The sequence below is a fragment of the Oncorhynchus tshawytscha genome, linkage group LG08 (assembly GCF_018296145.1).
Source record: "Oncorhynchus tshawytscha isolate Ot180627B linkage group LG08, Otsh_v2.0, whole genome shotgun sequence".
In the NCBI taxonomy this organism is placed as follows: Eukaryota; Metazoa; Chordata; class Actinopteri; order Salmoniformes; family Salmonidae; genus Oncorhynchus; species Oncorhynchus tshawytscha.
Genome location: NC_056436.1, coordinates 72,332,748 through 72,404,836, shown reverse-complemented (window position 1 = coordinate 72,404,836; position 72,089 = coordinate 72,332,748). Strand labels below are relative to the sequence as shown.

General features: G+C 43.0%; 1 protein-coding gene across 1 annotated transcript; it reads left to right on the top strand.

The window, feature by feature from the left end:
• The first annotated feature begins 19,238 nt into the window (after nt 1-19,238).
• On the top strand, nt 19,239-61,855 carry fat1b (FAT atypical cadherin 1b). The gene is made up of 30 exons (XM_024428862.2): nt 19,239-22,490; nt 22,889-23,007; nt 23,146-23,241; nt 23,338-23,437; nt 25,312-25,373; nt 25,515-25,883; nt 27,465-27,675; nt 28,822-28,961; nt 31,673-31,948; nt 32,762-32,972; nt 33,143-37,198; nt 37,330-37,526; nt 37,940-38,093; nt 38,227-38,460; nt 40,060-40,446; nt 40,571-40,785; nt 40,973-41,110; nt 41,295-41,438; nt 41,843-42,040; nt 45,808-46,633; nt 47,236-47,358; nt 47,595-47,752; nt 49,219-49,538; nt 49,660-49,820; nt 49,961-50,114; nt 52,976-53,086; nt 53,355-53,643; nt 53,729-54,074; nt 54,332-54,448; nt 60,721-61,855. The coding sequence occupies exons 1-30, from the start codon at nt 19,256-19,258 to the stop codon at nt 60,897-60,899; spliced, it is 13,326 nt and encodes a 4,441-aa protein (XP_024284630.1). The 5' UTR covers nt 19,239-19,255; the 3' UTR covers nt 60,900-61,855.
• The last annotated feature ends 10,234 nt before the right edge of the window (nt 61,856-72,089 follow it).

Here is a 72,089-nt window from a genome sequence, read left to right as displayed (position 1 = left end):
GTTGTAGGGAAGTGATATTCTCTTTTCCTGTATTGTAGGGAAATGATATTCTCTTTTCCTGTGTTGTAGGGAAGTGATATCCTCTTTTCCTGTATTGTAGGGAAATGATATTCTCTTTTCCTGTGTTGTAGGGAAGCTATATTCTCTTTTCCTGTGTTGTAGGAAAGTGATATACTCTTTTCCTGTATTGTAGGGAATTATATTCTCTTTTCCTGTGTTGTAGGGAAGTGATATCCTCTTTTCCTGTATTGTAGGGAAATGATATTCTCTTTTCCTGTGTTGTAGGGAAGCTATATTCTCTTTTCCTGTGTTGTAGGGAAGTGATATCCTCTTTTCCTGTGTTGTAGGTAAGTGATATCCTCTTTTCCTGTATTGTAGGGAAATGATATCCTCTTTTCCTGTGTTGTAGGGAAGTGATATCCTCTTTTCCTGTATTGTAGGGAAATGATATTCTCTTTTCCTGTGTTGTAGGGAAGCTATATTCTCTTTTCCTGTATTGTAGGGAAGTGATATCCTCTTTTCCTGTATTGTAGGGAAGTGATATCCTCTTTTCCTGTGTTGTAGGAAGTGATATCCTCTTTTCCTGTGTTGTAGGGAAGTGATATCCTCTTTTCCTGTGTTGTAGGTAAGTGATATCCTCTTTTCCTGTATTGTATCCTCTTTTCCTGTGGAAGTGATATCCTCTTTTCCTGTATTGTAGGGAAGTGATATCCTCTTTTCCTGTGTTGCAGGGAAGTGATATCCTCTTTTCCTGTGTTGTAGGGAAGTGATATTCTCTTTTCCTGTGTTGTAGGGAAGTGGTATCCTAGAATGTGAGCCCACAGTCTCTTCACAGAGGGAAAACCATGAGACAGCAGCTGCCTCCTCTCCTCTACCTCTCCGTTCGGAAACCATGGAACGTGGGACAGCCACACCCCCAACCTCCGCCCTACAGAGCCCTCTGACCTGCTGCATCCCAGACTCAGACTCCCCGGTCATGGTCAGCACATACGTGAGTTATCCTGTAGGGTGCGTCCCGAATGGCATCCTGTTCCCTATATGGTTTACTACTTTTGACCAGGGCCCATACTCCCTCCCTCCTGAGTTGTCAACCCCTGAGTAACCATAATGGGGTCACATGTATTAATTTATCCTTTACAAGAGGGAGGGTCAGGAAATGTAAGTCAAAAGTCAGATGAGGATGTTTTTGTCAAAGTGGAAGATATACCACCGCTGCAACATCCTGAAGTTAATGAGGTATTAGCTGATGATGCAAATCACAAATAAAGTGTCAATATATTAGCAATGTGACTGACTACTGATGCAGATGGTAATTAACATCTTTGTTGCTTTTTTCATAAAGGAAGAGATTCAAAAAAGTGAAACTGAAGATCAGAAAAGCACTTTGTCTATGATGGAAAAAACTGTATCAACAAGAAGTCTCAAGCTTGACTCTGACGGTACAGGACAACTTCACAACAGTTGAATCAATTATTAAAGAAAACAACCATTCTGAAAACTGTTAAATCTCTTAAAACTAAATACAACTTTTCAATTACAGTAATCCCCAAGTTTGACACTTTTTTGAATTTTCTTCTTCCCTTGTGAGACAAACGTAGAATGTGATATATTAAACAAACCTGGTATAGTGAAAGTAAGATACTTTCATCCATGGGAGTGTCCCTGGCCTGGAGGCATGCCGTTGTCTCATTCTTATCTTAACTTACAGCATGCATCGGCAAGGAACCTGTTTCCATATCAAAAACAAATCAATACATGATCAAATGTGAAACCTAGTGATTTGGCGGTGGTTGGCAGTTTATTAGAGATAAGGGTGGGTTTAGGACAGACTCTCCCTATATCTCTTCTGTGTCTGCTTTCACATTTACTGAAGCACTGTAATAAAGAAGAAAGAACAACTCTCTGATTACTCAACCATGTTTCTCATTCAAACACTCGGGGATCAGTTTCTATGGCTACATGAATTCTGATACAGTTATATATCTTTATCTTAACTAACCATGTTATTCTATGATGGACTAAATGTATGTAGGCTGCATTGGGATTTAAGTTCACAACATAAGGAAACATTTCTTTCCTTGTTTCTTCTGACAGTGCCTGTTTCAAATAATAACAACAATAATAATAATAACAATAACAATAATAACAACAGAGCCTGTTTCTAGTTCCCAAGTGCCAACTCTGTCTGTAGATGTTGAACTTATTACCTCTATAGGCAATCACTTGTTCAGCAGCCCAGCAACATATGTCATGTGAAGTTGGGCTAGATGGGGGAGAGGGTCCAGGATGTTTTTCAGTACCTGATAATGTTCATTGCCTGCTGTTGTATTGGCTGGTGATTGTGAAAGCACTGAGTCAGCCTTTATGGACCTCGAGGACATACTGTCCTGAACCTCTGGTCTGAATTAAGAGTTTTTTAGGATGATATGCATCATTCCCTTAGTTATTCAGCTGTACAATTGTAGAAGAGCTGTCTCTCACTGGGCTTAGTGAATAATTTATTATTACATTTATTATTTTCCCAAAAATGTCCCCCTTAACTTTGTTTTAGTCTATAGTAGACAGAATATGTACAGTAAAAGAGATGACTCATCCTGATTACTCAGGAAAGTGTAGTCTTGCCCATGTTTAAATGCTATTTTCTTTTTCTTTAACAAGCTTAAATATGTCATACAAAAAGCATTGACATAGCAAACATTAAATAAAACATTTTTCCTTGTGTGAAGAGAATGTGTAGGAACATACTGTTCTGACACTTGGTCTTGATGGGCGCTGAATAAGTAGACTACTGCTTTAACAGGGGGCGGCAGGTAGCCTAGAGGTTAGAGAATTGGACTAGTAACCGAAAGGCTGCCCCTGAACAAGGCATTTAACCCACTGTACCTAGGCCGTCATTGAAAATAGGAATTTGTTCTTATGCCTAGTTAAATGAAGGTAAACATATTTTTTTAAATACAGCAACATAAATGGTCAGACTTGTCATTTATCTGTCCATAACACCTCTGCCTGCCTTTCTGTTGACTCACAACATAATAATTAATAGTTGCCAGAGGAGAGCGTACAGTAGCAGACAGTACTGTGTTCCAATGTTGGGCTAGTGTGGTGTATTTGATTAATTCCGTCAAAGTTTGCATACTGTCTGTATCTAGTTTGTTCACTAGATGTATCTCCATGTCTAATGATTTTCTGGTAGACCAGCCTGTTTCCAATAGTGTTCCAATTGTTTTGGCATCATCACTTATGAACACTCTTCTACTGTAGTTTTCTGGATCGACTCTGTTAATAAAAATGACTGTGCTTAGACTATAAAATGCAATTAACCTGAACAGAAGTGGAATTGGTGCTACTATGTGTTTTTACTGTACACATCATTCAGAACTGTACTCTTTCTTCACCAGACTGAAATAGACACCCCTGCTCTTTGGTCTTTGAATAATTCAAACCTCACCATCCATGAACTGCAAGTTCTGTGAGTCGGAAAAGTGGTTATCAAGAGTTGTTTGTAGGAGTAACTTGTGATGAGTTGTTTTGCTGAAATGCTTGAGGGAACACAGACTGGCTGAGATTAAATCAGTGACACAGAGACACCTCTGATTTTCCTGTTGCTTTGAACAACTGCCTTTAAAGCAATTTATTGGGGTGATAGCCTACCCCAGTCAAACTTAGTACCTTCTGAAGTGCACAGTAATGAACTGTATCTGAGGCCAAAAACCTACCACAATCCAGAAACAGAATTACTTTCACATTTATGCCAGTTCATTCAATGAGACTCGTGCTTAATAAACCTACATAGAGGAAAATAGGCTTTGACAGAAGTTGGAACATCACATTTCACCACAACAATAACTCTTATGGAGCTAGATCATTTAGTTACCTGGCATCACTTCCTTGTTTTGTAAACCGTCTTACATTGTTTCTCCAACAGCTCTGAGACAGTTTCTCTCCTAGGAATAAAGGGGATGTTATCTCTTAGCACCAAGGACTTTGTGTGCGTGCCAAATGTCACCCTATTTACTGCACTACTTTTGACCAGGGCCCTTGCACTCTAGGGAATAGGGTGCCATGTGGGGTGCACTTGGATTTATGTTCCTAATAACCATAAGTATTCAAACCCTTTGCTATGACACTCGAAAATGAGCTCAGGTGCATCCTGTTTCCATTGATCATCCTTGAGATGTTTCTACAACTTGGAGTCCACCTGTGGTAAATTAAATTGATTGGACATGATTTGGAAAGGCACACACCTGTCTATATAAAGTCCCACAGTTGACAGCGCATGTCAGAGCAAAAACCAAGCCATGAAGTCAAAGGAATTGTCCGTAGAGCTCCGAGACAGGATTGTGTCGAGGCAGAGATCTGGGGAAGGGTACCAAAAAATGTCTGCAGCTTTGAAGGTCCCCAAGAACACAGTGGCCTCCAAGGACACATTGGCCTCCATTAATTTTAAATGGAAGAAGTCTGGAACCATCAAGACTCTTCCCCGAGCTGGCTGCCCGTCCAAACTGAGCAATCAGGGGAGAAGGGCCTTGGTCAGGGAGGTGACCAAGAACCCGATGGTCACTCTGACAGAGTTCCTATGTGGAGATGGGAAAACCTTCTAGAAGGACAACCATCTCTACAGCACCACCAATCGGGCATTTATGGTAGAATGGCCACACGGAAGCCACTCCTCAGTAAAATGCACATGACAGCCCGCTTGGAGTTTGCCAAAACGCACCTATAGGGCTCTCAGACCATGAGAAACAAGATTCTCTGTGCTGATGAAACCAAGATTGAGCTCTTTAGCCTGAATGCCAAGCGTCACGTCTGGAGGAAACCAGGCACCGATCATCACTTGGCCAATACCATCCCTACGGTGAAGCATGGTGGTGGCAGCTTCATGCGGTGGAGATGTTTTTCAGTGGCAGACTGGGAGACTAGTCAGGATCGAGGGAAAGATGAACAGAGCAAAGCACAAAGGGATCCTTGATGAAAACCTGCTCCCGAGCACTCAGGACCTCAGACTGGCGCGAAGGTTCACCTTCCAACAGGACAATGACCAAGACAACAGGCACACAGCCAAGACAACGCAGGAGTGGCTTCGGGAAAAGTCTCTGAATGTCCTTGAGTGGCCCAGACAGATTCCGAACTCATTGGACATCTCCAGAGAGACCTGAAAATATCTGTGCAGCGACGCTCTCCATCCAACCTGACAGAGCTTGAGAGGATCTGTAGAGAAGAATGGGAGAAACTCCCAAATACAGTTGTGCCAAGCTTGTAGCATCATACCCAAGAAGACTTTTGGCTGTAATCGCTGCCAAAGGTGCTTCAACAAAGTACTGAGTAGAAAAGTGTCTGAATACTTATGTAAATGTGATATTTCCGTGGGCGTTTATACATTTGCAGAAATGTCTAAATACCTGTTTTTGCTTTGTCATTATGAGCTATTGTGCGTAGATTTACGAGGGGGGGAAACTATTTGATCCATTTTAGAATAAGGCTGAAACAAAATGTGTAAAAAGTGAAGGGGTTTGAATACTTTCTGAATGCACTATATGCGGCATCGATATGAGTCAATTATTCTAGTGTCAAAATGTACTACAAAGTGTAAATAGGATCATTTTGGTCATAGTCAGTCTCGTCTAAAACGGAGTTTGGAACATCCGTGCCTCAAAACGGGTAAATGAAGGTTGGGTTTTGATTTGACAATGTCCATTTGCCCACTAACATGGGGTGAACAACTGCAGTGACTGCTCTCTATCCGATAGCATAGACCATTAGTCACCAACTGCTTGAAGTCCAAGGCATTCCTAGGCCATCACCAAACATTTATTTAAAAAACCCAACGATAAAACCTTGCAATCCTATTTTTTTATTTGTTCCGCACTGTTGGTGGTAGGTGCACCTGATTCAGCTGCCCTAATGCCGGGAAGGCAGTGTTCCCATTTTGAACCATTTAAAAATGTGTCTGAAGGTAGAACTCCGCCTACCCGGCAGGCCCAGGGAGCAAGTACAGATAGCTCAGATCACCATGTCTGCACAGTTTCCTCAAGCCATTGACTGTAAAAAGAAGCCTCGAACACACAGCAAAGTTGATACTGTGAGATTTAAAAACGTTTAAATCCATGAATAGAGAGATATTCAGCGAATACAGCAAAGAGCGGCTGTTTTTATGTGTAAGTTCATGTTTAAGTTGTTATTCAGCACTGTCAACACTTTGTTCAACACTTTTATAAGCCATAAAATGTGCATTCTCCCTACTTCCACTCACCCTACAACCAGCACTGCAGCTGCAATGAAAGACTACAGCAAAGTGTTCCCATAAGCTTGCGTTGTTATTATTAGCGGCTTGTCTTTTTTAGGAATATTTCACTTTCTCTGGTCATAGAAGTAACAACATGAATTGGTGCATGAGGCAGTGCGACTTGAGTTTCGCCATTGGCTGGAAGACTGCGTCCCCTTTTGTCAGTAGAGGGCGTGAGAGGCAGCCTCACCGCTTCTCCCTCCCTCCTCTCAAACTGACCATCAGATCCAGGCCATCAGTCCAGTAATACAAAAAATAAGCAAATTATTACTTTCACTCAGCTGTACCTCACAAGTAATACAACAAATTATATATTATGTATATATTATATACCAACATTTTTTCAATATAATTTCAAAATGGTCTGAGAAGAATAACATTGGCATGGCAATTCAAGCATAGCCAATATGCAGTGATAATGTATTGGGCCAATAGCCTACTGCACAAACCTCATTGCTACAAACTGTTTTTAATTGGTTAATGTTGCATAGGCGTACGTTTTTTTTAACCTTTTGGAACTACCCATCCCGGATCCGGGAGAATTGTCATCAACGGTCAAAAAATATTACTCGAAAATATTCATATTCATGAAATCACAAGTGAAATATAGTGAAACACAGATTAGCCTTTTGTTAATCACCCTGTCATCTCAGATTTTGAAATTATGCTTTACAGCCAAAGCAAGACAAGCGTTTTTATAAGTTTATCGATAGCCTAGCATAGCATTATGTCCAGCTAGCAGCAGGAAGCTTGGTCACGAAAATCAGAAAAGCAATCAAATGAACCATTTACCTTTGATGATCTTCGGATGTTTTCACTGACGAGACTCCCAGTTAGACAGCAAATGTTACTTTTGTTCCATAAAGATTATTTTTATACCCAAAATCCCTCCATTTGTTTGTCACGTTATGTTGAGAAATCGACCGGAAATAGCGATCACGACAAAGCCGAATTTTTTAAATAATTATATCTATAATATCGACAGAAACATGGCAAACGTTTTTATAATCAATCCTCAAGGTGTTTTTCAAATATCTATTCGATAATATATCATTAATATAATTGGCTTTTCAGTAGGAGCGAGAGGAAAAATGACTACCTCTGTCTTTTACGCAAGAATCACTCTGAGAGCCCTCAGCTGGACACTTACGGAATGTAGTCGTTTACGCTCATTCTTCAACATAAAGGCGTGAAACTACGCTGTAGACACCTTAGGGAATACGTAGAAAAAGGAATCTGGTTGATATCCCTTTCAGTGGCCAATAGGGGTGCATAGGAACACAACGGTTTCAAAACACGAGTCACTTCCTGATTGGATTTTTCTTAGGCTTTCGCCTGCAATATCAGTTATGTTATACTCACAGACAATATTTTGACAGTTTTGGAAACTTTAGAGTGTTTTCTATCCTAAGCTGTCAATTATATGCATATTCTAGCATCTGGTCCTGAGAAATAGGCGGTTTACTTTGGGAACGTTAATTTTCAAAAAATAAAAATAGTGCCCCCTAGTTTCAAGAGGTTTTAAAATCTGAGTGATAGATCTCAGAAAGTGATCTTGACACAGAAAAGGTTGGTGACCACTGGCATAAGACAGCAGCTCCAACTTTGTTTGCACAAGACAAAACGTCACACATTTTTTTACTTGAGAAATACTGCACCAAACACCTTAGATGTAAAATTATGCAACTAAAACATAATTTTTGGGATTTTGAAGAAGTGAGATAGGCTTCCGCGTCTACGGTGTCTTATGGGGGACAAACATCATTAACCAAACGCGGAATCAGTCAGGAAACACTTCCAAGACTGAAATCACATGCACCAATCGGTGTGTTCAGTGGCTCTTTAATCTCTCACACTCACATGTTGTTATTAAAGCGGTCACCTGCGGTGTGTAAGTTCATGTTTAAGTTAGAAAACCTCCACAAGCCATACAACCTCCATCAATTAGATGTCTCTCAGAACTTGGCTGTGACTGACAGAACTGATCTCCACAGTAGAGTATTTTATTCAACAGACTGAACCACTATTTTGTCATAGAAGTCTTTGGAAGTTCACTTCACTCAGCAAGAACCCTCACCACCTTGTTACATATTTACCTCTGGGAGTCTAACACTAATGTGAGTTTGCAGTGTACTTGATGGAGGGTTTGTCTGTCACCCCAGGCCATCCAGTTACCACGCTGTACAACCCATCTGCTCCTCATTGTTCATTCCATCAGATGAAGACTACATGAGGAGGAGAAGTTACTGTAGATCTGTCATGACAACACAGTCTTAGGAATCTCACTGGAGGACATTTGTCATTGTGTACACTCCGATAAATGATGATGTCCTATCATTCCTAAAAATGTCAATGTGGTTAGTTCTCATACGTCCTCACAGTCCTGACATGCTGACAGTGACAGGTCCGTCTCTCTCTCTCTCCCAGTCTTGCTCTCTCTTTCTCTCTCACTCTTTTTCTCTCTCTCTCTTTTTCTCACTCTCTCTCTCTCTCTCTCTCTCTCTCTCTCTCTCTCTCACACCTTTATCTCTGTGAATCCCCAGTGATGAAGAGGGAGAATGTTGACTGTCCAACCCCCACCTGAGACTCATTTATCTAATGACAATTGTTTCCAGTATGTTTTGCCCCAATGTGTATTTTGTTATCAGAAGATCAGTTAATCATTTCCTTACCATACTGTAATACCTTGAACTAAAACTAAACAGTGCTTGGTGGTTCACTGATTGGTCCACATCATCAAAATGTGCCCCAAGCACACATTTTACAAGATAAAAAAGTCATACTCGCTGGGACTAATCTAAATCACAGACTGATCTTATTTTTTCAATCCACAGCACTTAAAAAATCAAATAATTATGTAATCATGTTGCCAATCTCTGTCCATCTCTACAGGCCTCTCCTCCTCTTCTCTTGAAGCAAGCTAAAATTGCCAAGAGAAAAAATGCTATGGAGTAATAGTAATTGTAACAATTGTACACGATAAAAAAAATTATGTTAATGATTTCGATATATCATTTAGCCCTCAATTTTTATCTGAAACAATTAACCCTAGTTGAAGCATTTGTTATCTGCATACGTTGAATGGGTAAAGTAAGGATAAGATGTCATGCAAAGGAAAGATAACCACAGAACGATTGGCGTGCATAAGAATGCATTCTTTAAATGAATCCAGTACTTCAGTTTCTGAAGACCTATCTCAAGATAACAACCTAAGCTTTTCTTATACTGTGTCATGTCCAATCAGTTATCCTAAACAGAATGTTTTAGCATGTTTTCTTTCTGTTCTCATTGAAGCATATTGCTGAACACTTGTCAACATTTGATGAGACTAACCATACAAATTGAGCTAAAATGTCAAACATGTATTCTCCCAGGCGGCTCACAGAGTTAACACTGAAGAACAGTGGAACATGTTCTGATCTATGTTCTGATCTACTGGCCTCTCTTTAATCCAGGGATAGAGCACTGGTATAGAGCCCTGTGAACAGCTAGGAGAGATGTCCAGCTGGCCTTTACCGGCCCAAAGCTAGTTAGACTAAGACCCTTTAACCAGCTCAGAAGATGATTTGCGGCTTAGGTTAATTACAAACAGGACTAAGAGGTGACTTATTAAAACAATGTCACATGGCATTAGGAGAAAATAGAATTAGATGGTCCCAGGGGGAAGCCCTAATCTTATTTGGATTCCAGTATACCAAGTTAAATCCCACACACAAGTCTGTCACAAGCCATTTACACTCAGTTGTTCCCTCATTTCAATGTTTTGTCATGACAGACGTAAGATTCTCTGTGAGAGGGAGGGCATTGAAAGTCAAAGACAGCATGTTTGTGGTTGTCAGTGCATCCAGGGAGAAAGGGAGGACATCTGCTGTCATTCCACAGCTATGAGCCTCATGTTGTGAAGAAGTAGGGTTGGTGACTACAGTAGTGGCCGCATAAAGATGGCCTCGCTATAGATGTGTGCAGCTCAGATATCCCACAGTTCCCAGGAGATGTGGAGAGCACAAAGCTCAATGGAGCTGAAGATGGGAAGTCATCAAACCAGGCCTCATGCCAGCCCATCAGCCCACTCAGAACAGTGTCATAGAGGGGAAGAGGCAGCAATCTGACAGGATCGTCTGACTGCCTGGAGGGAGCAGCATAATGGACTGTGACTCCGGCGCCCAGGGTTTCTGAGATTGATGTAGGCATATAAAAGTTTGAAATACTTTTGAGAGATACTTTTTCATAATAACAGTATATTGAAGACCAGTTAGCCTAATAACAATTAGTGTTTATTATGCTTTAATTTGATTAAATTCATTATGCTTCAATGTGTTTTTTACATTTTTATTCAGTAATGTGGATATGATTCTGAAGTCTACATAAATATACTGTATTTGTATTTATTATGGATCCCCATTAGCTGCTGCCAAGGCCGCTGCTACTTTTCCTGGGATCCAGCAAAATTAAGGCAGTTATACAACCGTAAGTGATGTTGTTGTTGTTCTCTTAGCCAGGCTTCTTTAACTACAACTTAGTGATTTGCAAAACGTTCCAAAATGATGGGGTAATATGTATCAGCCAGCACTGATACAGAGAGGTGCAGAGAGGTTGCAGGCACAGGTGTAGCAGCAATATTGATGTTACTCATATTGATGTTACACAGGAAACAGAAACTGCTTATTTACTACTTGATGTACTGTCGTGTCTTTGTAAACATGCTCAGTAAGGTTCTCCTAACTATATATCTTTATCTGTAATGACAACAACACACAGCATATTGAAACAACAGGCTACTGTACAGAATGGTGTATTTCTTCATCATATCCATTAGCCTTTGAGGCAGTAAATGAAATGACAAGCCTGATAGACCAAGCAGGTCTTGTGAACCCTGCCTGGACATGTCTCTCCTCTGACAGAATTCTCTACCACCTGTCTCTCCACCTTCCCTATTTGATGGGTGTCTCAGCAATAATAGATATAACATTACATTCTGTGTTCCAGACCCAGGATACTATTCCGTAAGAATGGGTCAATGAGACACCTAGAGGGGAAAAACATATTCTGGTGTGGGTTTCAGTTTTCAATGTGAAAGATAGTATTGCCTAAAGCACAGAGCATCCTTACCTGTGTTCCCTGGAATGGGTTGGGCTGATATTGCCTTGAACTGCTGTGTGACTGTCACTCATGGAGTAAGATATGTGCACAGAACTCCCTATCATGTGAGGTGCCCCAGGGTGCATAGCAATGTGAAACTGCCATTGTGTTTTTACAAGAACAGCAGATATAGTCTAGTACCTGGCTAACATACATACTTCTCACTGGAGGGACTGGGAATTACTTTCTTCAGAGAAAGAAGTATCACGTTATTATTTTATCAGCCTGTCTTCCTGTGAAAAAAAATGTGGATAGACTGTATGGGGCAATTTTCTCATTTAATAAATAATCCTAATTTCATCAGAAGAGCAAAACTTTCCCACAGGAATTATTTAAAATATGTATCATGCTTTTCATGACGGGAGGTGATACATGACAGCTCTAACACATCCAGAGGTAATTATACAGGAGAAGAGATAACAACACAATTTGTATGACCTATTTGGGCTTTTGCTTCTGACTAAAAGTTGCAATCGAAAATGTATTCTAAGAGGATAAACATGGGATATCACTTTGTAATTTTATATTAATGAATTGAAACATTTATTCTCATGTTAGAATTGTACTCTTGATTTGAGCAATGCAAAGGGAAACGCCTCTACAACATACTGTACTGTACTACCACATACTGTACTGTACTACTACATACTGTACTGTACTACCACATACTGTACTGTACTACAACATACTGTACTGTACTACCACATACTGTACTGTACTACTACATACTATACTGTACTACCACATACTGTACTGTACTACAACATACTGTACTGTACTACCACATACTGTACTGTACTACTACATACTGTACTGTACTACCACATACTGTACTACTACATACTGTACTGTACTACCACATACTGTACTGTACTACTACATACTGTACTGTACTACTACATACTGTACTACCACATACTGTACTGTACTACCACATACTGTACTGTACTACTACATACTGTACTGTACTACAACATACTGTACTGCACTACTACATACTGTACTGTACTACAACATACTGTACTGCACTACCACATACTGTACTGTACTACTACATACTGTACTGTACTACAACATACTGTACTACAACATACTGTACTACAACATACTGTACTGCACTACCACATACTGTACTGTACTACTACATACTGTACTGTACTACAACATACTGTACTGTACTACCACATACTGTACTGCACTACCACATACTGTACTGCACTACCACATACTGTACTGTACTACAACATACTGTACTGTACAACCACATACTGTACTGTACTACTACATACTGTACTGTACTACAACATACTGTACTGTACAACCACATACTGTACTGTACTACTACATGCTGTAGTGTACTACCACATACTGTACTGATACATGCTGTACTGTACTACCACATACTGTACTGTACTACTACATACTGTGCTGTACTACTACATACTGTCATACCACATACTGTACTACCACATACTGTACTGTACTACAACATACTGTACTGTACTGTACTACCACATACTGTACTGTACTACAACATACTGTACTGTACTACCACATACTGTACTGTACTACAACATACTGTACTGTACTACAACATACTGTACTGTACTACCACATACTGTACTGTACTACAACATACTGTACTGTACTACCACATACTGTACTGTACTACCACATACTGTACTGTACTACAACATACTGTACTGTACTACCACATACTGTACTGTACTACCACATACTGTACTGTACTACTACATACTGTACTGTACTACAACATACTGTACTGTACTACCACATACTGTACTGTACTACTACATACTGTACTGTACTACCACATACTGTACTGTACTACCACATACTGTACTGTACTACAACATACTGTACTGTACTACCACATACTGTACTGTACTACAACATACTGTACTGTACTACAACATACTGTACTGTACTACAACATACTGTACTGTACTACCACATACTGTACTGTACTACAACATACTGTACTGTACTACAACATACTGTACTGTACTACCACATACTGTACTGTACTACAGCATACTGTACTGTACTACAACATACTGTACTGTACTACCACATACTGTACTGTACTACTACATACTGTACTGTACTACCACATACTGTACTGTACTACAACATACTGTACTGTACTACCACATACTGTACTGTACTACTACATACTGTACTGTACTACCACATACTGTACTGTACTACTACATACTGTACTGTACTACTACATACTGTACTGTACTACCACATACTGTACTGTACTACCACATACTGTACTGTACTACTACATACTGTACTGTACTACCACATACTGTACTACTACATACTGTACTGTACTACAACATACTGTACTGTACTACAACATACTGTACTGTACTACCACATACTGTACTGTACTACTACATACTATACTGTACTACCACATACTGTACTGTACTACTACATACTGTGCTGTACTACTACATACTGTACAACCACATACTGTACTGTACTACCACATACTGTACTGTACTACTACATACTGTACTGTACTACCACATACTGTACTGTACTACTACATACTGTACTGTACTACAACATACTGTACTGCACTACCACATACTGTACTACTACATACTGTACTGTACTACAACATACTGTACTGTACTACTACATACTATACTGTACTACAACATACTGTACTGCACTACCACATACTGTACTGTACTACAACATACTGTACTGTACTACTACATGCTGTAGTGTACTACAACATACTGTACTACTACATACTGTGCTGTACTACTACATACTGTACAACCACATACTGTACTGTACTACCACATACTGTACTGTACTACAACATACTGTACTGTACTACTACATACTGTGCTGTACTACTACATACTGTACTACTACATACTGTACTACCACATACTGTACTGTACTACAACACACTATACTGTACTACTACATGCTGTAGTGTACTACTACATACTGTACTACTACATACTGTACTGTACTACTACATACTGTACTGTACTACCACATACTGTACTGCACTACCACATACTGTACTGTACTACAACATACTGTACTGCACTACCACATACTGTACTGTACTACAACATACTGTACTGTACTACTACATGCTGTAACTGTACTACAACATACTGTACTACTACATACTGTGCTGTACTACTACATACTGTACAACCACATACTGTACTGTACTACCACATACTGTACTGTACTACAACATACTGTACTGTACTACTACATACTGTGCTGTACTACTACATACTGTACTACTACATACTGTACTACCACATACTGTACTGTACTACTACATGCTGTAGTGTACTACAACATACTGTACTGTACTACTACATACTGTACTACTACATACTGTACTGTACTACTACATACTGTACTGTACTACCACATACTGTACTGCACTACCACATACTGTACTGTACTACAACATACTGTACTGTACAACCACATACTGTACTGTACTACCACATACTGTACTACTGTAGTGTACTACAACATACTGTACTGTACTACTACATACTGTACTACTACATACTATACTGTACTACAACATACTGTACTGCACTACCACATACTGTACTGTACTACAACATACTGTACTGTACTACTACATGCTGTAATGTACTACAACATACTGTACTACTACATACTGTGCTGTACTACTACATACTGTACAACCACATACTGTACTGTACTACTACATACTGTACTACTACATACTGTACTACCACACACTATACTGTACTACTACATGCTGTAGTGTACTACAACATACTGTACTGTACTACTACATACTGTACTACTATGTACTGTACTGATACATGCTGTACTGTACTACCACATACTGTACTGTACTACTACATACTGTGCTGTACTACTACATAATGTACTACCACATACTGAACTGTACTACCACATACTGTACTACTACATACTGTACTGTACTACAACATACTGTACTGTACTACCACATACTGTGCTGTACTACTACATACTGTCCTACCACATACTGTACTACCACATACTGAACTGTACTACTACATACTGTACTACTACATACTGTACTGTACTACAACATACTGTACTGTACTACCACATACTGTACTGCACTACCACATACTGTACTGTACTACAACATACTGTACTGTACAACCACATACTGTACTGTACTACCACATACTGTACTGTACTACTACATGCTGTAGTGTACTACAACATACTGTACTACTACATACTGTGCTGTACTACAACATACTGTACAACCACATACTGTACTGTACTACCACATACTGTACTGTACTACTACATACTGTACTGTACTACAACATACTGTACTGTACTACTACATACTGTGCTGTACTACTACATACTGTACTACTACATACTGTACTACCACATACTGTACTGTACTACAACACACTATACTGTACTACTACATGCTGTAGTGTACTACAACATACTGTACTGTACTACTACATACTGTACTACTATGTACTGTACTACCACATACTGTACTGATACATGCTGTACTGTACTACCACATACTGTACTGTACTACTACATACTGTGCTGTACTACTACATAATGTACTACCACATACTGAACTGTACTACCACATACTGTACTACTACATACTGTACTGTACTACAACATACTGTACTGTACTACCACATACTGTACTACTACATACTGTACTACAACATACTGTACTGCACTACCACATACTGTACTGTACTACAACATACTGTACTGTACAACCACATACTGTACTGTACTACCACATACTGTCCTGTACTACTACATACTGTACTGTACTACAACATACTGTACTGTACTACTACATACTGTACTACCACATACTGTACTACAACATACTGTACTACCACATACTGTACTGTACTACAACACACTATACTGTACTACTACATGCTGTAGTGTACTACAACATGCTGTACTGTACTACCACATACTGTACTACTACATACTGTGCTGTACTACCACATACTGTACTACCACATACTGTACTGTAATACCACATACTGTACTACCACATGCTGTACTGTACTACCACATACTGTACTGTACTACTACATACTGTACTGCACTACCACATACTGCACTACCACATACTGTACTATACTACTACATACTGTATAATCTTACTTACTTACTTCCAAAAGAGCTTTATCCAGGGGATCACACAGACCAAGGCATGACACAGCCTAACTATATTAGTACATGTTTAACCACATTCTATTATTCACTGTCCAACATTACAACAAATTATATCTGACAGTCAGGGATCATCATTAACCTTCCTTAGATGTGGGCCAAATAGACACAAATTGTATGTGTTGATGAAGAACAGTTCAATCTGAGACCAAACCTTGTGAGGATATAGTAGGTCCTCTATGGTGTACTATACAGTTCTCACCAAGATCCTCATTTGAAATTGTCTTGAGGTTGGAAGAAATTGACAGCATGCATTCATCTCCCTTTGAAAAGCTTCCTAATTTATTGCTCTTATATACAGCATCAGCTATGGCTATGGTGTCTCTGATTAAGAGTAAGTACTGTAGGCTATATCAATGTATGTATACAGTACAGTCCACTTGACTGAATAGGTGATGAGATGACAAAAGTCTGTGATTTATGTTGTTTTTCTATAAGGTGCAGAAATAGCAATGGGAATATTGTATCAGTGTGGCTCTACATCACTGACACAGAAAAAGTGTCTATCAGACAGCACTGCCATTATACCCACTGAGTGGCTCTGCTCTGTCATTGTCTATGGGTCCTGGTCAAAAGTAGTGCACTAAGTAGGGAATAAGGTGCCATTTGGGACACCAAATTGTCTGAGGCTGCAATAAAACTATATGCACATTTCTTGGTCGAACAATTGCTGTATTGACAGAACATATAAATTATGTTTTTAGACAAATGTGTAATTTACACATATGTCAAACTTTCACAGGTTCTAGTGTCTCTACTAAATCTAATATCTGGCAATATTGTCCATGGAATTATAATTCTCTTGCCCAATTTGCTGGATTCAGTTGACCCAATTTGTGGACAATCAATTGTTCTTCCACTTCTTCAAACTTTGATGAAAATATTTCAGTCTCTCAGCCTTAACCCCTATTGATCTGTGGTCAAAATGAATCCCTTTAGCCCCATAAAGATTTAGCCTTACGCAATATGAAGATCTGTGAACCATAGAGAGGATGCTTCAAACACTTTCCTACAATATGTTACCTGAAAACACATATGATAATGTACTCTTGAGTCCCAAATGGCTCCTTATTGTCTATACTGTATAGTGTAGGGAAATAGTGACTCTGATGTAGTGCACTAAATAGGGAATAGGGTGCCATTTGGAACTTCCCTACCCCTCTCATACAGTAGATCCCCACCACAGGGAAATTATTTATAGGATGAAATGCAGTTTCTTTCTTTCTCTTGGTTTTATGACTGAGAACAGGGTTTATCTTTAGTTGAATTGCTCAGGAAATTACTGGGTACAGACCATTCAGTTCAGGCAGCTTAACTATTGTTACTCTGAGCCCAGATATAGACTTTACCTGACAGTGAACAGAAACATTTAAATGCAATTATACTATTTTATTCATAATACCTGATACAATATTTTACTTTTGACCGAAAATCAGTTAATTGTGGTAAAAATCTTATTTTTGTGGGTATTTTTTATGCAAAAAACACAAGATGGGTGTCTGCCGTTTGCCTTGACACCGATAAAATACCAAGGAAGGGAAAGTCGAACCTGGCTGCCCGTCTGTAAATATCAAATAGCTTGATAACATTACCAGTGCACGGTCATAGGTGGGTGTCGGGCAAGATTTCATTTTTAAAAGTTCTGTGCTGTATTGCCAACTCCATCCATTGTCTGTCATTCGTATTACCTCACTGCTGTAAGTATTCTTTCAGACAAGAACGAGCGCTCGAGCTTGAAGTACGTCACTTCTTGCAGTGCAGGCGTATCCCACACTGCTGCTGCTGCGCTCGAGCCGCTCATTCAGAGTGAGGAGCCAACAATTGGACTGTAATCTCTGACTCATTAACGACTTCGAACTACACTCTTCCTTTAGATATTAAAGAATAAAACATGTCTTCAGATAAATTCAGTTTGCAGTATTCCTGTTCAAATTCGTGTTGTTTTGGCAACAAGGAATGTTGGCAACTACTTGAGTAGCAGAAAGTTGTGAGAAGGTGAGTTTCCATGTAGGGCTTTCTGTAGGCTAATTACCCAGCAATCGTTTTCAGAGTATTGATGTTAATTTGCACATTCTGTTATAAATTATGCATTTGCTTAAAAATCTTACTTGAGAAGTGGATTAATTGAAAAAGCCTATTGACAATAATTTACAGTAGGCTATTTATAGTCTTCCTCTCAAATGATCTCAAGTGTAGCTTGCAACAGAACAATTCTAGTTGACTTGTGTTATGCCTGTTAGAGAGAGTGCCTGCGTGTGAGTGCTCTATTATCCTACATTTAGACATTTTTGTCATTTAGCAGACGGATCTTACCCAGAGCGATTTACTGTCGGCCGTGGGATTTATTTAAGATACTCTTGAAATGTTTAATTGGATTTGGGGATTTGGTTTAAGTTGGCAGCATACCTAAGCATAGTAGTTCTCAAAACATACATCCAACTGCAATTTATTCACACTTGAGTCATTATTATTTTTTTATTTTTAGGAACTATGTTGATATACGATGCCAACATGGGAAAGCTCTTCACGGCAATTGTTATGCAGATCTTATGGAGTTGCTCAGGAATACCTGGACAGCAGACATCACCATTTCAATTTACACAAACAGTATACAATACCACTATATATGAAAACTCAGCTGCTAAAAGCTATGTAGAATGCCCAATTAAAATGGGAACATACATCACAGACCCATCCTGGGACATTCAATACAAAATAGAATCTGGAGATGGAGAGCTTTTATTCAAGGCTGAAGAATATGTACTGGGAGACTTCAGTTTCCTGCGAATTAGGACCAAAGGAGGCAGCTCTGCTATACTCAACAGGGAAGTGAAGGAGCACTACTCACTGAGAGTCAAAGCACTAAAATGGAGCACCAACGCTGTCGCTCAAACAAGAGTTCAAGTGCGAGTTCTGGACACCAATGATCTCCGGCCTCTTTTCTCACCAACCTCCTACACTGTTTCCGTGCCTGAACACGCTGACATCAGAACTAGCATTGTGAGAGTCACCGCCACCGATGCCGACGTCGGCTCAAATGCAGAGTACTATTTCAGCTTGGGAGGAGAACACACCCACATGTTTGCCATTCATCCTACCAGTGGGGTGATTACTCTCATGGCCAGGCTGGATTACGCTGAGCGGAGGCTGTTTGAGATGGATGTCTTGGCTGTAGATCGGGGCATGAAACTCTATGGGAGCAGTAGCTTCAGCAGCACAGCCAAGCTGACGGTCAGGGTACTGCAGGCCAATGACCACGCTCCCGTCCTCACAGCTGTTCCCTTAGCTCCATCAGCCACAGACACTGACCCTACATATGCTCTAGTAACCGTGGAAGACAATGATCAAGGGCCTAATGGTGAGATAGCATCACTGAGTATAGTAGCTGGGGACCCACTCCAGCAGTTTAGGGCAGTGAAAACCAGCCCTGGTGGAAAAGAATACAGGGTCAAAGCCATTAAGGATGTGGACTGGGATAGTTGTCCGTTTGGATGCAATCTTACACTACAGGCCGAGGATAAAGGTAGCCCACCACAGTTCTCCTCCGCTGAAGTCATTAGAGTGAGATCCCCACGTGTTGATGTAAGGGCTCCTACATTTGAAAAAAACATTTACAGAGTCAACCTGACAGAATTTTCCCCGCCCAACACTTCTGTTGTAATGGTGAGAGCTATGCCAAATCACCCCATGTTGAAATACTCCATCAAATACCCCAAGATCCAACAAATCACTCACCCTTTCACTATTAATTCAAACACAGGCTTGATAACAACAACTGCAGCTATCCAAGCTGACTGTGCCAGCAAGTATGACTTTGAGGTGATTATTAATAACCAAGAACAAGCATCAACCAGGGTGGTCATCAACGTGATTGATGTAAATAATAATGCACCGGTTTTTCAGCAAACGTCCTACAAAGGCAATGTCAATGAAAATGTACCAGTGGGGACCAGCATCCTCACGGTCAGTGCCAGCGACATGGATGAAGGAGAGAATGGTTACGTTACTTACACCATCGCCAATGTAAACCCACCACAACCTTTTACCATAGATTACTTCACAGGTGTCATCAGCACTGCCAGGGAATTGGACTATGAAAAGATGCCAAGGGTTTACAACCTCCGAGTCAGAGCTTCAGATTGGGGCTCTCCTTTCCGTCGTGAAGTGGAGACTCCAGTTTCTATTACACTCAACAACCTTAATGACAATGAGCCCTTGTTTGAGAAGGTTGACTGTGAAGTGAGCTTACCAAGATACTACAGGGTGGGTGAGCAGATAGTCGCGGTGTCTGCTATCGATGCAGACGACATGGAAGGGGTTCAGCATGTAGTCATAGATGGTAACAGCCTTGGTCTTTTTGACTTGACACCAGACACTGGGCTGTTATCACTCAAGTTGCCCTTACATGACGGCGAGGCTGCAAGGTTGTCCTTCCACTCCTTACAAATTAGTGCCAACGATGGGGAGACATCAAGTAAGCCAATGTTTGTGAACATCACAGTCCTGTCTGGTTCAGGAGCCGTCTTTGAAAAGTGTGTGGATACAGGAGTGGTTGGGCGTATGGCTGAGAAGCTGCTTCTTGGCACCATGCCACACTCTCAAAGAGAAGATCATTTTGAGGACATTCATTCAATCAATAATTATTTTCCTCACTTTGTGGACTCTACTCCTAAGGTCATTGAGGTTAAAGAGGACCTACAAGTTGGGACGAGGATAGCTCATCTAAGTGCCATAGACGCAGACCATGGCTTCAGTGGAACATTGATGTTTGTGATATCGGGAGGAGATGTTGAGAGTCGTTTCATGATTGAAATGGACACGGGTTGGCTAAAGATTATGGAGCCATTAGACAGAGAAATAATGGATCAATATACTCTCAACATCACTGTGTATGATCTGGGAACACCACAGCGGTCAGCGTCACATGTCTTACAGATCAATGTCCTGGATTCAAATGACAACAGCCCAAACTTCCTCCAGAGTAGCTACTCTGTATCGATAAGGGAGGATACAGACGTAGGAACAGCTGTCATTCAGGTTGATGCCACAGATAAAGATTCAGGGGCCAACAGAATCATCAGGTATTCATTGATGGCTGAGTCTGATCACTTTGTCATAGATGACCAGACGGGAGTGGTGAAGGTTAAAAGTCCATTGGACCGGGAGCTACACCCAACTATTATCCTAAAAGTTGTGGCCTGTGATCAGGCAGTTGATGAACCTCAGATGGTTTCTACAGTATCTCTGAAGATAGTGTTAGAGGATGTCAATGACAACCCTCCTAGGTTTTTCCCCCTCCACCAGCGCGTGAAGGTGCGGGAGGACCTCCCGCTAGGGGCGGTGGTGGTCTGGCTACAGGCCCATGACCCTGACCAAGGTCAGTCTGGGCAGGTCCGTTTCAGCCTGCTGGACAATGGAGATGGAGACTTTGATGTTGATAAAACAAACGGTGCTGTTCGTATATTAAGGACCCTGGACTTTGAGAGGAGACAGGTGTATAACCTGACAGCCAGAGCCAAGGATAAAGGGAAACCTGAGTCGTTGTCCTGCACATGTTTTATTGAAGTCTACGTAGTAGATGTGGATGAGAATCTGCACCAGCCTCGGTTTGCCTCCTTTGTGGATAAGGGAAGTGTGAGAGAAGACGCTCCTATTGGCACAACTATAATGACAGTTACAGCACAAGACAATGACCAAGGTAGAGCTGGAGAAATACGCTATTCTATAAGGGACGGATCAGGCCTCGGAGTATTCACCATAGATGAAGAGAGTGGTAAGAGATTTCTTCTTTTTAAAATGATAACCTTTAAACCTAACCCTGCTATAGCATTGAAATGTACTATATATTGCATGTTGTAACCAGGTGAATGCAAAAATGGTCTTCATATATTTTCTTGTTTGGATAAAACATTTGTCCCTTTAGGCCAACACAACCCGTTATCACTGAGGTATTTAAAATCGGGTTATTCTTGAACTTACTTTGCATTTTCAATTATGTTTTTGACTTATATCTGGACTTTCATCCTGTAATGTTTGCTATGTAAAGTAGAGAGCACAGAGCTGGGATCTCGAGCCATGTGTGAGACCAGTTCCCAGTGATGCCTTGCTCAGTGGAAGCTCATCCCAAACTGTGACTGACATGAAACATGCTTCTTCTCTTTCTCCTCACAGGTGTCATACAGACACAGGAGCTTTTAGACCATGAGACCACCAATCATTACTGGCTGACTATCTATGGCACCGACCTAGCTGTGGTGCCTCAGTCGTCCTTTATGGAGGTCTACATTGAGGTTAGTTTATTGTTGGATTGTGTTATTTTTTGTCCATGTCTTTCTTTTTTATTTATCTTAATACACATGTAGCACTTTGCGATTGTTTTTCAATGACATTTGTGTTCCAAATCAAATGTATGATTATTTATTATTCAGGTTGAAGATGTCAACGACAACGCACCACAGACCTCCGAGCCAGTCTATTATCCTGAGGTCATGGAGAATTCCCCCAAGGATGTATCTGTTATCCAGGTCCATACTTCTAGACGTACTTTTAAAGAAGCACTTTTATAAACTTCCACTGTCCTCCGAGAGTTGCTGAATGTTCTCTCCCCTTCTGTTATCCAGGTGGAGGCGGTGGACCCTGACTCTGGGAACAGTGACCAGTTCGACTATAAGATAACCAGCGGGAACCCACAGGGATTCTTCAGCATCGACCACCAGACAGGTGCAATCCTAAACACTATTCATGCATTTTTACAGTGGTTCTTCCTTTAAAAGTTGCGGTGTACTGCAGCACAGATAGCGGGGTACCGCAGAATTCTATGGCACGTTATTTAAGTGTCAGCCATTGTTGCCAGAATGACGCAATTTACCACAATCTGCCACGGTCCACCACAAACGGTCGCGGCATAAGCTCAAAACTTTTGAAAGAAGAACCTCACTATGCTTTGTATTGTTACACACTGATCTTTGTGTGAGACTGTCCTATTGCGTCATCATGTTTAACTGATTTTAGCCAAAGTGTTGTACTTTTCGTTATACTGTAAACCATTTGATGTCATAACAAGCGCCACATCCCTGAAAAGTTTTGCACAGTAGGCTAATTTAAACATGAACATTTTCAGTTTGCATAGACATCTCACTGAGTACGAACTCTTCTCATGGAAGCGCTCCTGTTATGCAAAGTTTTATGGCAGCACTCCCTGTAAAGTAAATCTAACATTGCTAGTCCAGTGTAGAGATAGTGTTGCTGACTGTCCAGCATATATCTCTGTGTTTCATGTCATCTGGGTGAGCCTGGTCAAATATCGGTGCTTGTTTAGCCAACTCCTTTTAATGTCATGAAACAGTCAGAGGACTTGGCTAATGCAAATACAGATCTGGGACCAGGCTAGAGCTTGATGGCCACACCATGTCATTTAGTTTATTTCTAACACTAGACTATTTTCTGTTGTGTCCATGAGAAAGCCCTTGTGCACACAGCCAACAGGGTTTACTGACCATGAGAAAGCCCTTGTGCACTCAGCCAATAGGGTTTACTGACCATGAAAAAGCCCTTGTGCACCCAGCCAACAGGGTTTACTGACCATGAAAAAGCCCTTTCACTGTAAATCAACCAGCTTCATACCGCTCCCCAATGGAACCCTATTCCCTATATCGTGCACTTACTTTTGGCCAGAGCTCTGATCAAAAGGAGTGCACTATGTAGGTAATAGGGTGCCATTTGGGACAGGGACTATATCAGGTTGAGAACAATGTCAGCGTTTTTACCAAAAAAGACCCTGTGGAGAACAGATCCAACCAAGTAGGAAATGGATTCCTTCTCTAACAACTTCCAGACATTGCTACTGTAGTCTGTAGACCTATAATAGGTTACCTATCCTTAGCTACAGTATTAGAATATATTTTCCCTCTGATACAGTAAATATTGGCTTGTTTCTTTATACTATAACTGTTGAGAAGAATAAGTTACTTCCATTATGTCATTATTTAGTTACTTCATTGTTAATTCAAGTAGCAATCAAGAACCTTCCCAGCCCTATGTTGTGGTGGACTTTCCCCCTGCATAACTAACATAATGCTATGCTATCAACAGGCTTGGCTTACAAAATTTATTTTTTCCCACTGCTAATCATACATAGCACACAAAACAGCCATCGTTTATGTGGTTTCACTGGGCAAGTGGACTCCACATTTAACCTAACAAGCATCCCGTTAAGTCTTGGGAAAAAACAGTTTTCCTTTCCTCAGAATATGGCACAAACTTGTTGTATTGGAAGTGGTTAATTTCTTTGGGCTTATGTGCATGAATTTGTGTATAAAACCTGTGTTTATTGCCCAGTTTTTAAGGACCATATATAAAGTAGAACATGTCTGAAGGTCTATTCCAGCTCCTCAGAGCTGGGTGGAGCTACATGTACTGGGTACAAGACACAAACATTCTATGCCTCTGAAACATACCCATGTTCATTTGCCTTTGAATAACATTAACCCACATTATCAGTGATGCAAATGGGAGTTTTGCAAGAACACAGGAGTATCTTACATGTAGATCATGACTGTATTAATACAGTCTGTGTTTGATATCTGACCTGACAGGTTTGGTGACAACCACTTCCAGAAAACTGGACAGAGAGCAGCAAGAGGAACATACACTGGAGGTGAACCATCTTTTATACGTAGCATCATCCTATTGGACGTTCTGGAAATCAATATCCAATTAATCAAAATATGAATATCTAACATCCTGTAAAGTGACACCTAATGTTTGCTTGACCCTTCCCCTCCTTCCTCACTCCCAGATCACAGTAACAGACAAGGGCGTGCCAGCCAGGTCCACAGCTGTCCGGGTGGTGGTGAGGGTGCAGGATGAGAACGACAACACCCCACAGTTCCTGGAGAAGATCTATAAGTTCCAGCTCCCAGAGAGGGACAGGTCAGACAGGGACAGGTCAAATGGAGACAGGGAGAGACCAACAGAGAGGAGGGGGGTTGCTAAGAGCGAGCCAATCTACAGAGTGATCGCCTCTGACAGAGACACGGGCCCCAACGCTGAGGTGTCCTACAGCATCGAGGGGGGAGACGAGCAGGGGAGGTTCTTCATCGAACCCCAAACTGGCCATGTGTTCTCCAGAGAGGTTGTCTCGGCAGGACAGCATGCCATCCTTACAGTAAGTCTGTACAGCTTGCTACAGTAGCTACTGTGGTATTACATCTGTTTAGCAATGAAATGTATTCAATTATCTATCATATTTATATAGCCATTCAGCACCAGCCTGCAGCTTCAAACTTTGTGTTTAAATATGAACTAGGTAAAGACATGCAATATGTATGCTCAACATGTGTATTAAGTCTGCTCAACATGCTACTGATGTATAACATGTGTATTAAGTCTGCTCAGCATGCTACTGATGTATAACATGTGTATTAAGTCTGCTCAGCATGCTACTGATGTATAACATGTGTATTAAGTCTGCTCAGCATGCTACTGATGTATAACATGTGTATTAAGTCTGCTCAGCATGCTACTGATGTATAACATGTGTATTAAGTCTGCTCAACATGCTACTGATGTATAACATGTGTATTAAGTCTGCTCAGCATGCTACTGATGTATAACATGTGTATTAAGTCTGCTCAGCATGCTACTGATGTATAACATGTGTATTAAGTCTACTCAGCATGCTACTGATGTATAACATGTGTATTAAGTCTGCTCAGCATGCTACTGATGTATAACATGTGTATTAAGTCTGCTCAACATGCTACTGATGTATAACATGTGTATTAAGTCTGCTCAGCATGCTACTGATGTATAACATGTGTATTAAGTCTGCTCAGCATGCTACTGATGTATAACATGTGTATTAAGTCTGCTCAGCATGCTACTGATGTATAACATGTGTATTAAGTCTGCTCAGCATGCTACTGATGTATAACATGTGTATTAAGTCTACTCAGCATGCTACTGATGTATAACATGTGTATTAAGTCTGCTCAGCATGCTACTGATGTATAACATGTGTATTAAGTCTACTCAGCATGCTACTGATGTATAACATGTGTATTAAGTCTGCTCAGCATGCTACTGATGTATAACATCTGTATTAAGTCTGCTCAACATGCTACTGATGTATAACGTGTATTAATTCTGCCAACATGCTACTGATGTATAACATGTGTATTAAGTCTGCTCAGCATGCTACTGATGTATAACATGTGTATTAAGTCTGCTCAGCATGCTACTGATGTATAACATGTGTATTAAGTCTGCTCAGCATGCTACTGATGTATAACATGTGTATTAAGTCTGCTCAGCATGCTACTGATGTATAACATGTGTATTAAGTCTGCTCAGCATGCTACTAATGTATAACATGTGTATTAAGTCTGCTCAACATGCTACTGATGTATAACATGTGTATTAAGTCTGCTCAGCATGCTACTAATGTATAACATGTGTATTAATTCTGCCAACATGCTACTGATGTATAACATGTGTATTAAGTCTGCTCAGCATGCTACTAATGTATAACATGTGTATTAATTCTGCCAACATGCTACTGATGTATAACATGTGTATTAATTCTGCTCAACATGCTACTGATGTATAACATGTGTATTAATTCTGCTCAACATGCTACTGATGTATAACATGTATTATGTCCATTTAGCACAAGGCAGCACCTTAAGTATTTCTGTTAATAACCCAGTTATTATCCCTTGCTCTCCCATGTTGTGCCGTTGCCCAGATTAAAGTGGTGGACAACGGGAGACCCCAAAGGTCCTCAACCTGTCGGCTGCACATTGAGTGGATCGTGAGGCCTGAGCCCTCCTCTGAGCCCTTGGTGTTTGAAGAGACCTCCCTCGTCTTCTCTGTCATGGAGACTGACCCAGTGGCTCACATGGTGGGGGTCATCTCCACCCAACCCATAGCCGCACCTGTCTGGTTCCAAATCACAGGTAACCAGTAACACACATTAGTGTTTCCAGACTCACCTGTCTGGTTCCAAATCACCGGTAACCAGTAACACACATTTGTTTTTCCAGACTCACCTGTCTGGTTCCAAATCACCGGTAGCCAGTAACACACATTAATGTTTCCAGACTCACCTGTCTGGTTCCAAATCACCGGTAACCAGTAACACATATTTGTTTTTCCAGACTCACCTGTCTGGTTCCAAATCACCGGTAACCAGTAACACACATTTGTTTTTCCAGACTCACCTGTCTGCATCAAAATTACAGGAACCCAGAACATTAATCATTTCCCATGCAGAAAATGTGTGAATGTGTGTTACTATTGTTGATGTCAGCATTATTCTGTAAAAACTTGAGCTGCTATGTTGAAGTCTTTAGGCTTAATTTCCCAAAGGTTTGCTAGGTAACAGCCCATGTCAGAAATAAGGTTTGCTAGATAACAACCCCTGTTAGAAGTAAGGCTTGCTAGGTAACAACCCCTGTTAGAAGTAAGGCTTGCTAGATAACAACCCCTGTTAGTAGTAAGGCTTGCTAGATAACAACCCCTGTTAGAAGTAAGGCTTGCTAGATAACAACCCGTTAGACGTCATTCACTTCTCTTTCTCTTTACCTCTTCTCCTGCACTAATTAACTGTCCTACAACTGACAACTTGATCTCTCTTCTGTTCTGCTCCTCCGTTCAAACTCTCCTCTTTCTCTCACCCTCTGCGGATTTCTCTTTAATTGGCAAGGAGACATGCACGCTAAAGAAGTGTTTCACATCGCTCAAATGGCTTGCGACTTGACGTGTACTACAGAAGGTATCTGCTGCAGAGATTACCCAGATCTTATTATCTACCTCCTGTTCTTTGTTAGGCTTTGTGATGCTTTCTCAGAATGCCCAACTTGTACAGATTTCATAGAAAAATGTAACATGGTTGATTAAATAAAATTGTGTATGTCTATTCTTGACATTTGTCCACTCTCTTGTGGTGTTGTTATCAAATAGAATAAGATTAAATAGGATTATATGGGTTTACTCTTAAGCATAGAAGACAATGCATCCAAAAAAAGCTCTATGTGTCTCCTGTTGAGAGAAAGGGAAACGTTAATTTAATCCACTGTCACTTCTCATTACGCTGATAACAGGTGGCAACGCTGACAGCCGCTTCGATGTAGGCAAGGGCAGTGGAACCGTCATTTTAGCCAAACCCCTCCATGCAGAACCAAAATCAAATTACAGCCTGACAGTGGAGGCAACAGATGGAAACAGATACATCAGCACCCAGGTAATTCACGACACTGAAAAACACAGGACTGAATATATTTTTTTCCAGATAACTCCTACCATGCTAGCATCCAGGGAATGCCGTTGTCTTGTCACACTGCCGAATGACAAATGAGTTGGCTGTTGGATTTTTATGTACATCTTCCAACGTATTTTAAATGATTCAGAGATATTGTAAAGCAGGGGTTGGCAACAGGCCCGTAAAGGGATTATTTAGGGGCAATGTTTTTAGTAAAAAAATTTAAATTTAGAATGAAAGTATTCCAATGAATAAAAAAGAGACGTGATGGTGTTCAATGTAATTGTCACGTTCGCTGGAATAATTATCGGACCAAGCTGCAGCGCGATATGGTTTCCACATATTATTTATTAGAAAAGCAACAAAAGAACATAGAAAGAACGAAACAAACAACGAACCGTAACAAAGAGGTGTAACATACACTAACTCAAAACAATATCTCATAAAACACAGGTGGAAAAAATGCTACTTAAATATGATCCCCAATTAGAGACAACGATAGCCAGCTGCCTCTAATTGGGAATCATACCAAACACCAACATAGAAAAACTAAACTAGAACCCCACATAGAAAAGAATAACTAGAAAACCCCTCAGACACGCCCTGACCTACTTTACCATAGAAAAACAAAGGCTCTCTATGGTCAGGGCGTGACAGTAATTAAGGTATGAAATGACTATTTTCAAATAAAAACTATTTTTGGGCTTAGTTGTGGTCAATTTGCAGTGTACAAATTATTGTAATTATGTTGCGTCCCTCCGACCATCTGCCCACGGCTGAGTCTATACTTAACAAAAATATAAACGCAGCATGCAACATTCTCAAATATTTTACTGAGTTATCAGTCAATTAAAATAAATTCATTAGGTCCTAATCTATGAATTTCACATGACTAGGCAGGGGTGCAGCCATCGGTATGCCTGGGAAGGCATATGCCCACCTACTTGTGAGCCAGGTCCACCCACTGGGGAGCCAGGCCCAGCCAATCAGAATTATTTTTCCCCTACCAAAAGGGCCTTATTACAGACAAAAATACTCCTCAGCTTCATCGGCTGTCCGGGTGGCTGGTCTCAGATCCTGCAGGTGAAGCCGGATGTGGAGGTCCTGGGCTGGTTCCATGTGGTTGTGAGGCCGGTTGTACATACTGCCAAATTCTCTAAAATTACATTGGGAGGCGGCTTATGGTAGAGAAATTAACATTAAATTCTCTGGCAACAGCTCTAGTGGACATTCCTGCAGTCAGCATGCCAATTGCATGCTCCTTCAAACCTTGAGTCATTGATGGCATTGTGTTGTGTGACAAAACTGCACATTTTAGAGTGGCCTTTTATTGTCCCCAGTGTAAGGTGCACCTGTACAATGATCATGCTGTTTAATCAGCTTCTTGATATGCCACACCTGTCAGGTGGATGGATTATCTTGGCAAAGGAGAAATTCTCACTAACAGGGATGTAAACAAATGTTAGAGAAATAAGCTTTTTGTGCATAGGAACATTTCTGGGATCTTTTATTTCAGCTAATGAAACATTGGACCAACACTACATGTTGCATTTATATTTTTGTTCAGGATAGTTGTAAAATGTTAAATGCAATACATCGGTGATGACTGACATTTAGGGAATCAAAAAGAAGCAGCACTAGCTATAATGTTGTAGGCCTTAGGCTGCGACCTTGTAAGACATTTCATATACTGCACACATTACCTTGAGACGAAGGCAATTTTATCTAGGTATAGTTTGTGTTGAGTGATCTGCACCAAATACATATACCTCCTTGTTCCTATAGCCACAACATCCTCAAGCTGTCCATGTGTGCTTGTTGTTGGTGGAGGATTTGTAGGTGTTTGTGCACAGAAATGGCAGGCATCACCATGACCTGGTCTGGGGTGAAGTGATTGGTTAGACTAGACAGGGAATGACATTCACTGTTTTGTTATGGTTCAGTCTCAGTTTCAGTGTCTCTGGTTCCAGAGAAATTCCACCATGAAATGATAATCATGAGCTGCATACTAAATCGAACCCTATTCCTTATTATAGTAGTGCACTACATTAGGGATAGGCTGTCATCTGGGATGCACACATGGCCTTCATATGGTTTTAAAGGTCCAGGTTTAGAGAATTGTTTACCCAAGCGGTTTTATTGCAATCTAGGCATCTGCCAAACACTATAATTTCTTCATTTGTTTGTTTGTAGAGACTTTTTCTCTAAAAAGCACATTTATTTATGGCAATTTCTACCTCAGTTTAATTTCTACCATATGTTCCTGCACATAATGCTGTTGAGTCACTTCTCTTTCCCCTCTTATGTGGGTTCATGGAGTATGGAACTAATGTTGAAAATAGCTACAGTACCAAAATATTGGACATTCAAACAGGATCTTAGAAGTGAACACTTTTAGTGCTGACTCCACTCAGGAAACAAGGGAAGACTATTTTAAATATAAAAGTGTAATGCATGACAGCAATGAAGATGTCCACACTTAAAGCTGACTGATAAGTTAATTTGCAAGATGTTGGAAATCGGTGCAACAAATACTTACACAGAAATGCATGACAGCAATTAATATGTAATGCATACTGTTATTTTCATTTGCATACTGTTGTAACTAAATGCATTTTGAAACAAACAGCCTCTTTTCAATTTGCAGTATGTTGGAAATTGGTGCAACACATACACAGTCTTCATTTACCTAGGTGTTCATCAAAGTGATTGACACCAACAACCACCAGCCCCAGTTCTCTCAGCCCCAGTATGAGGTCAGCATCCCAGAGGACACAGCACCAGAAACAGGCATTCTGCAGCTCAGTGCCACAGACAGAGACCAGAGGAACAAGCTAACCTTCACTCTGCTGAGCAGCACTGATCTCTTCAGCCAGAGGAGGTTCAGGCTGGACCCTGGGACGGGACAGCTCTACACCACAGAACCACTGGACCACGAGGTCATGAACAAACACACCCTCACTGTCATGGTAAGACAACATGAGAGATCTACCGCCACACCCTTACTGTCATGGTAAGACGACATGAGGGATCTACCGTCACACACTCACTGTCATGGTAAGACAACATGAGGGATCTACTGCCACACCCTTACTGTCATGGTAAGATGACATGAGGGATCTACCGCCACACCCTTACTGTCATGAAAAGACGACATGATGGATCTACCACCACACACTCACTGTCATGGTAAGACGACATGAGGGATCTACCGTCACACACTCACTGTCATGGTAAGACGACATGAGGGATCTACCGCCACGCCCTCACTGTCATGGTAAGACGACATGAGGGCTCTACCACCACGCCCTCACTGTCATGGTAAGACGACATGAGGGCTCTACCGCCACACCCTCACTGTCATAGTAAGACAAAACTAGGTATTTAATTTGGCTGTGTCCCAGATGGCACCCTATTCCCTTTATAGTGCACTACTTTTGACCATGGCCCACAAAAGTAGTGCACTATATAGGGAGGAGGGTGCTATTATTTGGAACGCACAATGAGTCATGTATCACTCATAACACGCAAATCAAGCTGATAAACAAGCCTTTCAAATCAGATCAAATCAAGATGACAAACAAGCCTTTCAGATCAAATCAAGCGGACAAACAAAACTTTCAAATCAAGCGGATAAACAGGCCTTTCTGTGTCACTGTGTGGATGTCTTGGTTGATGTTTTGTTTGAGAAACAGGCCTGTAGGAATAACTGGTACAGTGTAGCACCTACCCATGTGTGATATAATGTCTTATATGAGTACTGTGATCCATGTGTTTTCCAGGTGTGTGATGATTGTGTGCCTGTAAAGCGTAACCTGGTCAGAGTGATAGTTAACGTGGAGGACACCAATGATAACACCCCCTGGTTCACCAGCCCCCGGTACTCAGGCCAGGTGTTTGAGTCAGCTGCTGTGGGAACGGCTGTACTTCAAGTTACTGCTCAGGACCGAGACAGAGGAAGCAATGCAGAGATCAGCTACATCATAGAGTCAGGTACAGTACTGTTCCTACCACACTGTTGAAACCATGACTCTCTGTGTACCATGACTTTTTAGTCTTTGACTATTAATTAATAACTACAGTACACCAGACTGTATAATAACAATCCATGCTGTTACTAATATCTTTGCTTTTTACTATCTTTTGGTGTTTTCCCTTCACAGGGAACGAGGACAACTCGTTTGCTATCGACCTAGTCCTGGGGACCATTACAGTGGCTAAGGAGCTAGATCGTGATGACAAGAGTCAGTTTGAGCTGGCTGTAAAGGCGTCAGACAGAGGAGCGCCTCCACTGAGTGCGGTGACAACAGTACGTATAGCTGTCACTGTGCCAGATAACGCCAGGCCCAGGTTCCCTGAGGAGGAGATCTCAGCTGTTATCAGTGAGACAGCCCCTGTAGGGAGCTTAGTTACTCTGCTCTCTGCCTCCAGTCACTCTTCTGTCCTCTACCAGATCAGAGAGGGAAATGTCAATAACGCCTTCGATATCAATCCAACCTCTGGAGTTGTTGTCACTCAGAGGCTGTTGGACTATGAGAGTGTGTCTTCATATAGACTGACAGTGCAGGCCACCAACATGGCAGAGATGGTGAACTATGTTACAGTCCTTATTCACCTCAGAGATGAGAATGACAACAGTCCAGTGTTCACACAGACAGAGTTCAGAGGAGTTGTCAGTGAGTCCGCCCCTGTTAACAGTGTGGTGCTAACCAATGGAAGGTCTCCTCTGGTTATCCAAGCCACTGATGCTGACAGTGATCTGAATGGCAGGCTGGTCTACCAGATTGTAGAGCCCTATGCCCTTGAATACTTCGCCATTGACTCCAGCACCGGAGCCATTCGCACTGTCACTGGCCTGGATTATGAGCAGAGGTCAGAGTTCAACTTCACTGTGCAGGTCCATGACAGTGGAAAGCCAAAACTTTTCTCTGAGATCATAGCCTATGTCACCATCCACATCACTGATGTCAATGATTGCCCCCCAACATTCAGCCAAGACGTGTTTGAGACGTCTGTCATAGTGCCAACCTACAGTGGAGTGAAGGTGATTTCTATAAACGCCACTGATCTGGATTCAGGAGCTGGTTCCAAACTACTGTTCTCTATCTCAGATGGAAACATAGGAGGTCAATTCATGATTGATCCCAAGTCAGGCGTTATTTCTGTTTTGAATCCAGCCCAGTTGCGAAATGGGTACGAGTTGACAGTCGGAGTGTCTGATGGGAAGTTCACCAAGACTGCCATGGTCAAAATTAACATAAGAGAGAATCAGAACAAAGATCTGGCGTTTGCCAAGGACCTGTATACTGTCTCTCTACCAGAGAACTCATCTGAGAGGAAAACTCTGGCTGTGGTGACTGCTGCGAGAAAAAGGTTAAACGAACCTCTGTTTTACACCATCCTGAACCCACAGGGGAGGTTTGAAATTGGACACACCTCTGGTGTGCTGTTTACGACTGGAGTACCTTTCGATCGAGAGGAACAGGATACATTTAAGATCGTTGTGGAGGTGAGGAAGGAACACAGATCCTCAGGGGTGGCTCATGCTCTTGTGGTGGTGACCATTGAAGATGTAAATGACAATGAGCCTGTGTTCGTGGGACTCCCCTACTCAGCCCTGGTGCAGTTAGATTCAGCAGTGGGTCAGGTTGTCAGGCAGATAACCACAGTGGATAAAGACATTGGTAGGAATGCTGAGATCAAATACCAGCTGAAAGAAGACTGGGGATATTTTCAGATCAGCCCCTCAGGGGAAATCTCACTCAAAGGGACCGTTCACCCAAAAGACGTTGACACTAAGTTTGCAATCAGCGTCATCGCTAAAGACAGAGGGGACCCATCTCTCTCGGCAACAGTGGAGGTGGCTGTGACAGTGGTGAGCAAAGCCGTACCTGTGTTTGAAAAATCATCCTATGACATAGTTATACCAGAGGATGTTCCATTAGACACCTCCATTGTGAAGATCCAGGCCAATGCTTCAGAGGGACCAAGGACTGTCTATAGCATATCAAAGGGAGACCCTTTAGGTCAGTTCTCCATTAGTTTCATCACTGGTGTCTTCCATGTTGTACAGCCGTTGGACTACGAGACCCACCCAGCATACAGACTTAGTATCCGAGCCTCAGACTCACTTACAGGGGCTCACTCTGAAGTTTTCCTTGACATTATCTTGGAGGACGTCAATGATAATGCACCGACTTTCAAAGAGAGGTTATATGAGGCTAGTGTGTCTGAGTTGGCTGACATTGACTCGTCAGTGTTACAGGTGTCTGCTACAGACTCAGACTCGGGCAACAACAAAGTGCTGTTTTACCAGTTAGTGGAGGAGGTGGGTGGCTCAGAATACTTCACCATTGACCAAGACAGTGGGGTGATCATGACCTCTGGCCTGTTAGACTTTGAGGTGGGACCACAACATAGGTTGGTGGTCAGAGCTGTGGATGGGGGTGTCCCTGCCCAATCCAGTGAGGTCCAGGTCATCATCTCAGTGACAGACATCAATGACAACCCACCAGTCTTCACACAGCATCTGTATAAGGCTATGGTCAGCCAGCTGGCCCAAAGGGGTCATTTTGTAGCCTGTGTGAGGACCTCTGATGCTGACCTGTCAGACACTGACCGCCTGGAGTACTCCCTACTCTCTGGCAATGAGGACTCCAGCTTCACCATAGACGGAAAGAGTGGAGCGATTGTCATATCGAAATACCGCAAGCTGAACAGGGAGACACTCTACAACCTCAGTGTGTCTGTGTCTGATGGGCTTTATAGTAGTGTATGTAATGTACAGGTCACAGTGGTCACTTCTAACCTCCACAGCCCCTCTTTCTCCCACACTGACTCTGTTGTAGAGCTGTTGGAGAACTCACCTGTTGGCACGTTGGTCACTCAAGTCACAGCTACCGATAAAGATCTTGGAGTGTATGGCAAGGTGACATATTACATAGTGAATGATGTCGCAAAGAACAAATTCACTATCAATGAAAATGGGGAGATTTTTACTGTGGAAAGCTTAGACAGAGAAAATGTAATCAGTAACCTAATCTCTATTAGTCTGATGGCTAAAGATGGAGGGGGAAAGCTAGGCTTCACCTCTGTCAACGTGATCCTGACTGATGTTAACGATAACGCTCCTCAGTTCAGGGCAGCAGAATACAAAGCCAATATTCCCAGGGATGTCTCTGAAGGAACTGTCATAGTCAGAGTTACTGCTGTGGACGCAGATGAAGGCAGCAATGCTGACATCACTTACACTGTACAATCTGAGGTGGGAGGTTTTGACATACATCCTCTCAATGGTGATATAATTGCCAAAAATAATTTTACAGCCTATAAAAATGACCTCTTTTCCTTTTATGTGAGTGCTATAGATGCTGGAGATCCACCGAAAAAAACTTTGGTGCCAGTATATATCAGACTACTGCCCAAGGAGGTGACCGTGCCAAAACTAGTTGAGTTACAGAAGAGATGGTCAGTCAGTGAGGGTCTTCCTATAGGTTCTGAGATTGATGTCATCCAAGAGAGTGAGCAGCTTTTGATATACAACCTTGTTAAAGGCAGCACCCCTGAGAGCAACCAAGACCAAGTCTTCGTTGTCAACACAGACACAGGGAAGCTCAAACTAGCCAAACGTCTTGACTTTGAAACCACTAAATGGTACCTGCTGACTCTGCAGGCACAGGGCGAACTAGAGGACATTGATGTGATTACTACTGCCCAACTCCATATTCAGGTACAGGACGTCAACGATAACAGTCCACAGTTTGAATCGGACTCTTACAGATCATTTGTTGTTGAGAACCTACCTAAAGGGACCTCAGTGATTCAGGTGAAAGCTACTGATCTAGACTCAGGATTGAACGGCCAGGTTACCTACAGTCTGGACCAGTATCAAAACTCTGTAGATGTCCTGGGGATGTTTGCTGTGGATGAAGAGTCAGGGTGGGTCACAACCCTGAAGGAGCTGGACCGGGAGCAGCAGGACCGGTACTCAGTAGCAGTACTGGCTACAGACAGAGGGCTTGACGGGAGGCTGAATACCGCTGCCACAGTGGAGGTGACGGTGGTAGACGTCAATGACAATCCTATGCACTTCACGGCAGAGGTGTTCAGGGCCAGCGTCAGTGAGGACATCCCCGTTCCTAGCAGGGCCATAACAGTCCTGAGGACCATCGACAGAGACTCTGAAGACCTCAACAAGCCAATCTGCTGTTTCATCACAGGTACTCTAGCTGGCTTGAGTAAACAGATTGTCTTTGAATTACAGAATGTTACAGGGATGTTTCAGTTGCTTTGGATAATTTTGCAAAATTGTTTGTTACCCTGAATGTTAAATGTATTTTGCCTCTCCCAGGAGGTGATCCACGGGCTCAGTTTGACCTGGAGCACTCTCAGGGAGAGTGGAGGGTGGTGGTGAGGAGAACTCTGGACAGGGAGGAGAGGGACAGTTACCTCCTGAACGTCACTGCTTCCGATGGAACGTCTGTGACCACAGCCACTGTGGAGATCAGTGTCCTCGATGCAAATGACAACAGTCCTGTCTGTGAGAGGGTAAGGGTTGGGCAGTACAACACGACAACAGTCCTGTCTGTGAGAGGGTAAGGGTTGGGCAGTACAAAACGACAACAGTCCTGTCTGTGAGAGGGTAAGGGTTGGGCAGTACAACACAACAACAGTCCTGTCTGTGAGAGGGTAAGGGTTGGGCAGTACAACACAACAACAGTCCTGTCTGTGAGAGGGTAAGGGTTGGGCAGTACAAAACGACAACAGTCCTGTCTGTGAGAGGGTAAGGGTTGGGCAGTAGAAAGGCACTTAGAGAACATACTGTAACAGAGTGAAAGTACTTTTAAACAAAATGACCCTACGAAGTTTCTATGTAATATGAAGTCCAAAAGTTTCTATGTATTTTGTTGAGTTTCTTACAGAGTTGTTTACCTCATGTAACGCCCATGACTCCTCTACAGGCTCTCTATGCCCAGACAGTCCCTGAGAACTCTCCTGAAGGGAGGCTGGTCCTGCAAGTCTCTGCCATTGATGCAGACATCCAATCCAACGCTCAGATCTCGTACACTCTCTCTGGAGATGGGGCTGATTACTTTAGCATTGAATCAGACACAGGTACTGTATATCAATCAAACATATAATCATCATGTTTGGTGAAAATTGTTCACCAAATGTTACTAGTAAATGTTCTAGGAGTGGAGCCTGTAGAACCTAAGACGTAGTTGTCTGTGCTGTGTGTTTTCTGAAGGCCGGCTGAGAACCCTGTTGCCGTTGGACCGTGAGGAGAGGGATGTGTACAGTCTATTGGTACAAGCGGATGACGGAGGACAGCGTTACTGCCAGGCTAATGTGGTGATAACAGTGGGAGATGTCAACGATAACGCTCCTGGGTTCACAGCTGACCCCTACCCTGTCACGGTCTTTGAGAACACTGAGATAAACACGTATGTGGCACGGCTACAGGCCACTGATCTGGATGCAGGTAAGAGGCATTAACTTACCAAAAAGTATTCATAAGATATATCCTGTTATTAGACAGAGCTAATTTCATAAATGCGCGACAATATCACGATTTACAAGATCAAATAGAATAGATATGCTGATGTAATGAATAAAGAGCCTTGAGAAAAGTCCTAATTCACATTCAAAATAAATGGTTGGTGTGGTATACCTTTTGAAGTAAGTCTTGCAGAAGTTTCCAAAGTCATAAGCAAGCGCTGGTTGCTCTTTGTTGCAAGTAATCAATTATGTAGTAAGACAGAGAATGAGGTCTGTGCTTTATCCTGGTATTAACGGAAGACACACACACATAGAAACACAAAATAACACGGCCCAGGCTGATGGAATTATTCAACTGGAAAAAGATTGCTTTGATGATAAGCTGACAATGTTATTTAGTCTGTTATTGACAGTAGTCCTTTCCTCTTAACAGTTAACAGTCAAGCCCAAATATTCCTCGAAATCAAATTAAACACCGGCAAGCTGTGTAAATAATATTTCCTCTCCAACCAAGCAACAGGAAAACAACAACAAAAGAATGAAAGACTTCCTCTATATGGACTTAATGCAGTGAGTGATTGATACGGACAGTGCTTTTGTCCATTGGTCCTCAGCAATATGAGTATAAAGTGATGGTATCCACTATACATTAGGTAGTTTGCTTCAGTCACACATGGTCATATATATATATATATTATATATATCTACTTTGCTGATTACTACTTTGAGGGAAAATGTACTTACTATGACTGTGAAATGTGGTTCTCTCACCTAGCTATCTTAAGGGCCCATAAGGGTCTGGTCAAAAGTAGTGTATTATGTTGTAGGGAATAGGGAGTATGCCATTTGGGACGCAACCTTTGGTTCTGTTCCCAGCAGAAAGAGTTTACTGAATGATGATGTAGTTGTGCAACAACAGTGTTGTTGTGTGGATTTTACAACAAATTGTAGCTATTTGTTCCATTTGATATTTCTCCATGGACTCCTACCTTGGACTTTCTGTATCTCCACTGGTGCCTGCTGTGATGGAGAGCCAGACAGACTTTAATCTGTGATAAGAGTTGAGTTATGCAGCATACTCCTCTCTTTCTTTGGTTGCATCATAAATGGCGGTAGTTGGGTTTCATCTGTGATGCCTGCCTGGCTGTATTCATCAGGGCCTGTTGTTGTGAGGCAGTCATGTCGTGCCCCAGCTGGGCCTCTATCATAAACAACCCTATGGTCTACACTAATCACAGACCTAAACACAGACCTGCCCAGAGGATGTCCATGTCATCACAGACAGACTCACTCTCCCTGGCCTCAATAACGCGCATCGTTCAGGATCAGTTAATGAAATGCCTTGTCATCTGATGACTGGAGGTCGTTGAGATCATGGAGAGATTTGGCCCCAATTCACTCAGCTGCCGTGCAGTTATCTTAACAAATGACTGTGGTCAGATATAGTATAATGGATATGCTTGGGCTGGGCAAGCTCGGGTCAAAATGCCATTGACCTCCCATTTCATCTGGATTGTTCATGTAGGATAGAGTGGAGATGGCTGTGCGTTTATTAACTCTCTGTCCCTCTTCCTCTCTCTAGGAAACAACAGCAGGATCCTGTATTCCTTTGAGGACTCAGCCGATGGCCGGTTCTCCATCCAGCAGCATTCAGGGCTGGTCCGTGTGGAGCGACCCCTGGTGAGGACCCAGGCTGGGTACACGCTGCGTGTCCGGGCCACAGACCAGGGTTCACCCAGAAGACTGTCCTCTGTCTGCTCCGTGCTGGTCTCTGTGCTCAGCGTCAACGACAGACCCCCGGCCTTCCAAAACAGGGACTATGGCGTCACGGTGTCAGAGGACGTCACCTTGGGGACCCAGGTGGTCAGGGTGTTTGCGGCTAGCGGAGACCCCAAGGCCACCGCTGACATCACCTACTCCATCGTCAACGGCAACGAGCATGGGATGTTCAGCATGGACTCACACACCGGTAGCTATACTATAAATGTCAACTTTATTGTTTATGACATGAAATGAGGATTGCCATTGAAAAGGCTGTCCTAGTCATGTGAGTTTAGTGTCCCTTTACTGAGCGTATGTATGTGTGTCTACAGGTGACATATTTGTGACCAAGGCTCTGGATTATGAAGCGTCCCATGAGCACTATTTGACAGTACAGGCCTCGGACAAAGGCAGGACGAGCCAAGGTGACATTGCCACGGTAACCATCTACTTGACAGATGTCAATGACAACTCTCCTGTCTTCAGCCAAGAGGTGTACTCTGCTGTGATCAGTGAAGATACCGACATGGGCCTGACCATGTTGACGGTGAGTGTCCAGTGGCATTAAAACCCCAATCACTATAAATGAAACATTTTCAAGCTTTGATTTGTACTCAAATGCTCTGTAGAAAGAAAGGGAAATCCTGCAGTGTCATTTTACTAGAAAACATCTGATGCACTATTGTTACTAGTGTTAACATGTCCATTCATGCACTCTGTTCTTTGTTGTTAAGGTGATGGCTGATGACATTGATGGTCCCTCCAACAATCACATCCACTTTTCAATCGTCAAGGGCAACCAAGCCGGGCCCTTCACCATAGACACGGTCAGCGGTGAGGTGAAGGTTGTTTGCCCGTTAGACCGAGAAAAGGTAGCTAACTAACTTTCCACATTCTTCCCATGTTCCTCTCATTCAACAGAGCACAATTAACACTCCAATTGTCACAGTTTGAAGCAGACAAGTATTGGCAATGTTACAAGCCTCAATTGTTTTTAATTGCTCACAAAGTCTAGAGTAGATTTTTTTCCCAACCCTTTACTCTGTGTTAAACTAGGTGCCTGCGTACACTCTGACGGTACTGGCATCAGACAGTGGGAGTCCATCCAGATCCAGCAGTGCCCTGGTCAACATTGACGTGTCGGATGTGAATGATAATGCGCCCGTGTTCTCTGAGGCTGACTACAGCCTTGTCATCCAGGTAAGACAGACAGGTCAGAGGTAGACATGCCACGGAGAGATGAGAGAGAGATTTAAATCTGACAACACTGACTACACTTCTTAAATGAAGTGAGGTTTAGCCGGAGGGTGCAAGTTAACTGAAGTTAAGACGCCTCAGAAACGTTATTGGGTGCCATAGAGTTGCACTTGAAGCAGATGAGTGTAAGGAATAGTGTGAGGTGCAGATACAGGATGTATAGCTGAGAAGAGAAAGGATAAATGAGGGAGCTTCATTAAGCCTCTGAACAGTAGCTCCTGAATCAACATCGAAAGGCATGGATATGGAATCTCTCTCCCTCTCTCTCTCTCTCTCTCTCCCCCTCTCTCTGTCTCTCTCCCTCCCTCTGTCCCCCTCTTTCTTTCCTTCCCCACTCTCTACCCCAGGAGAGTGTCCCAGTAGGGAGCAGTGTTCTCAAGCTGACTGTAACAGATAGGGATGCCTCCCACAACGGCCCCCCATTCTCCTTCACCATCCTTGGGGGAGATGAGGGAGGCTCCTTCCTAATAGACCCCCAGGGAACCCTCAGGACCACCACACTGCTGGACCGCACAGTAAAGGACCACTACATACTACATGCTCAGGTTGGACTACATTCACAAAATGCTAATTAGGCTAACAGTAGTATTACATTTTTCTGATATGTGTTTTGTTCTTGATACAGTAAATTATTAGTAATAGATCAACCATTGATGTATATCTGCTGTCTGTATCAGGGAGCACCAATAGGTTCACTGGACACGGCCATAAGCAAATAGGAAAACACTCATCCAGAGGAGGTGCTCCTAGTGGCCGGGGACTTTAATGCAGGGAAACATAAATCAGTTTTACCTCATTTACCTCGGCCAGGTCGCAGTTGCAAATGAGAACTTGTTCTCAACTAGCCTACCTGGTTAAACAAAGGTGAAAGAAAATACAATTTCTACCAGCATGTTAAATGTGCAACCAGAGGGAAAAAGCTCTAGACCACCTTTACTCCACACACAGAGATGCGTACAAAGCTCTCCCTCGCCCTCCATTTGGCAAATCTTACCGTAATTCTATCCTCCTGCCCAGTGAGACGAGCCTACCAGACGAGCTAAATTACTTTTATGCTCTCTTCGAAGCAAGTAACACTGAAACATGCATGAGAGCATCAGCTGTTCCCGGATGACTGTGTGATCACGCTCTCCAAAGCCTACGTGAGTAAGACCTTTAAACAGGTCAACATTCACAAGGCCGCAGGGCCAGATGGATTTCCAGGATGTGTACTCCAAGCATGCGCTGACCAACTGGCAAATGTCTTCATAGACATTTTCAACATGTCCCTGACTGAGTCTGTAATACCTACATGTTTGAAGTAGACCATCATAGTCCCTGTGCCCAAGAACACAAAGGTAACCTGACTAAATGACTACCGACCCGTAGCACACACGTCTGTAGCCATGAAGTGCTTTGAAAGGCTAGTCATGGTTCACATCAACTTCATTATCCCAGAAACTCTAGACCCACTCACATTTGCATACTGCTTCAACAGATCCACAGATGATGCCATCTCTATTGCACTCCACACTTCCCTTTCCCACCTGTACAAAAGGAACACCTATGTGAGAATGCTATTCATCGACTACAGCTCAGCGTCCAACACCATAGTACCCTCAAAGCTCATCACTAAGCTAAGGAACCTGGGACTAAACACCTCCCTCTGCAACTGGATCCTGGACTTCCTGACGGGCCGACCCCAGGGTGGTAAGGGTAGGTAACAACACATCTGCCACGCTGATCCTCAACACGGGGGCCCCTCAGGGGCTGCGTGCTTAGTCCCCTCCTGTACTTCCTGTTCACTCATGACGGCATGGCCAGGCATGACTCCAACACCATCATTAAGTTTGCCGATGACACAACGGTGGTAGGCCTGATCACCGACAACGATGAGACAGCCTATAGGGAGGAGGTGAGCTACAGGACAACAACCTCTCCCTCAACATGATCAAGACAAAGGAGATGATTGTGGAATACAGCTAAAGGAGGACCGAGCACATGCCCCCATTCTCATCGACTGGGCTGTAGTGGAACAGGTTGAGAGCTTCAAGTTCCTTGGTGTCCACATCACCAACAAACTATCATGGTCAAAACACACCAAGACAGTGGTGAAGAGGGCACGACAAAGCCTCTTCCCCCCTTCTGGAGACTGAAAAGATTTGGTATGGGTCCTCAGATCCTCAAAGTTATACAGCTGCACCATTGAGAGCATCCTGACTGCATCCCTGCCTGGTATGGCAATTGCTCGGCCTCCAACCGCAAGGCACTACAGAGGGTAGTGTGTACGGCCCAGTACATCACTGGGGCCAAGCTTCCTGCCATCCAGGACCTCTATACCATGTGGTGTCTGAGGAAGGCCCTAAAAATAGTCAAATACACCCTAGTCATAGACTGTTCTCTCTGCTACCGCACGGCAAGTGGTACCGGAGCACCGAGTCTAAGTCCAAAAGGCTTCTTAACAGCTTCTACCCCCAAGCCATAAGACTCCTGAACAGCTAATCAAATGGCTATCCATGTTCACTGAAAACACAGGAATGGTTGAAGGGTTGTATACCTGCTGTCTGTATCAGGGAGCACCAGTAGGTTCACCAGAAACACAGGAATGGTTGAAGGGTAGTATACCTGCTGTCTGTATCAGGGAGCACCAGTAGGTTCACTAGAAACACAGGAATGGTTGAAGGGTCGTATACCTGCTGTCTGTATCAGGGATCACCAGTAGGTTCACCAGAAACACAGGAATGGTTGAAGGGTCGTATACCTGCTGTCTGTATCAGGGAGCACCAGTAGGTTCACCAGAAACACAGGAATGGTTAAAGGGTCGTATACCTGCTGTCTGTATCAGGGAGCACCAGTAGGTTCACTAGAAACACAGGAATGGTTGAAGGGTTGTATACCTGCTGTCTGTATCAGGGAGCACCAGTAGGTTCACCAGAAACACAGGAATGGTTGAAGGGTAGTATACCTGCTGTCTGTATCAGGGAGCACCAGTAGGTTCACTAGAAACACAGGAATGGTTGAAGGGTCGTATACCTGCTGTCTGTATCAGGGAGCACCAGTAGGTTCACCAGAAACACAGGAATGGTTGAAGGGTCGTATACCTGCTGTCTGTATCAGGGAGCACCAGTAGGTTCACCAGAAACACAGGAATGGTTGAAGGGTTGTATACCTGCTGTCTGTATCAGGGAGCACCACTAGGTTCACCAGAAACACAGGAATGGTTGAAGGGTCGTATACCTGCTGTCTGTATCAGGGAGCACCAGTAGGTTCACCAGAAACACAGGAATGGTTGAAGGGTCGTATACCTGCTGTCTGTATCAGGGATCACCAGTAGGTTCACCAGAAACACAGGAATGGTTGAAGGGTCGTATACCTGCTGTCTGTATCAGGGAGCACCAGTAGGTTCACCAGAAACACAGGAATGGTTGAAGGGTCGTATACCTGCTGTCTGTATCAGGGAGCACCAGTAGGTTCACTAGAAACACAGGAATGGTTGAAGGGTCGTATACCTGCTGTCTGTATCAGGGATCACCAGTAGGTTCACTAGAAACACAGGAATGGTTGAAGGGTCATATACCTGCTGTCTGTATCAGGGAGCACCAGTAGGTTCATTAGAAACACAGGAATGGTTGAAGGGTCGTATACCTGCTGTTTGTATCAGGGAGCACCAGTAGGTTCACTGGAAACACAGGAATGGTTGAAGGGTAGTATACCTGCTGTCTGTATCAGGGTGCACCAGTAGGTTCACCGGAAACACAGGAATGGTTGAAAGGGAAAGGGGGATACCTAGTCAGCTGTACAACTGAATGCATTCAACTGAAATGTGTCTTCCGCATTTAACCCAACCCCTCTGAATCAGAGAGTTGCAGGGGGCTGCCTTAATCGACACCCGCTTAATCGGCACCCAGGGAATAGTGGAAGGGTAGTATACCTGCTGTCTGTATCAGGGAGCACCAGTAGGTTCACTGCAAACACAGGAATGGTTGTAAACTTCTGTGATCATAACAGAGTTTGTACAGATTGCCCAAATTTCAGTATTGATTCTCTCCTTTAATCCCAGAGTTTGTACAGATTTCCCTCATTCCAGTATTGCTTTTCTCCTTTAATCCCAGAGTTTGTACAGATTGCCTCTACAGTATTGATTCTGTCCTTTGATCCCAGAAGCAGCAGTGACTCAAAGTCCACCAACTCCCCCCTCTGGTCATCAATGGCACTTGCAAGTCTGTTATTTTATCCTCTTAACCTGAAGTGAGGAATTCAAGCACTGGGTAGTGATTATATTGATAGGTTGTAATAATGATGTAATGGCTGTGGTTCTGTTGTGTTTCCTCAGGTGCTAGACAGTGGCAGACCACCAATCCTGGCCTCCACAGTGATCAATATCAGGGTGATCCAAGAGAGCCTCCACCCCCCTGCTATCCTCCCCCTGGAGGTACTCATCTCCACCCCAGGAGAGGCCTATCCGGGCGGGGTGCTGGGTCAGATCCGAGCCACTGACCAGGACCTCTATGACTCCCTGACCTACAACCTCCAGCCCAATTTAGCCAATACACTACTGTTCTCCCTGTCCCCCTCAGATGGCCGTCTGGTGACCCGGCCGGGTCACGTCCTCAAGCTGGGCCATTACCTGCTCAACGTCACTGTTACTGACGGACGCTTCACCACGGCGACCGGTGTCAGTGTGCACGTCCACCAGGTGACCAAGCGCATGCTGGAGAGCTCCGTGGCCGTCCGTCTGGCTGGGGTGGGCCCAGAGGAGTTCGTAGGGGAGCACTGGAGGGGCTTCCTGAGGGCACTGCGCCTGGTGGCAGGGATCAAGAGGAGTGATGTCCAGCTGGTCAGTCTGCAGCCCTGTGAGCCCCCTGGTAGCCTGGATGTCCTGCTGGCTCTGGAGCGGTCACCTCCCGGTAGCCCCCTGACCACTACCAAGGACGGGATCCTCCTTCGTAAGCTCAATGCCTCTGTGGGTGCAATCCAGGAGCTTACAGGCCTCCGCGTGGTCAGGGTGTTCAGGAAGCTATGTGCAGGCTTGGATTGTCCTGCCATGCTCTGTAGTGAGGTGGTCACCCTGGACCAGAACTTCCTGACCACCTACAGCACGGCTAGACTCAGCCTCATCACCCCGCCACATCACAGATCTGCTGTGTGCCTCTGTAAAGGTACACCACACATCATGCATCACACACATCACCACACATCACACCACATACCTCACACACCACACAACACCACACACCACACATCACACACATCATCACACCTCGTACCTCACATCACACCTCACACACATCACACCACACACATCACACACCACCACACATCACACACCACCACACCACCACACACCACCACATCACACATCACACCACACACCTCACACACCACACAACACCACACATCACACACATCATCACACCTCGCACCTCACATCACACCTCACACACATCACACACACCACACATCACACACCACCACATCACACACCACCACACACACCACCACATCACACACCACCACACATCACACACACATCACCACACATCACACACCACCACACATCACACACCACTACACAACACACCAACACACATCACTCATCACATATCGTAAAACAATAGAAGTCGTCCAATACACTACATTCCGGCTGCATCCCAAATGGCACTTTTTTCCCTACAAAAAGTAGTGCATTGTATAGGGAATGGAGTGCCATTTAGGGTGTGTCCTCTCCCTTATTGTAATGATTTGATATGTTCTGTAATAGGTGGTGAGTGTCCTGTGTTGAAGCTCTGTGAGGGGAAGCCCTGTCCTGAGGGATGTGTGTCCAACCAAAGAGAGGGACCATACAGCTGTATCTGTCCACCTGACCAACAGGGAGACTGCTCAGGTACTGTCTGTCACTCAAACAACCAAACAGATCATCAACCAAGAAAGTGTTCCAATGACTGTTTCTTTAGTCTAACTTTGCTAGACATTATTCTCACATTCAAGATGAATAGAATGGCACCTGTTTCTTCAGATCCGATATAACCATTACTTCAGTCACCAGCAAAACAGATATTAGTAACAGAGATGTAAGATGTCACATAACTGATCCATCTATATGTTATTTTTAAACCACAGGAGGTCAGTCTCTATGGTTCAGTGGGAAGGGTTACATCAGGTACCGTCTGATGGAGAACCGCTATAGAGAGGAGATGAAACTGTCTCTCAGACTGAGAACCTTGTCCCACCATGCCACTCTCCTGTTTGCCAGAGGAACAGACTACTGCATTCTAGAGGTAGGTCTATGGATAAGTCCCAGATGGCACCTATTCCCTATATAGGGCTCTGGTCAATAGTACTGCACTATAAAATAGTAGGGGATAGGGCACAAGTTGCTGTTGGTTGTTCAGTTAGGAAAATCAATAATTACATTTGAATAAAACAGGACATAAACTCAGGATTTAAACTTTGAGAAGAAATTACAGTGAATACAGTCACTACAACACTATACTGTACACATGTAGAGACAGTCACATGCCTCATTGGAAAATAGTATGTGTTTAGTCAGTATTCTCTAACATCACATTGTCTTGTGTTCAAAATGGCACCCTACTCCATCTACACAATTGATTAGGTACACCAATCTAGTACCGCGTCGGACCCCCTGTATCCATGAAGGGGTGCACCTGTTCAGCAATGTTCAGTTACGCTGTGTAGTTCAAATGTTGCTCAATTGGTATTAAGGGACCTAACGTTTGCCAGGAAAACATTCCCTACACCATTACACCACTGCCACCAGCCTGTACCGTTGACACCAGACAGGATGGGCCATGAAGTAATGCTGCTTACGCCAAATTCTGACTGCCGTCAGCATGATGCAACAGGAACCGGGATTCGTGAGACCAGGCAACATTCTTCCACTCCTCAGTTGTCCAGTGTTGGTGAGGGCGTGCCCACTGGAGGGGCTTCTTCTTGTTTTTAGCTGATAGGAGTGGAACCTGCTGTGGTCCTTTGCTTCAATAGTCCATCTATGACAAAGACCGACAAGTTGTGCGTTCTGAGATGCCGTTCTGCACACCACTGTTGCAATGCGCCGGTATTTGTCCGCCTGTTAGCTTGCACAATACTTACCATTCTCCTTCAACCTCTCATCAACAAGCTGTTTTTGCCCACCGGACTGCCGCTGAATGGATGTTTTTTGTTTGTCGGTAAACCCTAGAAACCATTTTCGTGAATGGGGTGGTGTACCTAATTAACTGGCCCCTGAGTGCACTATATAAGAATATTTTTACGTGCTATGCACTTCAGCACTCGGCGGTCCTGTTCTGTGAGCTTGTGTGGCCTACCACTTCACGGCTGAGCTGTGTTGCTCCTAGATGTTTCCACTTCTTAATTACAGCACATACAGTTGACCGGGACTGACTTGTTGGAAAAGTGCCATTCTATGACGGTGCCACTTTGAAAAGTCTCTTAGCTTTTCAGTAAGGCCATTCTACTGCCAATGTTTGTATATGGAGATTGCATGGCCGTGTGCTCAATTTTATATACCTGTCAGCAACGGGTATGGCTGAAATATCCGAATCCACTAATTTGAAGGGTTGTCCACATACTTTTGTATATATAGTGTATATAGAATCGTGAGAATCGCAATACATATCGAATCGGTACCAAAGTATCGTGATGATATCGTATCACGAGGTCCCTGGCAATTCCCAGGCCTAACAGCCATTTCCTATCTTTATGTACCCACTCCTGCCCCCAGATAGTGGACGGTAGGCTGCAGTACCAGTTTGACTGTGGCAGTGGCCCAGGCATCGTCTCTATCCACAGTGCCCAGGTCAGTGATGGCCAGTGGCACACCGTATCCCTTGAGGTAAATGGTAACCACGCCATGCTGGTTCTGGATCAGCTCTACACGGCCTCGGGCACGGCACCAGGCACACTCCGCTCCCTCAACCTGGATGGAAGCCTGTTCCTGGGTGGTGTTTCTGAATCCGACCAGCAGAGGACAGCAAAGACAGCCTCACAGCATTTGCCAGTCTCTTACAGTCGTGATCTTCAGGGTTGTATTGAGGCAGTCAGGTATTTGATGTTTCCCTCCATTTTGTCAACCTTTTTGTTTATTTATTTTTATTTTTGTAACGTGATTTGTGACAAACTTGCTTGTGAAATTACTAAATAACTGTTGATTTTATTTTGTCAGGTTTAATGGCTATGATCTGAACCTGGACACTGAGGCCCAGGCCCATGTTCTAGTAGAGGAGGTGGTGGGGGTGGCACCAGGCTGTGGGGCCCTCCCTGCTCCAGACTGCTCCTCTCAGCCCTGTATGAATGGAGGAACCTGCTCCACTCTGCCTCATGGAGGTAGGAGACAGACACCATTTATTGCCATAGATAAATCCCCATACAGTCCTATTCACAGTCTATACAGAATATATTGGTCTCAAACATCTTGTTATCATATATATATTATTTTGTACATTATACACTTGTTTCTATTGCAGGTTACTTCTGTAAATGCAGTGACTTGTTCATGGGGTCTCACTGTGAGGTGGCAGCTAGCCCCTGTTCCTCCAACCCCTGTCTATATGGAGGAACCTGTGTGCTGGACAACCAGGACTTTTACTGCCAGTGTAGAGGACAGTACTCAGGACCACGGTACATAGAGCAGTTACCCATTATGAACTGAAATTTGGAATAATGTGTCCCAAATGGCACCTTATTCCTTTGTAGTGCACTACTTTTGACCATGACCCTTAGGGTTCTGGTTGAAAGTAGTGCACTGTATAGGAAACAGGGTGTCAGTTGGGACATTACCAATCGGGACCTTGAGATTCTATTTGACATTTTGGTAAAAAATTAGTTATTCACATAGAGTTGCTCATTAGGTGGTCCTTTACATGTGAGATCTGTCAGAGATGTTCTAAAGTAAATTTACAATGAAAAATCGGAATGTTCTTTGTGCGCAAACACCTTTTAACTTAATGCTTTGAGGGTTATATCTGCAATCCAATCACACAATGCTGGGCTGCCAATCAAAATGAACTGTATTGAAGGTCATATACTTATTGAGTCATGAAAGAGGAAGACATCACAAAATAGTTCTGGGACTTGAAAAATACTCATTAACTCCAAACTATACATTTTACAGGTAGGACCTTATAGTTCCAAGTTCTTGATTATTCATATCATGGGTTCTAGTCCCAGGTCTTCGATTATTCATATCATGGGTTCTAGTCCCAAGTCCTTGATTATTCATATCATAGGTTCTGGTCCTCTTTTTCCCAGCACTTAATAAATACAGGTGCCTTAGGGCATGTTTAGGGCTGCTTTTGTCATGTTCTATATCAATACAAAAACCTCCAAGGAAGAGGTATTTCACAAAAATGTCAAACTTACCACATTTTATTTATAACTAGCAAGTAGTTTACTGACTTTGGGTGTCAGAGACCAGACACACATATCAGTTTACTCATCCAGAGCTAAGCTTTAGCAATGCTGCTAGTGATCCATAGGATATAGTATATTTGTCATTTTCGAGAGCTATCCCTTTAAGAAATGTGTGATGAACATGAATTCATATATTTGATGACGTGATTAGAAAGAAGGAAGGCTATTCTCTTTATTTAATCATTAAATGTCTGTACTTTTCTATGGAAATGTGAAGGTTTTAACATCCGTGCCAGATATAACCTTCCCTCTGGGCACAGACCTCAGTTCAACACAGAAATATCTCATTTACATAAGTATTCACACCCCTGAGTCAATACTTTGTAGAAGCCCCTTTGGCAGCGATTATAGCTGTGAGCTTTTCTAGGTAAGACTTTCCACACCAGAATTGTACAACATTTTTCCATTATTAATTTCAACATTCTTCAAGCTGTCACATTGGTTGTTGATCATTTTAATTGTTATATTTTTTATTTCACCTTGATTTAACCAAGTAGGACAGTTGAGACCAAGTTCTCATTTACCACTGCGACCTGTTCAAGATAAAGCAAAGCAGTGCGACACAAACAACAACACAGTTACACATGGAATAAACAAACGTACAGTCAATAACACAATAGAAAAAATCTATATACAGTGTGTGCAAATGAGGTAAGATTAGGGAGGTAAGGCAATAAATAGGCCGTCGTGGTGAAGTAATTACAATTTATCAATTAACACTGGAGTGATAGGTGTGCAGAAGATGAATGTGCAAGTAGAGATACTGGGGTGCAAAGGAGCAGAAAAAAAATAACAATATGGGGATGAGGTAGTTGGATGGGCTATTTACAGGTGGGCTATGTACAGGTGCAATGATCTGTGAGCTGCTCTGACAGCTGATGCTTTAAGTTAGAGAGGGAGATATGGGTCTCCAGCTTCAGTGATTTTTGCAATTCGTTCCAGTCATTGGCAGCAGAGAACTGAAAGGAAAGGCGGCCAAAGAGGGAATTGGCTTTGGGGGTGACCAGTGAAATATACCTGCCTGAGCGCATGCTATGGGTGGGTGCTGCTATGGTGACCAGTGAGCTGAGATAAGGCGTAGCTTTACCTAGTAAAGACTTATAGATGACCTGGAGCCAGTGGGTTTGGCGACGAATATGAAATGAGGGCCAGCCAACGAGAGCATACAGGTCACAGTGGTGGATAGTATATGGGGCTTTGGTGACAAAACGGATGGCACTGTGTAGAAGCGGGCAGCGATCGGTTGAAGAGCATGCATTTAGTTTTACTTGAATTTAAGAGCAGTTGGAGGCCACGGAAGGAGAGTTCTATGGCATTGAAGCTTGTCTGGAAGTTAGTTAACACAGTGTCCAAAGAAGGGCCAGAAGTATACCGAATGGTATCGTCTGCGTAGAGGTGGATCAGAGAATCACCAGCAGCAAGAGCAACATCATTGATGTATACAGAGAAAAGAGTCGGCCCTAGAAATGAACCCTGTGGCACCTTCATACAGACTGCCAGAGGTCCGGACAACAATTGCTGAACATCCATTTTCAGTCTTGCCATACAAGTAGTCAAAACTGAAACTAGGCCACTCAGGAACATTCACTGTCTTCTTGGTAAACAACCCCAGTGTAGATTTGGCCTTGTGTTTTAGGTTATTGTCCTGCTGGAAGGTGATTGCATACAGAGTGAGCCCATGCAACTTGTTATGTGATTTGTTAAGCACATTTTCACTCCTGAACTTATTTAGGCTTGCCATAACAAAGGGGTTAAATTCTCATTGACTCAAGATATTTCAGCTTTTCATTTTTGGAAAAAAATAATTCCACGTTATTGGGTATTGTAAGTAGGCCAGTGGCTCAAATATGGCTGTAACACAACAATATGTGTAAAAAGTCAAGGGGTGTGAATACTTTCTGAAAGCACTGTACCTTTATGGTGAGGACCTTAATGGGTTACTTTATAGTGTTAGTCACGTGTCTGCTATCCTGTGGGGTTGGACATTTCTCATAGCATTGTTGTTGTGGGAGAAAAACTGAAGACTATAGATGATGTATGGGAAGTTAAAAAGTGTGTCTATGTTCCAGGTGTGCGGTTGGTCCGTACTGCAAAGATAACCCCTGCAGAAACAGTGGACATTGTATCGACAGTCTGGATGGGGCTGTGTGTGAGTGTGAGCCGGGGTTTCAGGGGGAACGGTAAGCAGAAACATCCATTACTCTCACTAACCCGCATTCTTCCACTCCGGGTTTGGTATGACACATCCATGATGTCACACTATGCCAGAACTGCAATATATACTGTATATAGGTTCTGGATGTTTGCATCCCAAATGGCACCCTATTCCCTACATAGTGCACTACAGAGCTCTGGTCAGAAGTAGTGCACTATATTGAGACCATTTGGAACACACTCCATATAGATGCTGTATGTGAATGTGACTCTGGACGGTGTTCTTCTGTCCAGGTGCCTTGGGGATGTAGATGAGTGTATGCAGACAGAGAGCCTCTGCTCTAACGGAGGTGTGTGTGTAAACACCTACGGCTCCTTCAACTGTAGCTGCGTGGTGGGGTTCGCTGGGCGGCAGTGTGAGCTCGAGATGTTGGTCAGGAACGAGCTGCTGTTCACCAGCTGGTCCATCGGCCTGGAGGAACTCCTTGGACTGGCCCTGTTCCTGGTTACCATCTTCGGCCTGTCACTGCTCTTTGTAGCCGTCCGGAAGAGGGCCAAACAGGACGGATCTAAGGAATATGAGGTATCATATCTGCTGTCAGTAAGTGATTGATTGTATTTTTGAATATATGACAAATAATTGTGACGTTCGAACTTTGAACCTTAAGGATGAAGATGGTAAAGAGTTCTTTGGGAGAGCTTACCTGGAGGTCAAGTCCAGCCGGGGAGTCCCAGTCTACTTGGACGTTCCACCACAGATCCCAGTTAGACCCATCTCCTATACCCCTAGTTACCCCAGCAACTCACGCCACAACCTGAACAAGGGTTCTTGCGAAGGTCTTGGGTTGGTGGAACCCACAGAGCACAGCACCCCTGACCCAGACCCCGTGCCCATGCTGAGGAGAGGGGTGGCAGTGTGCAGTGTCGCTCCCACCCTGCCACGCCGCCTGCATTCCAACACCCCTTCAGAGACGGAGTCCATCCAGAAACCCTGCTGGGACTACCACTATGATGGTGAGAGAGCAGATGACTGGAGGCTGGGAGCAGGAAATGAGAAGACACTGTTTTGTCATTCATAGTTTTCACATTTTGACCTATCAGCTTTACTTTGATAACCTGCATGTATTTTTATTGTAAACAATTAAATTAAATTGCACATTTGATGTGGCTTTACATATAGTACAGTATGATACCTTTGTGTTTATGGTGAATCAAACAATCTCGTCTTCATCATCAAGGTCATAAGTGATTTGTATCTTTGTCTCCCCCAGAAGAGGTAGTGGAGCTGGATCCGGTCTCCACTCAGAGATCTAGGAAAGACCTGGAAAACCGTAGCAGTGCCTCAGAGTCCCTCTGTTCCTACCAGTCAGGATCAGGAGATGAGAACGGTAGGTTTCGTTACTCGTCTAAGATAGGGTGAGACAGGGTGAGACATCACAGTGTAAGTGCTGGAATCCAGGCTAATGCACATTATTAGGCAACATCTACCTGTAATGATACCTCTGAATGAGTGTTCTCTCTTATGTCACTTGTCCTTCTTCCTCTCCTTTTCTCTAGTCTCAGCTCCAGTTTGGATTAAATCTATGCACATCCCCAGGTCAGGGTTTAACAGGGGGCACAGTGTAAGTTGTCATTTACATTGACGTTGTGGGAAGTAGCCCAATAGTCTCCGGATAGTCTTACAATCTCTTGATAGTCTGCTGATAGTCTGACAATCTACATATACAGTACTGATAGTCTGGCAATCAACTGATAGTTTTACAGTCTCCTGATAGTTTGACAGTCTCCTGATAGTCTCCTGGTGTAAGATTACATCCTTGTGTTGTCCTGAACTCTTGTGTTAAGTGTAGTTTGTGGCTTCTGTGGTTCCAATCCATACAATTAGCATTTGTTTATTTTGAAACATATGGTTGAATTCCCATCTATTTATTTCCACCTCCATTACTCAATGGAGTATTCACCCTATGTAGTATTTGGTACATTTATTGTGTGCTAATGTTAGATTTCTCTCGTCACTCCCTCCTTAGCCCTCATAGGACTTCAATCACAGTATTTACTGTGGAAAATAAGGTATCATTCCTATCTTATACTACACTAGCTGTTTCAGGAGATAGTTGTGTTCAGGGAGGCAGGAGATACAGTGCCTTGCAAAAGTATTCATCCCACGTTGCGTTTTTCCTATTTTGTTGCATTACAACCTGTAATTTAAATGGATTTTTGTTTGGATTTCATGTAATTGACATACACAAAATAGGCCAAATTGGTGAAGTGAAATGAATTACTTTTTTTAAACAGAAAAGTGGTGAATGCATATGTAATCACCCCCTTTACTGTGAAGCCCCGAAATAAGATCTGGTGCAACCAATTACCTTCAGAAGTCACATAATGAGTTAAATAAAGTCCATTTGTGTGCAATCTAAGTGTCACATGATCTCAGTATGTATACACCTGTTTCCGATCGGCCCCAGAGTATGCAACACCACCAAGCAAGCGGCACCATTAAGACCGTGGAGCTCTCCAAACAGGTCAGGGAGAAAGTTGTGGATGAGTACAGATCAGGGTTGGGTTATAAAAATATCCAAAACTTTGAGCATCCCACGGAGCACCATTAAATTCATTATTAAAAAAATATAAATAATGTGGCACCACAACAAACCTGACAAGAGAGGGCTGCCCACCAAAACTCACAGACCAGGCAAGGAGGGCATTAATCAGAGAGGCAACAAAGAGACCAAAGATAACCTTGAAGGAGCTGCAAAGCTCCACACCGGAGATTGGAGTATCTGTCCATAGGACCACTTTAAGCCATACACTCCACAGAGCTGGGCTTTATGGAAGAGTGGCCATAAAAAAGTAATTGTTGAAAGAAAATAATAAGCAAACACTGTTGGTGTTTGCCAAAAGGCATGTGGGAGACACCCCAAGCATATGGAAGAAGGTACTCTGGTCAGATGAGACTAAAATTGAGCTTTTTGGCCATCAAGGCTGTCTGGCGCTATGTCTATGTCTGGCGCAAACCCAACACCTCTCATCACCCCGAGAATTTCATCCCCACCGTGAAGAATGGTGGTGGCAGCATGTTTTCCATCGGCATTGGGAAACTGGTCAGAATTGAAGGAATGATGGATGGCGCTAAATACAGGGAAATTCTTGAGGGAAACCTGTTTCAGTCTTCCAGAGATTTGAGACTGGGACAGAGGTTCACCTTCCAGCAGGACAATGACCCACTGAGACATCAGTGTAAGTGCTGGAATCCAGGCATGTTATTAGGCAACACCTTCTACCTGTCTTCCAGAGATTTGAGATTGGGACGTAGGTTCACCTTCCAGCAGGACAATGAGCCGAAGCATTCTGCTAAAGCAACACTCCAGTGGTTTAAGGGGAAACATTCAAATGTCTTGGAATGGCATAGTCAAAGCCCAGACCTCAATCCAATTGAGAATCTGTGGTATGACTTAAAGATTGCTGTACACCAGTGGAACGCATCCAACTTGAAGGAGCTGGAGCAGTTTTGCCTTGAAGAATGGGCAAAAATCCCAGTGGCTAGATGTGCCAAGCTTATAGAGACATACCCCAAGAGACTAGCAGCTGTAATTGCTGCAAAAAGTGGGTATTCAAAGTATTGACTTTGGGGGTGAATAGTTATGCACGCTCAAGTTATGTTTTTTTTGTGTTATTTCTTGTTTGTTTCACAATAAAACATATTTTGCATCTTCAAAGTGGTAGGCATATTGTGTAAATCAAATGATACAAGCCCCCCCAAAAAATCCATTTTAATTCCAGATTGTAAGGCAACAAAATAGGAAAAGTGCCAAGGGCGTGAATACTTTTGCAAGCCACTGTAGTTGTGTTCAGGGAGTCCATAGATAATTGTGTTTAGGGAGTCAGTAGATGAGGTAATGTTGGCTGTAAGTGATTCTGGCTAGAGGTCCCAGTGGTTCTGGCTACATCTTTACATGCAGTATATGCTCTTCAGTAGGCATCAGTCCAATACACTGACTCCCATGGGTGTTAATTTGTCTCTTTGTAGTGTAAACTCTTGAAATATTGTATTTCTCTCTCAGCTGTCATTACTGGGCTTGTGTTCTTCAAAACACCAGAGGTGATGTGCTTGTCTTCCCTCCTCTCATGCTCTGTTAGCTTACCGTAGCGAATGCAGAATTGTACTCCGAAAGGACCATTTAACAATGTGCTGGCTTGTAAATAAACCCTCTATAACATCTTACCCTTGAATGTGCTGCTGAAGGCCTGCTGGTGTCTAATCTGATTTAATACAGAGGAGATTTCACAATGATGTTGTGAGATCACTAATTATTAGGTGCCGAAAACGTGTTTGGTGATGGAATATCACTTCCTTATGTTATAAAATACATTTGACCAAGACAAATATGATTGTTCATGTTCTGAATCACTCCGTGAGGTCTTTCTCTAACATATCATTAACATTGTATCCTAAAAGTTGTATTTTGTAACCTAATACATCCAATAATACGTACCACGATCTTCTCACCGTGACTTTTGAGGATTTTATATGCTGTGGTTGTCTGCAAAGTTCTTCCCGGGGGGTCGCAAAAAGCTTAATTATACAACGGGTGGGTCTAATACTGGATGCTGATTGGTTAAAATGCATTCCAGCCCATGTCTATTCCACAAGTTACCACCGGCTAAATCTATGACGTTAAAATGCCTATTTAATCTGTTCCGTCTGACTGCGCAATCCACAGTCGCATCAGCTCAGACAGGCATTTTATATACTAGATCTACATTGTAAATATCATCTAGACATTATCTCCCGTTTCTTTTAGACTAGCATTTGGTTTTCAACAGCAGAGATGTGTCATAACCTTGCTGTCTGTTTCAATATTGAAATTCAGTCTCCAGCTGTTCTATGGTAATGAATGTGGTGCCGGGACAAAACAGACAGGCTGCCAGCTTTTCTCAGCCAGTCCAAATCATGAATCAGCATTTCATGGATATATACAAAGAAATGTCAATAGAAAAACACAAAATGCAGCTAGTTTGTTGTCATTCCAGCTTCAGTTTGAAATCATTGTTTTAGCTGTGTAGTTGGCTATCTCCTCTGAACAGTGGCCTTGCAAGAGAGCACATTTTCTAGGCCAGGCGGAATCACACATCATTAGCTTATTGTTATGGATGTATCCCCCAAAAAGTCACTAGAAAACAGCTTAAACAAACGCAAATGCAGCTACTTTGCTGTTATTCTGACTACACTGTTTGACTTGACTGTGTTAGTCAAAGTTGATTAGCTAGCAGGCAAGGGATAAGAACGTTGCCTGCCATCATGGCAACGGAACATTGTGTCTATAGATTTAGAACAAAAAGACTTAACTACTGGATTGCGTCTCTGGCAACCGAACCGACCAGCCAGCTTGTGTTGCAACCCCAGATTTGGGTCAGGACTATATCTTGTGGAAGAAATAGTATGAATAAATTCATCAAAATAATGTTTTTAATGAAATTGTCTTTCAATCATTATTTGAATATGTTGAAAATGAAATGTAAAAGACTGAAATAAAAAGCTTGCGGTACGCTCAGTGCTCCGTTGACATTTCATAGAGATACACTTGTTTTTCTGAGTAATGTCTCATTAATATGAAAAGCGTATACTAAAATATTAAAATGTCATGTCTCAAAATTGATATCTACAGTTGAAGTTGGAAGTTTACATACACTTATGTTGGTGTCATTAAAACCACTCCACAAATTTCTTGTTAACAAGCTATAGTTTTGGCAAGTCGGTTAGGACATCTACTTTGTGCATGACACAAGTAATTTTTCCAACAATTGTTTACAGACAGATTATTTCACTTATAATTCACGGTATCACAAATCCAGTGGGTCAGAAGTTTACATACACTAAGTTGAGTGTGCCTTTAAACAGCTTGGAAAACTCTGGAAAATGATGTCATGGCTTTAGAAGCTTCTTATAGGCTAATTGACATAATTTGAGTCAATTGGAGGCGTACCTGTGGATGTATTTCATGGCCTACTTTCAGACTCAGTGCCTCTTTGCTTGGCGAAATCAAAAGAAATCAGCCAAGACCTCAGAAAAAAATTGTAGACCTCCACAAGTCTGGTTCATCCTTGGGAGCAATTTCCAAACACCTGAAGGTACCACGTTCATCTGTACAAACAATAGTACGCAAGTATAAACACCATGGTACCACGCAGATGTCATACCACTCAGGAAGGAGACGTGTTCTGTCTGCTAGAGGTGAACGTACTTTGGTGCGAAAAGTGCAAATCAATCCCAGAACAACAGCAAAGGACCTTGTGAAGATGCTGGAGGAAACAGGTACAAAAGTATCTATATCCACAGTAAACAAGCCCTATATCGTCATAACCTGAAAGCCCGCTCAGCAAGGAAGAAGCCACTGCTCTAAAACCGCCATAAAAAAAGGCAGACTATGGCTTGCAACTGCACATGGGGACAAAGATCATACTTTTTGGAAAAATGTCCTCTGGTCTGATGAAACAAAAATAGAACTGTTTGACCATAATGACCATCCTTATGTTTGGAGGAAAAAAGGGGGAGGTTTGCAAGCCGAAGAACACCATCCCAACCGTGAAGCACAGGGGTGGCAGCATCATGTTGTGGGGGTGCTTTGCTGCAGGAGGGACTGGTGCACTTCATAAAATAGATGGCATTATGAGGTAGGAAAAGTATGTGGATATATTGAAGCAACATCTCAAGACATCAGCCAGGAAGTTAAAGCTTGGTTGCAAATGGGTCTTCCAATTGGACAATGATCCCAAGCATACTTCCAAAGTTGTGGCAAAATGGCTTAAGGACAACAAAGTCAAGGTATTGGAGTGGCCATCACAAAGCCCTGACCTCAATCCTATAGACATTTTGTGGGCAGAACGGAAAAGGCGTGTGCGAGCAAGGAGGCCTACAAACCTGACTCAGTTACACCAGCTCTGTCAGGAGGAATGGGTCAAAATTCACCCAACTTATTGTGGGAAGCTTGTGAAAGGCAACACAAAATGTTTGACACAAGTTAAACAATTTTAAGGCAATGCTACCAAATACCAATTGAGTGTATGTAATCGTCTGACCCACTGGGAAAGTGATGAAAGAAATAAAAGCTGAAATAAGTCATTCTCTCTACTATTATTCTGACATTTCACATTCTTAAAATAAAGTGGTGATCCTAACCAACCTAAGACAGGGAATTTTTACTAGGATTCAATGTCAGGAATTGTGAAAAACTGAGTTTAAATGTATTCGGCTAAGGTGTATGTAAACGTCCGACTTCAACTGTATCTGTCTTACCTCTATGTTGTTTTATGTCCTCCTGATTGGAGAAGACAGATGATGAGTTTAGTTACTGTGACCCTAGTCTTGGCCATCCTACAAGGGTAAACTTTTTAACAGATTATGATAGAGACATAAGGTTTGGACCATTGGTTTTCTTAGTGGAGTATCTACACATTATTTTACCAATTATTTTTTTTAGATTTGACACCCTATAATTATCCACAGTTTATATTCTCCAAACCTCCTATCAGACTATTCTCCAACAATGGTCACAGTAACAGACTACTGAGATGATCTATGCATGTCTGTATTTGTGTCTAAGGGGAGACAGACACTTTGATGCTTGTTTTTCACTGATAACATTTTCGCCCCGAATAGGCTATCACTGGGACACATCTGATTGGATGCCGAGTGCTCACCATCCCATAGACCAGGAATTGTTGCAGTGTATATGTATAGAAAAGCCTGCCCCCACCTGCACTGACTCTGACCCTGAGCTCCTCAACCTTGACTGCTATGTAGGAGGTATAGACATTGAGAGTGACTCCACCAACTGATTTCCTTTCTCTGGATCTGGATGATGTCCACCTACCTGTTAGGCATCAGGGCCAGTTATGATGACTCCATCCAGACACATACTTCACCTGTAGCCAGCAGGGGGAAAACATTTACCAGCACCAGCAGCACCACCTCTACCCTACAGACCCCACTAAGCTCCCAGGCAGTAACACAGGTATCAGCAGGGTGCATATAGGGACACAAAGTGACCCCTTGGACATGAGCTGTGGATAGGAGCTCAGCAGCAGTGTGCCCGTCTCCCATGCCTCCAGCTCTGACCTGTCAGGCTTGGGTGAGGGGTCAGAGTGACCAGCAGGCTTGTTTGGTTATCTCACACCCTAACCTCTGGACACAACGCCTCTGACAGGCGACTGAAACTATAAACTTCACTTAGAGAATTCAGAGATAGACCCTGATGATCAGAGCGTTGGCTCTCTATTGGAAATATGTCTTGGTAGTCTTAATCAAATCTACTTTGAAACAAAAGTATACATCTCATACACATGGTTATGGGCTTTAGAAAAAGAAGACACCTTTACCATGTCAGATATAGAGTTAAAAAGTATTACACTTTGAGTTTGCATCCCAATATTACACTTTATTAAATTCACAGAAGACTGAAATATAACATAACCGTGAGATTTTTGGCGTGTTGTTAAATAATGTTTATTAATTATGAAATTATAAAAAATATTAATAACATTCCACCCATGAGGCCACTATAGGGCAATTTGGTCATTTGACTGCAGGAAAGGTGTAGTGAATGTTATGTAATTTCAGAAGAAAAAGCTCACCCCTTACGTCCATCTGTAATGGCTAATACTGTAAATACCATACATGTCTGCATATTCTTATCAGTGATATTGCATTGCATGAAGCTTATGTTAGGTTTATACTGATTATATATTAATTAGCTATTTGATTGTACTGTACAATAAACATTTATATAAATGATTCTGCCATTGAATCATTGCTGTTATGTTTGTTTTAATAAATGAATACAGATCAGTCAGCAGAAGGGACAGCAATACTGTTTTAGCATTAGCTATCCTGTTGTCCTGCCATACCCTGCTATCATCAGTAAGGAAAGAAGAGGATGGAAGAGGATGAGAGGAAAGTCCTCTTTTTGACCTCAAGCTCATTCTTTTAAAAAGGGGGTAATAGTTTCTAACTTCTACTTCGGAATGATATGTTTAAAGTTGGACTGAATAGGACTTTCACCAGAGAATGAAGCATTTTACTTTGGAACACTTTCCATTTTTTTTTTTTACTCCAGTTTAACTTGTGAGATGTAAAAGAGCTGGGCTTCTTCCCAAATGGCACCCTATTCCCTATGTAGTGCACTACTTTTGGCCAAATCCCATAAGTGTGTAATGCACTATATAGGGAATAGGGTGCCATTTGGGACGTATACATGGGCATCAAAGGAAGACTGCTGCTCATCCCCTCACCAGATGCACTTGACTTGATGGTGGTCATCTAGCCTGTCGATAGTACGGTCACCTCTACTTCTTATGCGGTTTCCATTGGAGGAAAATCATTTTAGAAGCTGTTGTTTATGTTTACATGTTTCTCAAGGAAAATATAGCTCTTTTCACAAGGTTAACCCTCTGTGAGAAATAGAATGACAGATGCTTCTGTTTCCATAGGACCTTATCAGACTACAGCAAGCCAGAGATGCACAACAAATATATTGTATCCATTCTGTTCAGTCCTGTATAAATGAGCTCAATAGGATGTAAAACAAAATATATAGAGAACCAGTCAAAAGTTTGGACACACCTACTCATCCCTAGGTTTTTCTTTATTTTTACTATTTTGACAGCTAGGATTAACAATCTATTTTAAGTGTGGCCCTCCAGACCTCGGTGAAGATGGAATGCGGCCCACAGGGAAAATGAGTTTGACACCCCTGTTTTAGAGTAGGTTCTTGATAGTGGGAGCTAAAGATGCTCATTGCATAGCACAAGATGGCAGTATAACCCCAGAAAGCTTTTCTTGGGAATGGTGTGGATTAGACACCATAAGTAACCTGGATTCATGTGTTCTAGCTCAGATGTCAATGTTTCTCTGAATGGATGTGTCAGACTTCATCACATTATCAAACCAGAAAGGAGGGAGGGCATTATCAACTACAGGATGGTATTATTAAGCAATAAGGCACGAGGGGTGTGGTATTTGGCCAATATACCACAGCTAAGGGCATTTCTTAGGCACAGCCCGTAGCCAGGTATATTGGCCATATACCACAAACCCAGAGGTGCCTTATTTTTTATTATAAACTTGTTTCCAACGTAATTAGAGCAGTAAAAATAAATGTCATACCTGTGGTATACGGTCTGATATACCACGGCTGTCAGCCAATCAGCACTCGGGGCTGGAACCACCCAGTTTATAATTTGGATTAAACAGGTCTACTTCTGTCCTACATGTATCACAAATCCTTGTCAGACACTGACATAATTTAAATTCTGTGACATGTAGTGGGTGGGCCTTAGGGGAGAGGAGCAGAGCCTTGTGTGTAACGTGATGTGGCAGCCTGCTTCACCCTGACTGACTGACTGACTGACAAACAGGAACATGTGCAACAGGCGCAATGGAGATGTATGACAAACACACACACACATGTAAATACCTGGTCAGAACACTTGCACGCACGCACACACACACAAACACACAGTTATTCTCACACACAATGACCCAAACACTCCCCAACACACACACACACACACTCTCTCACATGCACACAGACTCAGAAACACTCTTCTCCCCCCACACACACACACTTTCTCTCACACACAAATAAATAACCAAAATGTATTCATGTTAATGAGGAGCCCAGGTGGTAATAACCATATTTAACGTATTAATTGTCCCTTGCAGTCTCCTCACACCTGGCCTCATAGAGCAGAAAACCAACGCTGTGTCCCCAGGTCAACCCTGGCCCAGTCATAGAGAGGTAAACCAACGCTGTCTCCCCAGGTCAACCCTGGCCCAGTCATAGAGAGGTAAACCAACGCTGTCTCCCCAGGTCAACCCTGACCCAGTCATAGAGAGATAAACCAACGCTGTGTCCCCAGGTCAACCCTGGCCCAGTCATAGAGAGGTAAACCAATTCTGTGTCCCCAGGTCAACCCTGACCCAGTCATAGAGAGGTAAACCAACGCTGTGTCCCCAGGTCTCCCAGTCATGACCCAGTCATAGAGGTAAACCAACGCTGTCTCCCCAGGTCAACCCTGGCCCCAGGCCCAGTCATAGAGAGGTAAACCAACGCTGTGTCCCCAGGTCAACCCTGGCCCAGTCATAGAGAGACGCTGTGTCCCCAGGTCAACCCTGACCCAGTCATAGAGAGGTAAAGTCAACGCTGTGTCCCCAGGTCAACCCTGACCCAGTCATAGAGAGGTAAACCAACGCTGTGTCCCCAGGTCAACCCTGACCCAGTCATAGAGAGGTAAACCAACGCTGTCTCCCCAGGTCAACCCAGGCCCAGTCATAGAGAGGTAAACCAACGCTGTGTCCCCAGGTCAACCCTGGCCCAGTCATAGAGAGGTAAACCAACGCTGTGTCCCCAGGTCAACCCTGACCCAGTCATAGAGAGGTAAACCAACGCTGTGTCCCCAGGTCAACCCTGACCCAGTCACTTTAGCAGACCGTTTCGCAACAATCACATGGATGCCTAACTCTCACAAAAACTCTTCTTAGCGTACTCCCGCACTGAGTGCTTATTGTCCATTCAGAAGAGACCCCATTCATTCATTCATTCATTCATGGTTTGTACCATTGCCTATACACATTTTAAAGGGGATGTTTAGGTGAATAAAAGAGAAGAGCAGATATATTCAATCGTAAATCAACAGGGAGACACAGAAGTGAAACAGACCTCTTGGAGACGTGCCCTTTATATTCTAATCAGACCGTACCAAACGTTCTCTGAACATCAGCTCAAGAGGTTTGTCACAAACATCAGCTGGTACAGAATCAAACAGGTTCACAGATACATGATACGTGTGTCTCCGGCACAGAATGGAGCCAAACTTTAACCATACCATTCAACACTGGCAGATGTTGGATACTGGCAGTTTCACGGGTCAAAGGTAGGAACATAAGTAATTAGTATCAGTGTCACAAATAGTACACTGGAAATCATGTGTATTACAGAAACTGAACACATCAATATGCTATGCATTGTGTTAATCACTGGAAATCATGTGTATTACAGAAACTGAACACATCAATATGCTATGCATTGTGTTAATCACTGGAAATCATGTGTATTACAGAAACTGAAAACATCAATATGCTATGCATTGTGTTAATCACTGGAAACCTTTACTCATCTTAGATTTCCCCATTACACACATGCATTTGTGTCACAAAATAATATAGATATTTTACTCACGGCATAATCTGGCAATGAACAGAGATATTGTAGGTGCAACAACGCCTCTTCTCCCTCAAGAGGCTGAAGAGATTTGGCATGGCCTCTCAGATCCTCAAGAACTTCTACAGATGCATTATTGAGAGCACTGCCCTCAGCCCCAAGGCTCTACATCACAGGGGGCGAGCTCCGAGCCACCCAGGATATTTATACCAGGCTGGGTCTGAAGAAAATTGCCAAAGACTTATGCCACCCCAGCCATGGACTGTTATCTCACACACCGTCTGGCAAGTGCTACCGGAGCATCAGGTCTCAGACTAACAGGCTCCGAGACAGCTTCTAAAGTCAGCAACAACAAAAAAACATCCTCTCACTGTCAACTGCGTTTATTTTCAGCAACTTAACATGTGTAAATATTTGTATGAACATAAGATTCAACAACTGAGACATAAACTGAACAAGTTCCACAGACATGTGACTAACAGAAATGTGTCCCTGAACAAAGGGGGGTTCAAAATCAAAAGTAACACTCGGTATCTGTTATGGCCACCAGCTGCATTAAGTACTGCAGTGCATCTCCTCATGGACTGCACCTTATTTGACAGTTCTTGCTGTGAGATGTCACCCCACTCTTCCACCAAGGCACCTGCAAGTTCCCGGACATTTCTAGGGGGAATGGCCCTAGCCCTCACCCTCCGATCCAACAGGTCCCAGACGTGCTCAATGGGATTGAGATCCGGGCTCTTCGCTGACCATGGCAGAACACTGACATTCCTGTCTTGCAGGAAATCACGCACAGAACGAGCAGTATAGCTGGTGGCATTGTCATGCTGGAGGGTCATGTCAGGATGAGCCTGCAGGAAGGGTACCACATGAGGGAGGAGGATGTCTTCCCTGTAATGCACAGCGTTGAGATTGCCTGCAATGACAACAAGCTCAGTCCGATGATGCTGTGACACACCGCCCCAGACCATGACGCACCCTCCACCTCCAAATTGATACCGCTCCAGAATACAGGCCTCGGTGTAACGCTCATTCCTTCGACGATAAACGCGAATCCGACCATCACCCCTGGTGAGACAAAACCGCGACTTGTCAGTGAAGAGCACTTTTTGCCAGTCCTGTTTGGTCCAGCGACTGTGGGTTTGTGCCCATAGGTGACGTTGTTGCCGGTGATGTCTGTTGAGGACCTGCCTTACAACAGGCCTACAAGCCCTCAGTCCAGCCTCTCTTAGCCTATTGCGGACAGTCTGAGCACTGATGGAGTGATTGTGCGTTCCTGGTGTAACTCGGGCAGTTGTTGTAGCCATCCTGTACCTGTCCCGCAGGTGTGATGTTCAGATGTACCGATCCTGTGCAGATGTTGTTACACGTGGTCTGCCACTGCGAGGACGATCAGCTGTCCGTGCTGTCTCCCTGTAGCGCTGTCTTAGGCGTCAGTACGGACATTGCAATTTATTTCCCTGGCCACATCTGCAGTCCTCATGCCTCCTTGCAGCATGCCTAAGGCACGTTCACACAGATGAGCAGGGACCCTGGGCATCTTTCTTTTGGTGTTTTCCAGAGTCAGTAGAAAGGCCTCTTTAGTGTCTTAAGTTTTCATAACTGTGACCTTAATTGCCTACCGTCTGTAAGCTGTTAGTGTCTTAACGACCGTTCCACAGGTGCATGTTCATTAATTGTTTATGGTTCATAAACCCTTTACAATGCAGATCTGTGACGTTAATTGGATTTTTAAGAATTATTTTTGAAAGACAGGGTCCTGAAAAGGGGACGTTTCTTTTTTTGCTGAGTTTATCTCCAAGCAATAAGACTGAACAGCTAATCAATGGCTGCCCACCCTCACCCTTGGACTATCTGCACTGACTCTATGCACACTCACAGGTCTCTTTCCACACACAAATTTGGAGGCAAAAGAAATGCACACCTGTTTAGGCGAGTTGCTGGCTAGCAGAGTAGAACACTTGGAAAAAGAAAAGGAGAGCCGCACACTAGGAGCTCAGATGCAATAATTGAATAACCTAATAATCAACGTTTGGACAGACAAGCTGTCCTCTTCAGGGTATAATGACAAACACTGCAGGGTGACTAGTTTATATAGTGTCAAAGGACACACACAGGTGTCTGTAATCATGGCTGGGTGTGGCTTGATATCATTGGTTAATTTACAGATATAAATAGAACATATTTAAAAATTTAAAAAACATGAATGGATAGCATACGATCAGAGATACAATTTGGATAAGTAGGCCAACAAAAATGTACAATGAATAGCAAAATCACAAGAATAGCTTCAGATCAAGTCTACGTTGAGACCGAAGGGAGCAAGAATCTTTAAATTAAAATGTACACTTAGAAAAAAAGGTGCTATCTAGAACCTAAAAGGGTCTTCGGCTGTCCCTTTTCTGAGTCAAAATGCAAGGCGAGATCTACGGCTCTACTGCACAGATTAAATATGACTTAAAAAATGTAAGCCTATGCAACATTCACCTATTAAAAAAAGTTCTGTAGCAATGAGATTTGTCTTAGGCTATAGGCCCAATACATTAACACTGCACATTGGCTATGCTTGAATTTCCCTGCCAGTGTTGTATTGAGACCATTTTGAAAATATATTTCATAATAGTAGGTAGCCTATATGATCACACTTGTAATAGATACTTTGTTGTATTACTTTTGAGGCACAACTGAGTGAGTAGAATCATTTGCTATTTTTTTATTTTACTAGACTGATGGCTTGCATCTGATGGTCAGTCAGGGGAGCGAGAGAACCGACTCACCGCTCACCCTCCCTTTGCGGAGAAGTGACCCTGCTCTACCTACACTACCACCAGTATCCCTGATCTACCTCTACTACCACCAGTAACCCTGCTCTACCTACACTACCACCAGTATCCCTGATCTACCTCTACTACCACCAGTAACCCTGCTCTACCTACACTACCACCAGTATCCCTGATCTACCTCTACTACCACCAGTATCCCTGATCTACCTACACTACCACCAGTATCCCTGATCTACCTCTACTACCACCAGTATCCCTGATCTACCTACACTACCACCAGTATCCCTGATCTACCTCTACTACCACCAGTATCCCTGATCTACCTACACTACCACCAGTATCCCTGATCTACCTCTACTACCACCAGTATCCCTGATCTACCTCTAGTACCACCAGTATCCCTGATCTACCTACACTACCACCAGTATCCCTGATCTACCTCTACTACCACCAGTATCCCTGATCTACCTCCACTACCACCAGTATCCCTGATCTACCTCTACTACCACCAGTAACCCTGCTCTACCTACACTACCACCAGTATCTCTGATCTACCTCTACTACCACCAGTATCCCTGATCTACCTCTAGTACCACCAGTATCCCTGATCTACCTCTAGTACCACCAGTATCCCTGATCTACCTCTACTACCACCAGTAACCCTGCTCTACCTACACTACCACCAGTATCCCTGATCTACCTCTACTACCACCAGTAACCCTGCTCTACCTACACTACCACCAGTATCCCTGATCTACCTCTAGTACCACCAGTATCCCTGATCTACCTCTAGTACCACCAGTATCCCTGATCTACCACTAGTACCACAAGTATCCCTGATCTACCTCTAGTACCACCAGTATCCCTGATCTACCTCTACTACCACCAGTAACCCTGCTCTACCTACACTACCACCAGTATCCCTGATCTACCTCTACTACCACCAGTAACCCTGCTCTACCTACACTACCACCAGTATCCCTGATCTACCTCTACTACCACCAGTAACCCTGCTCTACCTACACTACCACCAGTATCCCTGATATACCTCTACTACCACCAGTATCCCTGATCTACCTCTAGTACCACCAGTATCCCTGATCTACCTCTACTACCACCAGTATCCCTGATCTACCTCTAGTACCACCAGAATCCCTGATCTACCTCTAGTACCACCAGTATCCCTGATCTACCTACACTACCACCAGTATCCCTGATCTACCACCAGTATCCCTACTACCACCAGTATCCCTGATCTACCCTACCACCAGTAGTACCACCACCAGTATCCCTGATCTACCTCTACTACCACCAGTATCCCTGATCTACCCTACACTACCACCAGTATCCCTGATCTATCTACCTACACTACCACCAGTATCCCTGATCTACCTCTACTACCACCAGTATCCCTGATCTACCTCTAGTACCACCAGTATCCCTGATCTACCTCTACTACCACCAGTATCCCTGATCTACCTCTACTACCACCAGTATCCCTGCACATTGATCTGGTACTGGCCCTGTATATTGCATTAATTATTGTGTATTTTTATTTGATCTGACCGAGCCCACTGGGCACAGACATCAGTTCAACATCAAGTTTTGATTTATATTTGGTTGATTCAATGTCATCACATACATGTTTGGGGTTGATATGACATGGAAACTGTTGATTCAACCAGTTTTTGCCAGTGGGAGTATTTATTCTGTGCTCCTTTTTTAGTTTCTATTATGTATTTTCTATTCCTTTACCTTTCATACTGCTTACTGCATTAAGGAAAAACTTCCAAGTAAGCATTTCACTGTACTGTTTACACCTGTTGTATCCTGTGCATGTGACAAATAAACTTTGATTTGATTTGACACACTATCTCCAAGTAGATGTTGACACATCACAGTTGTTAAACATCTGTCTCAGTATGGAATTAGTAGAATGGGAAGAATAAAACATGGAATCAAATGTGGGAAGAAGCATAGCAGCTCAATATAAACCAAATACTGTGGTCCAGCCAAACATTGTCATATACAATACATCAGAATACATTTTCTACCCAGACTGCACTGCTTTCTCTCTATTCTCAGCTGACTCTATTCTCTCTGACTGTCTACTCACATCACGAGATCCAAGATTTCTCCTCCATCCATCCTCTCTGCTGTAGCCTGTTTCATCTGCCCCCTCCATGCCTGCCCCGCTATATGTCCCTAATCTCAGCAACCCAGAACCAAATCTCGCTGGCCTCTACAGTCTTAATGTTTTGTCTGTCCACCAGAGACGAGTCTGTTTCTGGCCTCTGTTACCACAATGTTCCCTTGGTCTTTATTGTCTCACTCCCCTGCCTTGTTCTTCTGGTCCAGGCCTTTAACTCTGAGGAGTGACTCTCTTTAATTGATGTACACTTAGAAAAAAAGGTGCTATCTAGAACCTAAAAGGGTCTTCGGCTGTCCCTTTTCTGAGTCAAAATGCAAGACGAGATCTACGGCTCTACTGCACAGATTAAATATGACTTAAAAAATGTAAGCCTATGCAACATTCACCTATTAAAAAAAGTTCTGTAGCAATGAGATTTGTCTTAGGCTATAGGCCCAATACATTAACACTGCACATTGGCTATGCTTGAATTTCCCTGCCAGTGTTGTATTGAGACCATTTTGAAAATATATTTCATAATAGTAGGTAGCCTATATGATCACACTTGTAATAGATACTTTGTTGTATTACTTTTGAGGCACAACTGAGTGAGTAGAATCATTTGCTATTTTTTTATTTTACTAGACTGATGGCTTGCATCTGATGGTCAGCGAGAGAACCGACTCACCGCTCACCCTCCCTTTGCGGAGAAAAAGGGACACTGTCTTCCAGCTGATGGCGAAATTCAAGTTGCACTGCATTATTTCTGCCTCATGCACAAATTCATGTTGTTAATCCGATGTCCAGTGAAATATTACTCGATATAAAAAAGACGAGCTGCTAATAATAACTCATTCATTGCAGCTGCAGAGCTGGTTGTATCGCATTTTATGGCTTATAAAAATGTTGAACAACGTGTTGACAGTGATGAATAACAACTTAAGTAGGAACTCACTCAGAAAAACAGCAGTGTTTTGCTGTATTCGCTGAGTATCTCTAGTCATGGTTTAAACGTTTTGAAATATCACAGTATCAATTTAGCTGTGCGCTCAACGCTTAATTTTACAGTCTATGGCTCAAGGAAACTGCAGACATGTTGATCTGAGCTATCTGATTGGCCAGCAGTAGGCCTATAACTGAACTTGATTTGCTCTCTGGCAGAGTTGCTATATTCTTGGGTTTTTCAGAAAAATCGGGCACTTTGAAGACGACGTCGCGGTGAGAATGTATTGGTCGCGGGTGGCTTTTTGGGCTACTTCTAAATTGCACCGCGGCCGCCATGTAATTTCTCTTAAAAAATATATATTTCACTGTGACCTGCTGCTGACTATCAGGTACTGAGCAGACTGTTACTGAGCGAATGAGTGTTGGAGAGGGCCGGAGGGGTGTGTGTGCTTTGACAGCACTCGTTGAGAGAGAGCAGCAGCAGAGGCATCTGAGTCACTGAGACAGAGCAACACGCTCACGCACGTCGTGATAACATTTGACCAGTTGTAGGAAGGCTATTTAGATTGGTCATTATGGAGACACGCTTTTCCCATTAAACATATTAACGCGCTAGAACTGATACAACGACCACAAAGCGCTGGGAAACGGTGTTAGGCGCACTGGTGAATTAGATGAATTCGCAAAGAGTAAACTGAATTCTAATGTCGACTTATCTTATGAATAACAGTATCAAGCGAGTGGTTTTACTCGTGCTCAGTTCTAGGGTCTGGAGCGCTGCGCGATTGGATTTTTGAAATGGAAGTTATAGAACTCTCTCATGCTTGTTATGGGAAAAGGTCCACAATGAAAATTACATGAAATGTGGAGAATGATAGGCTACATTTGCATCTGTTGGCCATCAAGTAGTCTATTAATTTATTTTATTTTCAGGCTACTGAAGCCTACT

Bases quoted from the DNA above. Each gene is read 5' to 3' on its own strand.
- fat1b (XM_024428862.2), top strand. From the start codon at position 19,256: ATGCAGATCTTATGGAGTTGCTCAGGAATACCTGGACAGCAGACATCA. The intron at 23,438-25,311 runs GTGCAATCCTAA...CTGACCTGACAG, and splicing joins CAGCATCGACCACCAGACAG to GTTTGGTGACAACCACTTCC. The intron at 25,884-27,464 runs GTAAGTCTGTAC...GCCGTTGCCCAG, and splicing joins GACAGCATGCCATCCTTACA to ATTAAAGTGGTGGACAACGG.